The 66439-nt window shown below is 42.3% G+C and overlaps 2 protein-coding genes, 4 long non-coding RNA genes and 1 other non-coding gene across 10 annotated transcripts; 5 read left to right on the top strand and 2 right to left on the bottom strand.

The window, feature by feature from the left end:
• Window positions 1–1532: 1532 nt before the first annotated feature.
• LOC120104886 (uncharacterized) lies at window positions 1533–2754 on the top strand. Its single transcript, XR_005507238.2, has 2 exons — window positions 1533–1780; window positions 2568–2754. It is a non-coding gene; the product is annotated as an uncharacterized LOC120104886 (long non-coding RNA).
• Window positions 2755–15741: 12987 nt separating this feature from the next.
• LOC120104885 (uncharacterized) lies at window positions 15742–16920 on the top strand. The gene is made up of 2 exons (XR_005507237.2): window positions 15742–15998; window positions 16734–16920. It is a non-coding gene; the product is annotated as an uncharacterized LOC120104885 (long non-coding RNA).
• An 8409-nt stretch (window positions 16921–25329) lies between these two features.
• LOC103717956 (7-deoxyloganetin glucosyltransferase) lies at window positions 25330–27235 on the bottom strand. Its single transcript, XM_008806540.6, has 2 exons — window positions 26490–27235; window positions 25330–26391 (listed from the first exon to the last, which is right to left on the bottom strand). Exons 1-2 carry the CDS (start codon window positions 26998–27000, stop codon window positions 25469–25471), a joined length of 1434 nt encoding a protein of 477 aa, XP_008804762.1. The 5' UTR covers window positions 27001–27235; the 3' UTR covers window positions 25330–25468.
• A 2845-nt stretch (window positions 27236–30080) lies between these two features.
• Window positions 30081–34441, bottom strand: LOC103700493 (E3 ubiquitin-protein ligase RHA2A-like). 4 transcript variants are annotated; one of them, XM_039119300.3, is made up of 5 exons: window positions 33721–34441; window positions 33556–33647; window positions 33411–33469; window positions 32207–32257; window positions 30081–30526 (listed from the first exon to the last, which is right to left on the bottom strand). In XM_039119300.3, the coding sequence occupies exons 1-5, from the start codon at window positions 34063–34065 to the stop codon at window positions 30450–30452; spliced, it is 624 nt and encodes a 207-aa protein (XP_038975228.2). In that variant the 5' UTR covers window positions 34066–34441; the 3' UTR covers window positions 30081–30449. The 4 variants fall into 4 exon arrangements, with proteins under 4 accessions (XP_038975228.2, XP_038975229.2, XP_089786861.1 ...); XM_039119301.3 differs by having other exon boundaries at window positions 30081–31548; window positions 33721–34440; XM_089930735.1 differs by having other exon boundaries at window positions 30081–31548; window positions 33411–33647.
• Window positions 34442–43668: 9227 nt separating this feature from the next.
• LOC148703469 (uncharacterized) lies at window positions 43669–60667 on the top strand. Its single transcript, XR_015987758.2, has 4 exons — window positions 43669–43715; window positions 43812–43913; window positions 60011–60361; window positions 60468–60667. It is a non-coding gene; the product is annotated as an uncharacterized LOC148703469 (long non-coding RNA).
• LOC120104888 (uncharacterized) lies at window positions 45748–54396 on the top strand. The gene is made up of 2 exons (XR_005507239.2): window positions 45748–47890; window positions 52676–54396. It is a non-coding gene; the product is annotated as an uncharacterized LOC120104888 (long non-coding RNA).
• On the top strand, window positions 58997–59102 carry LOC120104895 (small nucleolar RNA R71). The gene has a single exon (XR_005507254.2). It is a non-coding gene; the product is annotated as a small nucleolar RNA R71 (small nucleolar RNA).
• Window positions 60668–66439: the final 5772 nt, after the last annotated feature.

The raw sequence follows: 66439 nt of genomic DNA, 5'->3' as shown, positions 1-66439 counted from the left end.
TTAATATGTTTGATAAGTATATACCTCTAGTTTCATTTCTCGCTGCTTATGAGAAGAAAAAGACGAGAAATGTGCGACCCAAGACTGTATTAAAAAAACTTATCAAGTTGTACCAGAAAAAAATGGTTATATTGTTATTGCTGCTGCTCTCGTCATTTCTCATGCTAAAGCTAGATTATGCAGTTAGACATCAATCACAATTATCAATGCTCCCCCTTATGCACATTGCAATTTAATGATCATTTCTATCTAAAACAAAAATTAAAACAAAAATACTGAAAAAAATATACCACAAGTTGCATCTTTTATTTTCTTATTTTGGACATTAGTGAGAAAACTAACATTGTCATATGGTATAGATCGGCCATTAACTTACCTCACCAAGACCTATTGGGAGGAAGTAAAAAAAAAAAATCATGTGTACTTCTATAATTACACATAGGTAAATTTAGTTTTTGTAACCCCCCCCCAAAAAAAAGGGGGACGGGCCGGCCCGAAAAGACCGGGCCCATCCCCTTATCACGATCGTGCCCTAGGCACGATTGGGGTGGACGAAAGGAGGGGGGCAAGGGGTGACGGCGGCGGCGGCGGCGGCGTTGGAGAGGCCGATCGCCGGAGGAAAACGAGCGCCGGAGCCGAGAACCGGTCGGCCGTGGAGGAAGCCGGAAAGCCTCTCTTCCCTTCCCCACAAACCGGGAGAAAAGCTTTGGACCCGTGCGGGGAAAATCCGAGTTTCCTCTCCGATTTCGTCGCCGGAAAGGCCGCCGGAGCACCCCCACCGGACCGAGGTAAGCATGGTCCCTTCCTTATGCTTCTTGTTCTGGATTTTGGATGGCGTTGGAGGGGTTTTTGGCCGGTGAATCGTCGGAGAAGAGTCCGAAACAGGGTACCCCTGTTTCGGCCTCTCTCTTCCCGATTCCGCCGCCGCCGGCCGCCGGAATGGCCGAGATGCATGGCGGGAAGGGGGTTGATCGGATCTGTGTGAGGGTTGGAGATGATTTCTAGGGTTTTAGTGGGGATGGGGATGGTGGACCGAGGGCGTCCCGCACGGTTCCACCTCCTTCTTCTCTCCCTCTCGCGTCGGCTGGCCACCGGCGGCGACGGCGGCGGCGGTCGGGGGCCACTGGGGTTGCCGTCGGGTGGGGGCCGAGCCACTGCCAGTGGATCTTCGGAAGAAATGGAGGAAGGGGGAGGGGACAGTGTCGGTGGAAGAAGAAGAAGAAGAAGAAGAAGAAGGAGAAGAGAAGAAAAAGAAGAAGAAGAGGAGGAGACCTCTTCTTCTCTCTTTCTCTTGGCTAGCCACCATCGCCGTTGACTGCAGCAGGGGCGGCCGGCGATGGTTCGGCCAATGGTGGCCGAGGGTGGGGAAGGTGAGGGCACGGCCACCCTGGCTGATGCCCTTGGACCAAAGAGGTGGAGGAAGAACCCTTCTCTCTCATCCACCCCTTCTTTTGGTCTCTTCACCGGAACCGATTATCGTCGCGGCGTGGCTGCGGCCATGGCTGGCGACGACATAGGCCGATGGTACAAGGGTGGGAGTCGGGCCACCCCGACTGCCTTAGATTTGGAGGGATTGAGATGTTTGGGGATCTGGTGATGGACCCCATAGTAGATGTGAATTATGGTTTAGAATATTTAAATATTAAATAATTTAGTTGTGAAATATAATTGATGTTGTAGGGGAAGAGTCAGCGGTGCCAGAAGATTTTGATCAGGGGACTCAGCACCCCAGCGAGTAGGTTGTGACTCGGATCCGTGATTGAGTCAGTCTACAATTTCTGTAAGAATCCCTACATCTGAGCACCTTTATTTATGCATATATTGGATTTATCGTTGGATATATTTTATCAGTATGTTGCTATTTGTTTTTGAGCTTGTATGACACTATGAGGTGTGCATTTTGCTTATTATGAAAGTATTGAAATAATTAAATTGGGAAGGAAGAACATATTTTTGAGAAATTATGAAAATATGTGACGTGATTGAAATGTAATTAAACATGTAAAACTAGACATGTAAAATGGGTTGGACTAACCTTGTCATGAGATAGCCTCTACGAGCTTATGCGTAGGATAGCTGCCACGAGCTTATGCGTGGGATAGCCTCTACGAGCTTATGCGTGGGATAGCCTCCACGGGCTTATGCGTGGGATAGCCTCTACGAGCTTATGCGTAGGATAGCCTCCACGGGCTTACGCGTGGGATAGCCTCTACGAGCTTATGCGTAGGATAGCCTCCACGGGCTTACACGTGGGATAGCTGCCACGAGCTTATGCGTGGGATTTGTGCAGTCTTGGACTGGGTCATGATCTTGGTTAGTCCAACGCCAGAAGTAAAAAGTCTGAAGACTTGGGAATCATGGTATTACGTGAATGAATCACGAAATGTGAAAAAGGGATTTATGTATACAAAATGGTTTGTGTATATATTTGTTATTTGTTGAGCCTTTTGAAATGATGAAATGACATATATTTGATGCATTGATTATTTTATGATTTTTACTGTGTGTGGCTGTTGGGATTCTTACTGGGCTGGAAAAGCTCATACTACACTTACTTTCTTTTTCAGAGGCACTGGATTTGTAGAGACCATTGGGTGGAACGAGAAATCAGATCAGCATGGAGTCTGATTGCTGGATAGATAGAAGTTAATCTATCTTTTATTTATGGACATTTGAAATTATGTAATAAATCAGTACATTTTAGTTGGTTTGTTTTAAATACATTAATTATGGATTTATTGGAATTTTTGTTTATCTTAGGCCTTGCATGATCTTTAGGGCACTGCTCTAGGGCTCATGCGGCCGGTCGCGTGCCGGACCCGGGTGCTGGGTTCGAGGCGTGACAGAGTGGTATCAGAGCTTAAGGTTAAGGTATCCTAGGGTTTATGTTCAGGTGAGTATCAGTGGAGAATTATGATAGAAAAACTATCAGAGATTTGGTTTATAATCACTTGAGATTGTAACAAGAATGATATTATAATCTAAGGTTTAAGACCACTAGGGACTGTGGCCTTAGTGGCATTAAAGTTTGAGGTTTAAGATTATTGGAAAATGTGACCAGTTGGAATCTAAGCATATGTTTAAGATCACTAGGGATCGTGACAGAAATATATCATAGCTTAAGGTTATGATCACTAGGGACATGACAATTAGATTCAGTGCTTAAGGTGTAAGATCACTGGGCATTGTGATAAAACGTATGCATCAGGTTTGGTTTTCGATGAGTGTGGAAGGAAAGTATAAATTGTCTTTGATCATGATAAGAGAGGTTTGACCTAAGATAAGTGTAGGTCAACAATGGCATATCGAGTATACCATGTTCAGATATTATTTAAATGATTTGAAAGTTCAAATTTGATGTGGGTTTTGACGTGATCATACTTTTGGTTTTGCTGCTAATTATTAGAGTGGGATTTATACGTTGATTTAGTATTGGAGTAAGCTAAGGAGATTTCATAATATTGAAAGGACCGTTCTTCGAAGTTGAAAATGTATGTGGATTATATCTGGTGTTGGCATGTTGGATATTGCAAATAGGTCCATTTCCTATGGATGTATTTGATTATTTTGAGGCCATGGAATATGCATATTGATGGGAGAATTCTAATTATTTGAATTCTCATGTTTGGATTGGGCTACTGGATTTTACTTATAATTGTAGAAGACTATTTGATGTGTTAATTTAAAACTCAAGCCTAGGTTTAAGATTTAAGCAGGGATCTTTTGTCATCGTTGATGAAGCCACTAATAAATGTCATATTGAGTAGAGACTTCGGTCATGAGATGCTTACATGAATTATCATATATAGCATTGTTGATGGATGTTAAGAATCTTGGTGAAGAAAGATCTGGAGGTTGATAGAGTTAATTCCTACTCATAGTGATATTGGCTCAACAATTCTAACTTATTGAATTTGAAGTAAATTCTGTTGGAAGGAAAATTAATGTAGATTTTCTGATTAAATTGCTAAGGGAATACAAGAATTACCCCTTTAAATTAAACCTAGATATTTTTTGGATTCTAAAAAGGTTGTGGAGATCATGTAGTGACCTTAAACTTGACTAAAGGATTGGGGGTTAGTTATGGTAAGTATACTCTATATAAATCGAGAACAAAAAGATCTAGAGGTTTTGCTCTAGTTCTACTTGAAAATTTAAAATTTGGATTTTCTTAGTCTCGATGCAAAGTGATACTTTGGACAGAAATCATTTTGTGACTTTAGAGAATTTGATGAGTTAGATCAGAGTGCGCAGCAGAAGTGTAGTGGTTTGAGTTATTTTGAAACCGATTAGAAAAAAAAATAAAAATAATGATAATACCTTGATCTGAAGGGTATTATTATGGAAGACTTGAGTTAGTTTTCTAGTAGAGGGGAATGTCATTGATTCTTTGCCTACTGGAAGTAGTTATGGCTCTCCTATTTTTGATAATTCTAAGAAGAATTTTGGGGCATCTCAAATTTAGCGTTAACGGATTGATAGCTCTGTGATTAAGCTTGGGCCTGGAATGATTTAACATAGTGCTTCAACTCCTAGCTCTAACATTGTTAATATATGTTCGTCCGATTTCTGTCTAACTAAAAATATGCTGGACAGATCGTTGTTAGAACCGACGAACAAAGTTTAATTTAAATTTTTACTCTTACCTGTTCTACTCGAAGAATAGCGGTTGTAAGAGGTCGATCCACAGGGAGGCGATTGGAGTTGCATAAAAATTAGAACATTCACTCGGATTCAAAATCGACTTTTGAATGATGGAAGAAAAAAAACATTATGTCGGGGATATTGACTGATTTCCTGGTCTACCAGAGAATTAATTTTTATTGAAATCAACTAGAGGACATATACTTAGATTTAAAAAGCATTTATATATTTAATAAAAAAAAGAAAGCTCTGGCATAAAATGGATGAAAACAGTGCTAGGAATATTGAAGACTAGAACATCAATTGCATGAAAGAAATTTTAATCTATTGCATAAAAAAAAGAAGAAAGATTACAGAATTTGAGGAACGGAAATTAAAAACAACAGAAATTAAAAACTTTAGTATAAATAAAACTCTCTATTAAAATAAAACTAAAAATCCCAAAACAACATGCTCTCAATTAAAATTCCAACTACAAACAACACATTACTCTTAATTAAAATAAAACAAAAAAAAACAAAAAGCTAAAAACTAAAAAAAAGGAAGAAAGAAACACCATGCTCTGTTTTCAATGAAGTTGAAAACAGAGCACAACACTCTCTCTTCTCTCCCCTGTTCCGCCTTGAACAAGCCGATGGCCTCTCCTTCTTTGTTTCTTGGCCTCCACCCCAACCGAGCACTCTGTTTCTTTGGCCCTCAACCGAGTACTCTGTTTCTTTGGCCCTCAACCGAGCACTCTTCTCCTCTCTGCCTGCCTTCTTCCCCTCTTCTTATAGCCCTTGGAGATGCCGTGAATATGGAAGGCGATCTGGGCATTTTCACCGCGTGAAGAACGCGGTTGCTGGGACGAGGAGGAGAATGCGGATCCGGACTTGCTTCTTTGGGCCATGCTGGAATCATTGCGGAAGGAAGAAGATCTTGATGCGTGATCGCTGGGAACGTCGATCACGGAAAAGGAGGATGATGCGGGATCGACGGGAGGACGCCATTCACGGACGCGGTGCTTGGGGTTGCTGAAAATCCCCTGCTAATTCGCTGCTGTGGCCGGAAGAAGAGGAGATGGGGATGCTGCTTGGATCGCGGAGATGAAAGAAGGAGCAAGAGGTGTGGGATGCTGGGAATGGAAGGTGATCCGTGGCTGGGGCACTGCGGGAGGAAGAAATGGAAGGGAGCTGGGAGGACGCGGTGCGGTTGAGGAGCTGGGATGCTGGAATCGCTCGGAATGGCATCTGGGAAGCACGGTGATTGCGGAGGATTTGGAGACGCCTTGCAGCTGGGCTGGCATGCTGAGATGTGTCGGCTGGCATGATGGAGACGCGGACGAACGCCGGGCTGAAACGCACGGATGGAAGGTTGCTTCTGGGCTGATCGCGAGAAGAACGGGATCACGGGATGAGATGGATCCGTGGGTGCAGAGGCGGGTCACGGATGCGGTGGATCTTGAACGCGGAAGGAGGGAGGAGCCGGGAGCTTTGTGATGCGTGCGGACGGCTGGGAGGATATGGGAGACATCAAGTTCCATCCGATTAGTCATATAGTATGATATGAAATTTTGCTTGTAGACGGACGGGTCATCTATTCTAGCTGGAGGTCAAGTGCAATTCTTTCAAGTCATGGGTCACCCAGCACCTTATGGCAAATTTAGATTTGCCCAAAATTATTTTCCAAAGGCTCAAAAGAAATGGATCCGATTCGGACCCGAACCCGACTCGGACCCGATTTGAAGTCAAATTTGTAGTCAATGTGCATTTTATCTATAATTTATACTAATCTATGTTAAATCCAAATATAATATTAATCTAGTGAATTTATTATTATCGGTTAACAATAACACTAATTTTAGTAACATGTAGGTCGCACTTTTGTGCTCTCATCACACCCCCCAACTAGCTTATTGCTAGTCTCTAGCAATTCAGTGCGAAAATGATAAAATGAGAGAGCAAAAGTGTTATTTATTATATAAATATCCTAAGATAAATACTCACTTTCGTAGAGCATTGCGATTGCACTTAGCATGTGCAACAAGCCGTTAAACCCCTAGGTTACCCTAGCGGACGAGTGTTGTCTCGTGAGGGTTTGCAGTGAAGTTACCCACAAACTTCATCAGTCAGGAATTTCCAAATTTTAACTCGAAATTTGAATAAGTATTACTGAATGAAACTAGAATTGCAAGGACAATAGAGACTTGTTGTTATCATATTTAAACAGACTCTAACTCAAGTTTCATTACACCCCATCTATCTGCTAACAAGTCAAGAATGTAGTGAGGTGCAAGATAGTATCATATAAATGAGTGGCTTTCACTTACTTCCAACATGATCACTCCAATTTTCAAGACTTTCTAGAGTTAAATGGTAATGAACACCCCGGATTTATTTATTCTTTTTTTTTTTCAGACTGAATGCTAAGAAGAATGACTTGTGCAATATCTAGCCTTATTAAGCTTTCTAGCTAACCCATGTAGCGAGTGTTAGGCCAATGACTCCCGATCTAGATGGCTCAGGGCACTAGGTGTAGAGACACCCTAACAGGTTTAATAACTCAAGTTAACTAGGCTTCAAGGCCAAATTAGTCACTCAGAGTTTAATCTCAATGTCCTCACCTTTTTACGCGAACACTCGCTGCTTGCCAGGCAGGAGGCCCGGTTACTCAGTGAGGAGACTTAAATTAAACTCATTATTTTATTTTATCTCTTCTTTTTTTTTTCTTTTTTTTTTGGTTAGGTTAGGGTGTTCATCACACATATAACTCTAAATTATCCCGAAGATTAAAAGTATTCATATTAGTCGTAAGTTTACATACCCCACTATTCATGTGCTTATGTGTAGGTGCTAACTCATCTTGTATCATGTTAGCAGAAGATAGGTGGGACGACAACTCAAGCTAAAACTGCTATCATATTTCTTAACTCAAAGCTATTGTCAAAGCAATTCCTACTTTACACAGCCAAGAAGATTAGATTTTGAGTTAAAAATTTGAAATCCCCCTTTTTTTTATTATTTTTTAATTTTAATATTTTTTTAATTGCATCAAAAATATTCTCTCCCCCACACCTAAATCTAACATTGTCCTCAATGTGAAAGAAAATTTAAAACAGTAATAGGATAGAGGAGAAGTTACCTGATATGGGTAGGTAAAGTGACAATAGGGGCAAAAATCACAAACCTGCAATTTTTTTTTTTTTTTGAAAATATTTACATGTTGGGTTGCCTCCCAAGAGCGCTAAGTTTTATGTCTTCAGTCAGACAAAATGTAAATCCCCATTTTTTCAACCATTATCTAAGAATGGTTTTGGAAGAGTCCAAGGAAGAACAGTTGGCTGGTGACGATCTATGCTTATAAGAGGAACAGAACTAGGGGGTGTATGCTTGACCACTTCCTCAGAATGGGCAAGGTAAGCTTCTAAAGGGTCCTTATTATAAGTTTGTAAGAAAGTCTCCTGAACCAGACTTTCAATCATGTCAACTTCATTGATTTCTTTGTCGTCTGGTGGTTGTTTACTTATATTAAAGACATTAAGTTCGACTTTCATATTGCCAAAAGATAACTTCAGCATCCCATTCCGACAATTGATCACAGCATTTGCTGTGGCTAAGAAGGGTCTACCTAAAATTATAGGTGTGTGATTGTCTGGATGTATTACAGGTTCGGTCTCAAGGATAACGAAGTCCACAGGATAGTAAAACTCATTTACTTTCACTATTACATCCTCTACAATCTCCTTGGGGTACTTCACTGTCCTATCTGCTAAGGAAAGGGTAATATTTGTAGGTTTTAATTCCCCCAAACCTAACTTTTGGTACACATAGTAGGGAAGTAGATTTACACTGGCTCCTAAATCTAATAGAGCTCTTTGGATGATCGTCTCTCCTATTTTTATTTCAATAGTTGGGCAACCAGGGTCTTTGAATTTCGGGGCAATCTGTTGTTGAATGAGGGATGAGGCTTGTGCAGCCATAACAGCTTGCCTAGGAATACTTGTTTTTCTTTTGACCGTGGTGAGGTCTTTCAAGAATTTTGTATAGGAGGGAATTTGTCTTATGACATCGAGAAAAGGTATATTTATCCGAACAGTTTTAAAGACTTCCATGATTTCATCAAAGTTAGATTGTTTCTTGGAGTCCTGAAGTCTACTGGGGAAGGGAACCTTGGGTTTGTATGTTTCTATAGGTTCTTCCCTTTTTTCTGGTTTGTCCTGTTCTTGACCTCTCTTCTGAATTGGGTTCTTATCGGATTTATTTTTATTTTCTTTTTCATGTTCAGGAAGTTGGACTTTATTGTCCACTTGCTTGCCAGACCTTAGAGTGGTAATTGCCTGGACTTCATAGGTCGGATTTCCATTGATTTGATACTGACCTCTTTGATCTTGGATTTGTTGTCTACTAGGGTTAGGCACTGGTTGACTAGGTAGTTCACCTTTCTTCCTATCCCCTAGAGAGTTAGCTATTTGGCTCAGACTAACCTCAAGTTTTGCAATTGCTTGCGCATGGAATTGGTTAGTCTGGGCTTGGGCTGTATTGGTCTGTTGTTGTTGCTTGATAAAATCTTGTTGTTGTTTCATCATATTAGCCATCATGGTTTCTAATGGTGAAGATTGCTGTGGGATAGGAGCATTATAGGAAGGTACAGATGGAACCAAAGATTGGTTCATTTGTGGTGGCCCTATCCTGGAAAAGTTGTTCTGAAAACCTGGTGGACCACCTTGATGCTGAATAGGTTCGTTCTGCTTATATGAAAAATTTGGGTGGAACCTATTATCAGGGTGGTAAACTGGGCTGAACGAATTGGGAGTGGGCTTCTTAAAGGCACTATATGAATTTAGAGCATTTGCTTGCTCGGCCTTTATGGTGGACAGATTAGGGCAGCACTCCACTAGATGCTCTGGACTGTTACACAAGACACACAAACTATATGACTCGTGATCCACTTTCATGACGGGATTTGACTCTTTATATAACCCGGAACTAGTGGACACAGTGAAAGCATCAAACTTTTTGCCTAAATTGTTTACTCCAGTCACCAGATTGGATATAATATTTTTGAGATCTGGGTCTACTTTCATTTCATAATTACCTGGTTTCCTAGACCCGAACTCATCTCTATTTACTTCCTCACCATAGCTACTCCAATTTTGGGCATTTTCAGCTAAGTCAACAAGAAATTCATAGGCTTGATCTGGGGTTTGGTTCATGAACCTACCTTTGTGCATGGACTTGATCATGTTTCTATGCGCCGGAGGTAGTCCTTTGTAAAAGAAATGTACTAGATCAGCCTTGTCAAGCCCATGGTGCGGGCACTTGACCAAAAGATCATGGAATCTTTCCCAAAGTTGGGAAAATTCCTCCTCAGATTTCCTCTAAAAGTTCTTATGGCATCCTTAATTTTTTCTGTTTTAATCATGGGGTAAAATTTTGCCATGAACTTCTTAGATAGTTGTTCCCATGATGTGATGGAATTTGAAGCAAGGGAATACAGCCATGCAGCAGCACGATCCTCTAAAGTCATGGGAAACAACCTTAATTTAATACCCTCTTCATCTAAGTTTTGATTTCTAAACGTTTGACAGATTGTCAAAAATTTGTTTAGATGAATGTAGGGTTGTTCACTCTCGAACACATGAAACTTGGGTAACATATTTATTGTTGCAGCCCGAATTTCAAATTGGGCTGCATTATTTATTGGCAGTACTATACATGTAGGTGGACTAGCGGATGCAGGAGCGAATAATTCATTCAGGGTTCTAATATGTTCACCCATTGTAGAGATCGACGGTTGGTTTACAGTTCGCAGGTTATGATGAAAAGTTCTGTCAATCTCAGGATCAAATGGGGTTAACTTATCCCTTAATGACCTTCTACCATGCATACATTTTCCACAACTTAATTAGACTCAATTTTTTAAACGAAATCCTAAAAGATAAGAAGAAGGGCTAGACCAAGATGACCACAATCAACACCACACAACAATTTGACCCTATTAGTCTTAGAGCTAAGTGAGGTTTAGTAGCTTCTTAAATCTAGTTGCACAGAGACTTTCAGGTTAAAAAGTTCCTGAAATTCTCTCTAGATTAGACAGCCCCTAATCTTCCTTTCAGATTAAGCTTGAGCTTACCAGTTAAGTGATCCAGTAACCAGTGACCAGGAAAGTTCCGGGGTGTGCGGTGGTGCCAGAAGGGATACACCGATACCACAATACCCGTAACAGTTCTCACTGTTGTAAAACTTTCCTAGACATCACCAATTACTAAATCCTCACTGGAGTGGCTTTCAGCCGCTTCTTTCCAAGAGCCTAATTGAGCTCGAAAACCCTAAGGCCAACGTCTAATTTGATTTTAATTTAATTTGGCTTAGGATAAGTATGCAAGGTGGTGATTTTTGGGCTAAGGACAGGTAATGACTTCCCGACCTTATCTTTTTAATGGGTTTTGCCCTTAATTACTTTATGCAAATGCTTAATACTAAATGCAGCAAATAATCAATATTTTTTTTTTAAAGTTTATGCAATGTCATTAGGTTGTATTGATTAAATGAGCAATCAATAATTTTTTTTTTATTTTTATTTTTTTATATAATTTTTTATTTTTATTTATTTATTTTTATTATTTTTTTATATAGCAATAACTTGAATGTAAACTAAACACAATTCTTATGCGTCAGTCAATCTCCGAATGCCCGTTGAATAAGCTCTGGAGATTACTCCGTGAGGAGTCCCAATAGAGGTATGATAACCTCGGGGGATTGCACCCTGTCAATTACTAGCAAAAATAATAAAATTATATATATATATATATATATTTTTTTTTATTTTTTTTAAAAAAATTTTCTTTTTAAACTTCAAATTTCGAATCTCAGAATTCAAATTTTGAATTTAAAAAATTTTGAATTTTTGAAAAATTTTTTTTGAATTTTTTTTTTGAATTTTAAATTTCGAATTTCAAATTTCAGAATTTAATAACTACGAAATTATTAACTAGAGATTATAAAAATAAGAAAAATTAATAAAAAAAATAAAAATAAAAACTTACTACCGGAGTACGTTCACTCCGGGCATCCAAAATTTGATTTGATCTTCGTGATCGTTCTTGCTTCTCGATTTGCCTCCCCGGCAACGGCGCCAAAATTTTGTTCGTCCGATTCCTATCTAACTAAAAATATGCTAGACAGATCGTTGTTAGAACCGACGAACAAAGTTTAATTTAAATTTTTACTCTTACCTGTTCTACTCGAAGAATAGCGGTTGTAAGAGGTCGATCCACAGGGAGGCGATTGGAGTTACATAAAAATTAGAACATTCACTCGGATTCAAAATCGACTTTTGAATGATGGAAGAAAAAAAACATTATGTCGGGGATATTGACTGATTTCCTGGTCTACCAGAGAATTAATTTTTATTGAAATCAACTAGAGGACATATACTTAGATTTAAAAAGCATTTATATATTTAATAAAAAAAAGAAAGCTCTGGCATAAAATGGATGAAAACAGTGCTAGGAATATTGAAGACTGGAACATCAATTGCATGAAAGAAATTTTAATGTATTGCATAAAAAAAAGAAGAAAGATTACAGAATTTGAGGAACGGAAATTAAAAACAACAGAAATTAAAAACTTTAGTATAAATAAAACTCTCTATTAAAATAAAACTAAAAACCCCAAAACAACATGCTCTTAATTAAAATTCCAACTACAAACAACACATTACTCTTAATTAAAATAAAACAAAAAAAACAAAAAGCTAAAAACTAAAAAAAAGGAAGAAAGAAACACCATGCTCTGTTTTCAATGAAGTTGAAAACAGAGCACAACACTCTCTCTTCTCTCCCCTGTTCCGCCTTGAACAAGCCGATGGCCTCTCCTTCTTTGTTTCTTGGCCTCCACCCCAACCGAGCACTCTGTTTCTTTGGCCCTCAACTGAGCACTCTTCTCCTCTCTGCCTGCCTTCTTCCCCTCTTCTTATAGCCCTTGGAGATGCCGTGAATATGGAAGGCGATCTGGGCATTTTCACCGTGTGAAGAACGTGGTTGCTGGGACGAGGAGGAGAATGCGGATCCGGACTTGCTTCTTCGGGCCATGCTGGAATCATTGCGGAAGGAAGAAGATCTTGATGCGTGATCGCTGGGAACGTCGATCACGGAAAAGGAGGATGATGCGGGATCGACGGGAGGACGCCATTCACGGACGCGGTGCTTGGGGTTGCTGAAAATCCCCTGCTAATTCGCTGCTGTGGCCGGAAGAAGAGGAGATGGGGATGCTGCTTGGATTGCGGAGATGAAAGAAGGAGCAAGAGGTGTGGGATGCTGGGAATGGAAGGTGATCCGTGGCTGGGGCACTGCGGGAGGAAGAAATGGAAGGGAGCTGGGAGGACGCGGTGCGGTTGAGGAGCTGGGATGCTGGAATCGCTCGAAATGGCATCTGGGAAGCACGGTGATTGCGGAGGATTTGGAGACGCCTTGCAGCTGGGCTGGCATGCTGAGATGTGTCGGCTGGCATGATGGAGACGCGGACGAACGCCGGGCTGAAACGCACGGATAGAAGGTTGCTTCTGGGCTGATCGCGAGAAGAACGGGATCACGGGATGAGATGGATCCGTGGGTGCAGAGGCGGGTCACGGATGCGGTGGATCTTGAACGCGGAAGGAGGGAGGAGCCGGGAGCTTTGTGATGCGTGCGGACAGCTGGGAGGATATGGGAGACATCAAGTTCCATCCGATTAGTCATATAGTATGATATGAAATTTTGCTTGTAGACGGACGGGTCATCTATTCTCGCTGGAGGTCAAGTGCAATTCTTTCAAGTCATGGGTCACCCAGCACCTTATGGCAAATTTAGATTTGCCCAAAATTATTTTCCAAAGGCTCAAAAGAAATGGATCCGATTCGGACCCGAACCCGACTCGGACCCGATTTGAAGTCAAATTTGTAGTCAATGTGCATTTTATCTATAATTTATACTAATCTATGTTAAATCCAAATATAATATTAATCTAGTGAATTTATTATTATCGGTTAACAATAACACTAATTTTAGTAACATGTAGGTCGCACTTTTGTGCTCTCATCAATATACCTATTTGAACAGGTTTGCGGTTTTCCTAGGATAAAGGTTGATCATTTAATCACAGACAAAGTTAAGAAAAGAAAAATGATTATAGAATATTAAGAGCATTTGATACTAAAGATTTCTCCTATTTCTGTCAAGCCAATTATGATCTCTGTGTAGAATCAAGAGAAATTAATTTCTTGGGATATAATTATGGCATTTTAATCTAAGGTTGGAAGTTTGGAATTCTTTTGAAGGAGATCAAAAGAACTTACTATGTGTGGTAAATAAAAAGGATCAAGTTTTGAGATGCTGTGATTTTTGTATGTCAAAATCTTGTGAGTAGATACTTCGAGAGGGAGACTACTTGAGATCTCAGGGATGATGTGGGAGAAAGAAAAGTATTGGGTCCAAAGATAGTACAGCAAACTGTGGATAAGATACAGGTGATCAGAGAACGGCTCCTTATAGCTCAGAGTAGATAAAAGAGTTATGCTGACAATAGGAGAAGAGAACTGGAGTTTCATGTTGGTGATCATATTTTTTTGAAAGTATCTCCTACTAAAGGTATGATGAGGTTCGGGGTTCGTGGCAAATTGAGCCCTAGGTATGTTGGTCCGTTCGAGATCCTGGATAGAATTGGAGAAGTGGCATATCGTTTGGCTCTACCACCAGCTTTATCAGGTGTACATAATGTATTCCATGTTTCAATGCTGAGAAAATATATTCCAGATCCGAACCATGTGGTAGATTTTGAGCCTATAAGTCTGCATGAGGATCTGACTTATGACGAGTACCTGGTTAGGATTGTGGACAGAAAGGATCAAGTGCTGCGACGACGGACCATTTCTTATGTAAAGGTACAATGGAGCAATCACTCCGAAAGAGAGGCCACTTGGGAGCTCGAGGAAGAAATAAAAGTCAAACACCCTCAACTCTTTGGTATTCCAGGTACGTTAATTTCGAGGACGAAATTTTTTTTTAAGGGGGAGAGAATGTAACCCCCCCCCCCAAAAAAAAAGGGGGGACGGGCCGGCCCGAAAAGACCGGGCCCATCCCCTTATCACGATCGTGCCCTAGGCACGATCGGGGTGGACGAAAGGAGGTGGGCAAGGGGCGACGGCGGCGGCGGCATTGGAGAGGCCGATCGCCGGAGGAAAACGAGCGCCGGAGCCGAGAACCGGTCGGCCGTGGAGGAAGCCGGAAAGCCTCTCCTCCCTTCCCCACAAATCGGGAGAAAAGCTTTGGACCCGTGCGGGGAAATCCGAATTTCCTCTCCGATTTCGTCGCCGGAAAGGCCGCCGGAGCACCCCCACCGGACTGAGGTAAGCATGGTCCCTTCCTTATGCTTCTTGTTCTGGATTTTGGGTGGCGTTGGAGGGATTTTTGGCCGGTGAATCATCGGAGAAGAGTCCGAAACAGGGTACCCCTGTTTCGGCCTCTCTCTTCCCGATTCCGCCGCCGCCGACCGCCGGAATGGCCGAGATGCATGGCGGGAAGGGGGTTGATCGGATCTGTGTGAGGGTTGGAGATGATTTCTAGGGTTTTAGTGGGGATGGGGATGGTGGACCGAGGGCGTCCCGCACGGTTCCACCTCCTTCTTCTCTCCCTCTCGCGTCGGCTGGCCACCGGCGGCGACGGCGGCGGCGGTCGGGGGCCACTGGGGTTGCCGTCGGGTGGGGGCCGAGCCACTGCCAGTGGATCTTCGGAAGAAATGGAGGAAGGGGGAGGGGACAGTGTCGGTGGAAGAAGAAGAAGAAGAAGAAGAAGGAGAAGAAGAGAAGAAAAAGAAGAAGAAGAGGAGGAGACCTCTTCTTCTCTCTTTCTCTTGGCTAGCCACCATCGCCGTTGACTGCAGCAGGGGCGGCCGGCGATGGTTTGGCCAATGGTGGCCGAGGGTGGGGAAGGTGAGGGCACGGCCACCCTGGCTGATGCCCTTGGACCAAAGAGGTGGAGGAAGAACCCTTCTCTCTCATCCACCCCTTCTTTTGGTCTCTTCACCGGGACCGATTATCGTCGCGGCGTGGCTGCGGCCATGGCTGGCGACGACATAGGCCGATGGTACAAGGGTGGGAGTCGGGCCACCCCGACTGCCCTAGATTTGGAGGGATTGAGATGTTTGGGGATCTGGTGATGGACCCCATAGTAGATGTGAATTATGGTTTAGAATATTTAAATATTAAATAATTTAGTTGTGAAATATAATTGATGTTGTAGGGGAAGAGTCAGCGGTGCCAGAAGATTTTGATCAGGGGACTCAGCACCCCAGCGAGTAGGTTGTGACTCGGATCCGTGATTGAGTCAGTCTACAATTTCTGTAAGAATCCCTACATCTGAGCACCTTTATTTATGCATATATTGGATTTATCGTTGGATATATTTTATCAGTATGTTGCTATTTGTTTTTGAGCTTGTATGACACTATGAGGTGTGCATTTTGCTTATTATGAAAGTATTGAAATAATTAAATTGGGAAGGAAGAACATATTTTTGAGAAATTATGAAAATATGTGACGTGATTGAAATGTGATTAAACATGTAAAACTAGACATGTAAAATGGGTTGGACTAACCTTGTCATGAGATAGCCTCTACGAGCTTATGCGTAGGATAGCTGCCACGAGCTTATGCGTGGGATAGCCTCTACGAGCTTATGCGTAGGATAGCCTCCACGGGCTTATGCGTGGGATAGCCTCTACGAGCTTATGCGTAGGATAGCCTCCACGGGCTTACGCGTGGGATAGCTACCACGAGCTTATGCGTGGGATTTGTGCAGTCTTGGACTGGGTCATGATCTTGGTTAGTCCAACGCCAGAAGTAAAAAGTCTGAAGACTTGGGAATCATGGTATTACGTGAATGAATCACGAAATGTGAAAAAGGGATTTATGTATACAAAATGGTTTGTGTATATATTTGTTATTTGTTGAGCCTTTTGAAATGATGAAATGACATATATTTGATGCATTGATTATTTTATGATTTTTACTGTGTGTGGCTGTTGGGATTCTTACTGGGCTGGAAAAGCTCATACTACACTTACTTTCTTTTTCAGAGGCACTGGATTTGTAGAGACCATTGGGTGGAACGAGAAATCAGATCAGCATGGAGTCTGATTGCTGGATAGATAGAAGTTAATCTATCTTTTATTTATGGACATTTGAAATTATGTAATAAATCAGTACATTTTAGTTGGTTTGTTTTAAATACATTAATTATGGATTTATTGGAATTTTTGTTTATCTTAGGCCTTGCATGATCTTTAGGGCACTGCTCTAGGGCTCATGCGGCCGGTCGCGTGCCGGACCCGGGTGCTGGGTTCGGGGCGTGACAGTTTTACCTACTTTTCTTCAGTATTGCAATGCTTATTTGATTATTTTTTATGGTGGAAGAGGCTCATAAGGGTTAACGCTCCTCTAGCACTTCCAATCCTAGTAAAACCAGAACTTGGACCTAAGAGAGAAGGGAGCTTTTTTTTTTTCTTTAATTTTTTATTTACGGCCTCTTTAATTATACCTCTGAATTTAGTTGGGCTCAGTAGAAGTAGAAGCCCACTTTGGGGGTTTAGTTGGCCCGAAGTGCAGTAGAAAGGAAAACAAAGAGTTGGACGTCATTTCAGCCCAGGGAGCCGAGGCCACATCAACAGGGTGAGTGCCCACTCGGTTGTAAGTGAAACCAAATAGGCCCATAAAAGAAGATAGGCCGTGTCTGTCAGTTGCTCGGTGAGAAAATGAACCGGTAGGACTTGAACTTGCACTCATATTAATCTGCTTGATTTCTTTTTTTTTTTTGCAAAATAAAAAAAAAAAAAAAAGGAGAAGAAGGGAAGAGGGGGGGGGGGGCGAGGAAAGGACAAGCCCACCCACGCATAGCAGCCCCCACCTCGCCAGGAGAATATTCGATGCGGACAGAAATGACCGTATGTTGGGCACCCCGGCCGGTTTTACTCATACCCTTTCCATCCGTGGGCTTAGCTCGGTTACCCCTCTAGGCTCCGGCACGAACTCTCCGTATGAGTACGTCATACCCGGCACCACCGAGGCTACAAGCAGACCAATATGCCCTTCCAGATCCCGTGCCCCAGTAGGGAGCATCCGGTCTCCACAATTTAATTGACGCCTGTGTTTCGAACTCGAAATCACTTGGTTGGAAGTAAGGTCATGGTACCACTGAGCTATCACCTCAATGGCTGATATCCTTTTTTGGCAACAGAGAATGAAAGATCACTAGATCATCCGCTCTAAAACGATGAGCGAGATCCGGAGGAAAACTTTCAGTCCAAACTGACTCTAATTGCTTCATGCTAGAGAAAATTGGCCAAAAGATCTGCCACTTAGTTGGCTTGGCGCGGAACCTGACGACATAAGAAGTTAGGCATTATGGAGCAAATAGACTTTATGTTTCGAAGTGCCGGATGGTGGGAAGTGCGTAAGGCCCTATTTGGGGGAGCTTTTGGAGGGCCAAAAAGTACTTTCTGGCCCTCCAAAAGTGCTTTTAGATAAAAAACTGTGTTTGGTAAATTTTTGGAAAAGCTATTTCAGCTTTTGCGGGAAGCTGAAAACAGCTTTTGGGTTTGGAGCTTCCTCCCAAAAGTTGTTTTCAGCTTTTTCGGAAAGCTGTATTTTTGACAAAAATGCCCATATTAAAATACAATAATTACACAGTTTGTCCCTTTATAAACCTAAAAATATGCTGGAGCCAAGAACCTTAGCCGTCAGACTCCCTTCCGTAAGAAAAAGTATTTTATACCTTTATTATTTTATTATACTATAAATATTTTATTATATTACATTACATTATAATACATTAATATGTTATTTTACATAATTTAATATTATGTTATATTATGAGAAATTAATTTATACTAATAATTATAATATTTTATACCTTTATTATTGTATTATACTATAAATATAATATATATTACTGTTGCTGGAAATTGAACCCGGGGGCGATCGTCGGTCGAAGAGAGGGAGCGGCAGGTGCTCACAGGGGAGTGGCGGTCTGTCGGCGGGCGGCGTCCTCCGTCCGGGTGCCTGCAGAAAAGCCGGTGGCCGGGTCTTCCGGCGCCGGCCCTCCGACGCTCAAGTCAGAAGGGGGGCAAATTATATGGGAAGAAGAAGAATAGTGTTTGTAGAGTGCCCAGTCTCCAACCCCCCTCTGAGAAGCAAAGGCTCCCTTTTATAGGGGGGTCGGTTTGCCTGTGATGTGATGGGGCGAGGCCTTAGTACGGCTCGGCATGGTGTTCGGATCGGCGCACGATCGGGTGAATCATTGCATTGATGTCGGAGGTGAGGTCGCCGTACGACCCAAGGTGGCAGGCGATCGGGCGAATCATTGCATTGATGTCGGAGGTATGGCCGAGATCAGAGACTTATCATCGTTGATTGGACTCTGCTGGGCTGACTTGCCGTGGAGAGTTGCGGGTCCGTAGATGACAGAAGCCATGCGCATTAATTGTGGAGTAAGCCGGAGATCCGCACTAATTGTGGAGTAAGCCGGAGATCCGCATTAATTGTGGAGTAAGCCGGAGATCCGCATTAATTGTGGAGTGAACTGGGGGTTTGCAGGGGTCATGCGCAATAAATGCCAGGGCAGTGGCAGGATATGGCCCTCGGCCGGACCTCGGAAGGGTACGGCCGTAGTGGGTAATCGACAAGAACAGACCTCGGGTATCGGAGGTTCTGAGGTCGGATGTTCCGAGGTCGGAGGTCGGACGCCGACTTCGGCTGCACCAGATCGGCGGTTGTGCGGCTTCTTAGGGGTAATTATGTCACTGGGGGAAAAACCATATTTCCCCAACACTCCCTCTACTTGCTTCTTCCAAAGGGTATCCCTCGCATCCAGGGTTTCTACGGGTAGTGAGGGGCCTGTTGGCTGAATCGGCGCCTCGGTCGGTTGCCTTACTCTGTGGGCCGCCATGTAGCACTGCTTGGCAACCAACTGATCTCCGCGGACCTCGCCTACTCCCCGGCCGGTGGGGAACCGCATGAGCAGATGGCGGGTTGAAACCACGGCTCGAAGGGCGTTTAGCCCTGGCCGCCCAAGGATGGCGTTGTAGGCTGAGGGCAGACGGACCACAAGGAAGTCCGTTCTTACAGTGCTCTCCCGGGGAGCGAGGCCAACTGTGACAAGGAAGCTGGCCTCACCTTCAACTGGGACCGAGTCTCCGGTGAACCCAACCAGTGGGGCATTGATTTTCCGGAGACGTCCTTCTGGCAACCCCATTTTTTGGTAGGCATGGTAGTACAAAACGTTAGCTGAACTTTCATTGTCAACTAGGACACGTTTTACATCAAACTTATTTACAATCATGGAGATGACCACAGCGTCATCGTGGGGGGTCTCAACCCCTTCCAAGTCCTCGTCCGAGAACGAGATGACTTCTTCAGCACGCAGGCGCTTCGGGGGGGCTCCCTGGGCTGCTGCTCCTGCCGAGACTCCTCCGATCATATTGATGGTACCGGCGATGGGCCTGTTGTCGTCCGGGTTTTCGGGCAGCGTGGCGTTTTCCGCCGGCCTCCTTTCCTCGCGTCGGTTTCTCACGAATCGGTTGAGTACTCCTCGGCGGATGAGCGCCTCTATCTCGTCCCGGAGCTGGAAGCAATCCTCCGTGTCGTGCCCACGGTCTCGGTGGAAGCGGCAGTACTTCCTGGGATTGCGGGGAACTCCCGTATCCCGCATAGGAGGCGGGGGTCGGAAGAAATCCCGACCCTCGATTTCCATCAAGATCTCGGCCCGGGGGGCATTGACAGGTGTGTAGTTCTCGTACCTCCCTGGGTACGTCCGAGGCCGTGGTGGAGATCTTGGTCGAGGTGGGGTCCTCCGCTGAGCTCGCCCCTGCTGCCGAGGGGGGCTCCTCAGCCGAGGGAGGTTCTTCTCTCGACGGGGGGATCGGCTTCTCTGTCGGCCGCGCTCCTCGCGTCGTTTCTTCTGTTTCCTTGAGGCGGGCTCAATCGCACCCCGCCTGGAGGCAACTGCCTCCTCGGCCTTGGCGTACTTCCGGGCTCGGGCCAGCATTTCGGTGAAGTCGGCCGGGAAGCTCTTCTCAATGGAGAAGAGGAATCGGTAGGAGCGAACCCCAGTCTTCAGAGCCGACATGGCTATTGACTGGTCTAGCTCGCGAACTTCCCACGTGGCGGCGGTAAAGCGGTCCAGATACTCCTTGAGAGATTCCCCCTCCTTCTGCTTGATGTCCAGGAGGGAGTCTGACGTCCGTCGGTGGCGTCGGCTGGCGGCAAAATTGGTAGCGAACTACCTGCCGAGTTGCTCGAAGGAGGACACCGTGTTCGGCTTTAGTCCAGAAAACCAAAGCCGAGCGGTCCCTCGAAGAGTCGCTGGGAAGGCCTTGCAAAGTATGGCCTCCGAAGACCCTTGTAGAGCCATAAGGGCTCGGTAACTCTCCAAATGGTCGAGGGGGTCGGTAATTCCGCTGTAGGGCTCCACCTGAGGCATTTTGAACCTCGCGGGGACCGGCTCATCCTCGATCTGGCGGGAAAAGGGGGACTTGGTAGTGAACTCAAAGTCTCCCTCCTGCCTTGCCTTCTTACTGTGGAGCGCTGCAATTTGGCGCTCCAAATGCTCAACTTTCCTGTCGAGCTCCCCCGCCCGTGGGATTGTCACCGTGGTCTGCGCCGGCTCACGGTGGTCCGGGGCTGACTCAGCCGAGGGTTGGGGTCTTCTGTTGAAATCTTCCCCCGGTAGCTCTCTCCGGGGAGAAGTCCGCTCTTCATTGTTGGCTCTGGAGGAGCCATGCAAGTTCTGGCCTGGGAGAACTGGGCCGTTGGGAGGGAATTCCGGCAAGACCTGGGCCTGCGGGGGGAGCGTTGGTAAGGCCTCCTCGCGTCGCAGGCCCTGAACGGCGGCGGCCAGGGCCTGGACTTGTTGTACCAGGGCATTGAACTGTTCCGGCTGGACCTGAGGAACCGGGTCAGCCGGAGTAGGCGAATTCTGGACGGAGCGTCCAGGACTTTGCGGGGGACGCCGGGAGATGTTGGAGGCTCCCTTGCTTCTCAACTTCATGATCGCTATTCGGGCCCTTCCTCTAGCGCCAACTGTTGCTGGAAATTGAACCCGGGGGCGATCGTCGGTCGAAGAGAGGGAGCGGCAGGTGCTCACAGGGGAGCGGCGGTCTGTCGGCGGGCGGCGTCCTCCGTCCGGGTGCCTGCAGAAAAGCCGGTGGCCGGGTCTTCTGGCGCCGGCCCTCCGACGCTCAAGTCAGAAGGGGGGCAAATTATATGGGAAGAAGAAGAATAGTGTTTGTAGAGTGCCCAGTCTCCAACCCCCCTCTGAGAAGCAAAGGCTCCCTTTTATAGGAGGGTCGGTTTACCTGTGATGTGATGGGGCGAGGCCTTAGTACGGCTCGGCATGGTGTTCGGATCGGCGCACGATCGGGTGAATCATTGCATTGATGTCGGAGGTGAGGTCGCCGTACGACCCAAGGTGGCACGCGATCGGGCGAATCATTGCATTGATGTCGGAGGTATGGCCGAGATCAGAGACTTATCATCGTTGATTGGACTCTGCTGGGCTGACTTGCCGTGGAGAGTTGCGGGTCCGTAGATGACAGAAGCCATGCGCATTAATTGTGGAGTAAGCCGGAGATCCGCATTAATTGTGGAGTGAACTGGGGGTTTGCAGGGGTCATGCGCAATAAATGCCAGGGCAATGGCAGGATATGGCCCTCGGCCGGATCTCGGAAGGGTACGGCCGTAGTGGGTAATCGACAAAAACAGACCTCGGGTATCGGAGGTTCTGAGGTCGGATGTTCCGAGGTCGGAGGTCGGACGCCGACTTCGGCTGCACCAGATCGGCGGTTGTGCGGCTTCTTAGGGGTAATTATGTCACTGGGGGAAAAACCATATTCCCCCAACAATTACATTCCAGAATAATACATTAATATGTTATGTTAAATAATTTAATATTATGTTATATTACCAAATATTAATTTACTCTAACAATTATATTACTATTATGCTATATTATAATAATATTATTTTATATTACAATAATATTATATTATATCATATATTTATGTATTAATATATTTTATGTTTTATTATGTTCTGTTGTATAATACTATGCAATGTCCTTTATGGTAATTTTGTCATGCAAAAGTACTTTCTCAGTTTGTTTACCAAATACAAAACAAAGTACCACAGCACTTTACGAATGTAGTTATCAAACAGCAAACAGCTTTTTATAACAGCTCTACTTCAGACAGCTCTACTTCAGATAGCTCTACTTCCAATAGTTTTACTGCCAACAGCTCTTCCAAACCGGGCCTAAGTCTATTTGCAGGCTGGAGGCCTGGGATGATTGCTGTTGAACGTACCACTAGCTATGGGCCTGTTTGGTATTGCATTTGTTATATGTTTTTGTTTTCAAAATCCCAAGAAGAAAACTATTGAACTAAAACCGAACATCTGGGATGTAACCCTTTTGTTTTCTAAATTCTTTCGTAAAAATCTTGAGGTGAAACTAAAAACAAGAAATAGCCGAAGTTTTCTTCAAGCTATTTCCAACATTAATCTCCCTATGATATTTCAGGAACAAAAATAAAAAACAGTAAGAATACCAAATGGACCCTATTTTTACGAAGCCAATTCATCTTCTTAGCTCATGCAGAGTAAGATATTCTTTGAGCAATGTTACGGTGATATGTAGTATGGCTCTAACAGTTACGAGCATTACCCTACTTTTCACTGCATGTTAGGATTAAGATCTGATAAATTGTATATTATATACGTATTCATATCGTATCAAAATTATTATACGACATCTTTTGAGATCAAATACCACTTTTTTTTCCCCTCCTTTTAGTGAGTTTTCTTTTTCTTTTTCTTTTTAAGTGTTGTCCGATTCTGGACCCACCAGCAGCCAGAAAAATTTATCTGATAACATCTAAATCAAACCATGAGATGAGCAAAGGTGATAGGGTTGAGTTAGCCAGTCAAGTCTGTTCAATCATCCTGTCACCTCGATCTCTTTCAGTCATCCTGCGGTTGCTGTCTGGAGCGATTTGCGGATAAGATGGTGAAGTAAGATGGTAGATGTGGGGCATAGTGAGGATGAGGAGCGGTGGCCATGGCTTTGGTGCTCGAGTGCGATCTCCGATCCCGTTGGATTGCAGAATAATTAATTCAGCGCTTTCGATTCTTGACGGCGTCTCCGGCTCAAGACCGTCAAACCTCAAGTAATGCTTGATTACGGAATCTATGGGCGGCCGCTTTGTCATGGTCTATGAATGTGACTCGAGGCAATGGACAGACAAAAGATCCCAGTTAATAAAATATCTACTTGGGTTGAAGGGTTTTTGAGATGGCCTTGGAGAGCCGTCTCTTGTAGCATCTTTCTTGCTGCCTACGCACGGCAAATGTCACCACCAAAGCTGGCATCTTTTTTCGTCAGTCTTTCCCGAATGATGGAGAAGGGCAATGGATCCAATACCTGGACCAATGCATACATATACATACCTACACACACACACACACACACGGGGAATCGCAATCTTGCTGAAGATAGCGTTGGAGGCCCATCTCTTGTAGTTTCTTAATTTCTTGCTGCCTATGCACGGCAAGGATCTTTGGGTTTTATGTTGTCGACAAAAGCTGGCATCTTGTTTTGTTAAAACTTTCCTGATTGATGGGGATCGAAGGGCAATGGATCCGTTACCTGGGAACCATGATGTTGACCTAGCCTGCGTAATATACTGTATCTCTATTATTGCTAGGAGAAATCCAAAATGAGTTGCATCATCCCTTGCATCCCCCACTCCACTTGCCTTCTTGTTATCTCCTAGTTGAATCCAATAATTATTTTGTCTATAAACATTGAATATTCATAGTAACATGGTTGATTATAGTGATCGACAAGCAGAATAGGTCAAAAAATGGCAGCGGCGTTCACAATTTTTAAACTTTTGTATTCATCACAGCTACTCTCTCAACGCACAAGCAATTTTTCTGTCAAATTACTTATTATTTAAGTTTTACAAAGATATATATATATATATATATATATATATATATATATATATATATATATATATATATATATATATATATATATATATATATATATATATATAATTTCATGTACAATATGGCATCAACAGGGTTTAAACATTCTTTTCTAAGAGCTGAGAATAGTTAGTAATAAATCAGCTGAAGTTGCAATGACTACTGACTGACAAAGATATAATCTTAAAACTAGAACCCCGCAACCAGAACTTTTTTCTTGACCCAAGAAAATAAACCATTTCACTCGAGAAAATCAAATCCGGAGAAAATTCCGAAATAAAAGATTTTTGTGGATTAGACTTAGGCTATGCTAGGCCTTTTCCATTTGACTTGCATAAGTATACTTTGCGATTTAGCACATATTTTATTTTTTGTTTCTCACTGATGTGTTTATGGTAGAGTGCTCTAATAAATCTTATTTACCAAAAAAAAAAAAGGTATACTCCCAGCAGAACATGCGTGAGATTTTTTATTGGCCAGATTCCAATCTTCAAAAAGATGTCATTACCACTGCAAATTAACTTTTATGTGACAAATTATATATCAATTGGCACCCATATGATAATTTACCGATCTCATTTATTTTGAACAAGCTACGTTTGTCAGTTAAGCTAGTGTTATCCGCGTATATCATTGCAAGGAACAAGATAATTTTATTGCTCGAAAGAAACAGCAGGATCAAAACACATATTACAACCATAGCGAAAAAACTGTTCCATAAGTCCTAGTTCCATGCATCTGATTGCATAGCCATATGAACGCATTTTCTTCAAAGCAGCGCCTCCTTGACCAACCTGTCGAAATTCTGAAAAGAGGAACCACCTGGCTGCGTTGCTCTGATTGCACTCTCCTTCCACTCCACCGCCCTCCTCCTCATCTCCTTTCCCTTCTCCCCTTCCATCAGTTCCCTCACCAACCTCTCCACCTCCTCTCTCTTTACGTTGCTGTCAATCTCCATTCCGATGCCCCACTCCGTGCAGGCATACCTACAATTAGTCTGCTGCTCCGCAAAGAATGGCCAACTTATCGTCGGCACTCCACCGCATATGCTCTCCAACGTCGAATTCCATCCGCTATGAGTCAAGAACACTCCGATGGAGGGGTGCGATAGCACCGCCTCCTGCGGGCACCAGCTCGCCAGCAGACCCCTCTCCTTGGTCTCGCTCAAGAACTCTTGTGGAAGAACAGCTGAGTCTCCTTTCACAAGGTCAGGCCTGATCACCCAAAAGAAATCATGCTTGCTGTTAGCCAGCCCCCACGCGAACTCGATCAGCTGCTCGTTCGTCATCACCGTAATGCTTCCGTAGTTCACGTACACGACCGACCCGGGCTCTCTCCCTTGGAGCCACTCCAAGCAAGTTGGGTCCTCCTTCCACAGGTTCGAGCTTATCGACGTTAATGGGCTCGTGGTGATTTGGCGAGAGAGCAAGGATAAAGGGCCTATGGTATAGATAGGAGGGAGCATCGATGCCATCGCATCCAATACAGGACGTTCGAGTTCGTCGAAGGTGTTTAATATGATCGCCGACGCCATGGATGATCTCTGGGCCGCATGATTACAGAAATGGAACATGATGTCCTTGGAGTCTAGCGTACGAAGAAAGATTGGCAAGTCCCTTAGCCGGACATTCTTCATCCCCGATATCCAATCGATGGGCCTCTCGAGATATCCGTTAGTGAGATCACAGGCATCTGCGCACCAATTAAGAGAGGAGAACTGTAAATATTGATGACTCGATATTGTGGTTGTATCTATTGATTTAACCTAGCTAGGAAAGTTATCTAGTAACCTTTGAGAGGAAAGATGCCTCTTTCAATGAGATGCTGGTAGTGGAGGTAGCCCATGTAGCCGCATGCACTAGGGGTCCAGAATAAGACCTCGGGGATTCGGAGCTCCTTGGCAACATCGAGTGTGAAGCTCATGGCCCCGTCGGAAACTATGCATGACACCGCAGGTGTGGGAGAGGAAGGGTCATTGAGCTCTGTGATGAGGTCACGGAAGGGGGGAATGCAATTTTTTGGGATGGAATCGCAAAGGGAGGGGATGTCTTGGGTGGCATCCGTGTCGGTCGGAGGGAGGCCGTCCGGGATGGACTGGAAGCGGAAGTCCGGGAGGCTGTCGAGGGAGGAGATGGCTCCGGACCTGAGGAGGCGGTTTTGGTTGAAGTGGTTGTTGACGAAGGTGATGTAGAAGCCACGGGAACGGAGGAGCTTGGCTAGCTTTAGCATAGGGGTTACGTGGCCTTGGGCTGGGTAGGGGATGAGCACTGCATGAGGCCTCTCCGGAACTATGGAACCCATATTTCCTTCCGCTCCCTCTCTCTCCCTGCGTGCTTGCGTAAAAGCCCTTTTTCCCCCCTTGTTTCGGTTGAAGGATGTCAAGGGCTAGGATGTCAAGGGCTTGGCTGTTTTTTTGGTGGATGTGAAGGGCTTGGTTACCGAGCTTTATATAGCCATGGGAAGGAGTGTCAGCGTCACCTCTTTTTCAGGGATACCAGCGAGTGAGGATGTCAATTGATCAGCACCTCTCCATAATAAAATATCAGAAGGATCTCGTGGTAAAAGTATGAGACGCGTTGCAGTGCGTGTATCGTTTGGCACATTTATCGGAAAAATGATAGGTCGGCTAACTGGATTGCCAAGAGATCGGCATTCGGCCGAATTTCTATACTTTGATTTGCAGTTCATTCCCATCCCGTTTCGAATATTTTACTTTCTAATTTTTGGATATATTTATATTAGGTAATACGATCCATCTGTTATATATATATAAAATAATTTTATCGTGCGCCGAATCGGGACCGTGGGATTGAGATAAGGATGCGCTCGATAACCATGCGGACACACAGAGGTTTTGTTAGTTTGTACTTGAAGCCTCCTTTTGCCGTATTGAAAAATCATTTTCACGTTGTTTATCTTTTTCTTGGGCAAGATGAAAAGAGAGAGGGAGAGGAGCGTACTATTGGCCTGCACCTCCGGCTAGCTCCTGCCCCTAAGCTCTCCTTAATTCTTTCCATAAATTGTATATCTTATTTTTTTTAATCACCAATAAAAGTAAAGGGGATTAGTTAAGCTTCACTACTACAATTCTTCCATCTTTTTTAAATTTTCTTTTAGAAAATTAAGTTAAGCAAATTGAGAAAAATCTTCCAACTTCCTGATTGAATTACATATATGAAATATGCCGTCCATTTCTTGATGGTGGCCATCGCAGGCTGCACAACTATCAAACATAGCGGGCCCACTAGTATATATCGTATCATACACGATACCTATCTTTGATGATCGTGACCGATGGCTACACAGCCCTATGGTATAGCTCGCACACCGCAGAGGATCCTAGTTGAAGATACAACTTTTGGGCACCTTTTAGTGGAAGTATTTTAGGCCTAGCAAATGTTAGTCAGAGAGTAATTTACTCAATAATAGAGAAGTACCAAACACCGCTCTATTTATGGCCATCCATATATGTCAACAGAATATTGGAAACATGTTTCTCATTAGAGTTTCTTTCCAATCACCATCAGGTAGGAACAACTGGTTGTTTCTTGTGTAGATCAATATCCTCAGCATCCATTGGACAAGCCATTCCAGAGTCTAGCTTGAAAACCAAAGATCTTTCCACACACATATGGAGCTTCCATCACCAATCGTCCATCCGAATGACCCAATCAATCTTTTGCTACTTCTATACACTGCCTTCCAACAAGTCGAACTTCTTAGATGAAGATTTTAGACGGTCCGATCAATATAAATATTATATTTCTACATTACAAGGCTGCTCCAAACACTGTGGGGCATGAAAATTGGAGATGCCAACACCATCTTAAGTTTGTTAGCTAGTGATCTTACTATCAGTTTATAAATAGTATTACATAATCTATACGTTAGATTGCTTCGGCTCAGTAGGGTTCGGAAACCTGGACCACATGAGTTGCCTCCCAAGCATTAGGCATGTGAGTAAATAGAGAAGAAATGACATACAAGTTTATACACATCCTGCTTTACAATAGACTATGAACTTTTGTCCAATCCCAGTGACTCCAATGCTATCTAAATCTTTATGAGGATTCGTACGGTCGTGTGTTTAATCTTACATCGGTTATTCGCCGAGGAGATCTTGGGTACTTATATAAAACTAAGAAATCCAAAAAAATAACTTTCGGCTAGTTTTTTTGGGTGAGGTCCTTGGTAGTTACAATCTCATCCATACTGACTTCCCTACATGGATACACTACAAGAATAATGGTCATTAGCGACGCTTTCTTTGGCCTTTAACGACGCTTTTAAGCGTCGCTAAAAACCATCCCGACGCTTTCGTAAGCGTCGGCAAAGCGTCGCCTATGCTACAGTGGAGAAATTTTTTTCCGACGCATTGAAAAGCGTCGAGGCTTTCCCGACGCTTTTAGCGTCGGCAATTGCAAACTTAGCGACGCTTTAAAGCGTTGCTAGCTGTAATGTAACGATGCTTTAAAGCGTCGGTAGCTAACGACGCTTTAAAGCGTCGCTAATTGATTTCTGGTCGACATTTTAGCGACGCTTTAAAGCGTCGCTAATTGGTCGACATTTTAGCGACGCTTTAAAGCGTCGCTAATTGATTTCTGGTCGAAATTTTAACGACGCTTTAAAGCGTCATTAGAATATTAATTTTTTTAAAAAAATAAAAGCTTTTAATATTAATTCTTGCCTAGAAATCAAACTACCACGAGTCCCTGAAGAATCCCACACCACCTCCACGTCCACCAGTGGCTACGCTATGGCCAGCTGCTCATGCTCCACCGCAACCCAGCCTCAGCCCCCATCCCCACCTCAATCAAGGCGTCCATCACCATCCCGATCCCCATCAGCCACTCCAACAGAAATACCGATCAGGAGGATTCGAGCTCCACCACCATCGCCCTCACCGTCGCTGTCACAGAAATCATCTCAGAAGCAGCCAGCAGAACAAACATAGCTGCAGCAACCATCACCATCTTCTAGAAGATCTTCAGAGCCATCTCCAACTCCAACAAGGTCAAGATCTCCCTCACCACCCCAAGAAACCTCCGAGCCACAACAAGAAGCAACAACTCAGGAGCCCAAATTGGTCCAAAAGCTGAATCTTGGGAAGTTGCAGCAGCTGGGGAAGCGAGGGCACAACAAGAATCATAACCTTAGCAGGTGAGAACAAAGGGGCTACCATGTTAATAGGACATGAGACCGCAAACATGCAAGGCATCCTCCACACTCGCAGAGGCCGCAGGCTTAACAACAACAAGGCCGAGGCAAGCAGCGGTAATAAAGAGATCCAGAAACAGTTGTTGAATCATACAGGTAATAAAAATCCAGCAATCACTGCAAGCATCAATAGCAATGTGCAGAGCATCAACAACTCATTGCTACATGAGAGTTCTCTCATACATTACTTTATAGTGCATTAGTACAAATGTCCTGTGTCAGATGATAATTGCAAAATTAGATGCTAATTATAAAGCTAAAAAGATGGTTTAGGTAGACCTAAGGATCAATTACTTTTTGAGAACTATAGTAGGACCGTCAGCACCACATCAGGACCACCAGAAGAACCAACAGAACCATGAACTTCTCTTGTTTGTAGTATATAAATATCTTTGGTCAGATGATGACTATAAACATTAGGAGTACAACATGTCCACAGCTATGGCCAGATCAAGAAGGGAGGATAAAATAACCAGCACTAAGAGAAAGCAAGATGGCTGAAGAAAATTCTATTTTCTGTAAATGGATTGAAGTCAAAATCCAGGTCTCTCTTTCAATACTAACTCTGTCCCAGTTTCATCGGCAAGTATCCTTCCTCTAAGTCTTAAACCTGAAACACAACAACACATTCAAACTTTCTTAACTCAACCCAAGCAATGTTAAGTATGCAATACGTTCGTCTGAAAGGATTTTCTTTTTAAACACTAATTTCTGTCCATGGGACTGAGCCAGATCAATGAAGTTTTTTTCGACAAAAACTTGATGCAAACAACAGTAATGCATGACATGCTCTCCCATGCACCACATGCCAAAGCCATAACAAATTCTCTGAAAGAAAAGAGAATTTAGAAGAAGTATTAATAACTGTAGAATCCCCAAATGTTAAAAATGCAAGAGTAACTAATGTATAAATCATAAAATATTAAAAACAGTGGATGAATCACAAACCCATACTTAAGAACTGCATTAAATTCCTCATATGGGAATTTATTCTTACAACATAGAAAAGGGAAAGTTATCCCTCCAGTTACTTTTTTTATTCTTAACCACTCTCTAAACACAACAAAAAGAATGAGAGGATAAATTCAACCTTGTAATAGAAATCCAAATCATCATCCTATGCAGCATTAAATATACTTTATTTCTTGTATTTATCCCTCTAACCCAATGCCAAAAAAATTCTGTCCTATTAAATAAGTCGCATCATTTCAACAATATCTGGATGAGTTCTTCTTATCCCCTTAAAATTTATTCTGCAGCCAAATACTGATGCTCAGTAGCCTCAGAGGTGGGAAAGTCAGGCTTACGGTGCCTTGTGCTTTCCTGTAAGTGTACTGTCAGAGGCTGCATAAGAATTAACCAGTCCAAGCATGGAACAATTTCCAAATTACCAAAAACAAGCATCTCAATTATTTGTACCAGGTCAAGTGTAAATACCGGACATTTATATTGGATAGAATGCAGTAAGGGATTTACACATGAACTAAACAGAATGGTACCAAAGTTGGACCCATTTCACAACCATCTGAATCATACTTGCAGCCATCTTAGCCTCTTGCTGTGCTGATGAGATCTTGGGAATATTTGTGGATGATGAGGAATGAAACTTGGGCATAAATCCCACTCTTCAAGCTAACATTAAATTCAGTAAGTATGGGTAAAAATAAAGATATACTTAAGAACTGCATTAAATTCATATGGATCAAAACATTTTCTCTAGCAGAAGTTTCCAAGTTTATCTATTTGAGTTGTTCTAGAACATCACAATATCTAGGCATTCAATTGTTTTTTGTTGACATAGCCATCTCTACAGAAGAAGTAACTATCAAATAACAGCAGAAATTTTAATTAGAATACGAACATGTGAGAGTGTGATCAGCCTTCAAAGTAAAAGACATACAATTTTTTACAGAAGCTAATGCCCCATTGCCTGATCATATGCATTTGTTAATATGTAATTCAATTTAGATTATTTGGAACAGAGGACTAAAAGATTATAAGACAGTTCAAAAGGAAATAAGGAATTAAAGAAAAATCATGTAGGTCTCATCCAAATTTGTTTATCCTTGATTACAAAAAGTAACTGAAGAATCCCGGTGGGGAAAGGAAATATAATTAGAAAGGTGAAGGAAAGAAGAACAAGATTTCCAGGTCTGCATCAATATTTCTGCGTATTATGGCATGCCTTCAAGAGTACGTTAACAGCATAATCATCCCATATCTCTCACTGCAAACTAAAACTATCTGAGAAAGAAGAAGCCATTATTATTAATGGAGAAAGAAACGATACCTGTGGCGAAGATAATAGGATAATGTTCTTGAAATTCTCTAATGTCTTCTGCTGAAAAAGGATAAACAAAATGTATCAGCATATTTTAATTTGGGAGCAATAATGTGATCGGTAATAGATCCATAGTACTAATCCCTATTTAAGGTAATCGTTGGAATATAATTAAGCCTTCAAAATTCATGGCTTCCTTATGGTATCCATACCATAAATCCTAAATTCTGTAACGATAACATGGTCAAGACATTTTTTTGGTAGGCTGGAAGCTCATCTTGCCTCATGCCTTGAGGCAAAGTTCTTTGAAAATGCCTTGAGGCTCATGGGGGAGGCTACATATAATGTGACACCTAGATCCAATGGAAGTCTCAATGATGGCCGACTTATCCTTCAAAATGATGGAAAAGTACTTTGAAAGTGCCATCAGTGCCAGCTAAACCAGGTATTTTATCTTAGAATATGCCCTTCACCACAAAGTGCAAAAGGTGAAAGCAAAAGATTTCCATCAATAAAAAAAGTATAGCCTATGACAATGATATATTTTTGATATTTTGTTCTTGTAATTGTGCTGCTTTCTTTTGAGTAGGAAATCATTTTACTAAATGAAAATGGTGAACACAGAGAAAAATATCCATCGTTGGAGCTATGAGAGTGTGAAATGCAGCCTATGAGAATAGTCATTGCCACACCGATGTTTAGAAGTGTAGAACTCTAAGAATATCTGATTGGTGGTAATAAGCAATCAAAAGTTCGGCACAAGCATTAGCAGCAAACCTTGTAAAATTATCATTTAAACATGGAACCACTGACATAACATAAATTGTGTCTGTCTACTCACTGAATGTGTAACGACATTCTCTGAGCATCAATAGTTTAGGAGCTGGCAGACCAGCTGATTAAATCAGGTCTGATTGGAACCACCAGGACATTGTTTGGCAAGGTTGGTTCTTCTAGTAATCCATATGAACAGATCAAACCAGCAAGTTCCAAGCAGATAGGCCAGGTTGCATATCAGTGGCATGTTTGATTTATTAAAAGACTGTGCTGAAAGCATCAGCCAAGGTTCAAGCGAATGACATTAATTTGGCATAGAATCACTCAATCACCAAACAATAAATCTAATTGCAACCACTAGGGCATTTAAATGTAGTAAAACTTTAATATTAAAGCACCATCAGCTAACAAAAACTATAGCAGCATTGTTTAATACCATCACATCTGGCTTCATTGTCATGCTTCTGATGATCCCTTCTGCCTCTTCCAACAACCCTGCTCGAATCAACAAATCAACCATGCAACCATAATGCTTCATCTCAGGCTGAACCCCATAAACTTTTGACATATTCACAAAGTACCTGCACCCTTCATCCACCAACCCAATGGGCTTTGCACTCTTCTCCAGTTGCATCACTTTAAAGAGGTGCAGTGCCTTCATGAACCTGTTACTCTGCATAGCCCGAAATCATGCAGCTCCAAGAAACCACACCTCTTTCTGCCATTAGATCAAATAACTCCCTCACCAAATCCAGCCGCCGAAGCCGGTCGCCGTCGGCGAGCTCGCAGAGGCACACCACGCAGCCCGGCTCATCTCGTTCCCCCTCCGCGGCCGCCGACGGCAAGGCCTCGTAGGCGAAGGGGCGTCCGGAGGAGGCCACGACGACGAGTCCGGCGAGGCCGGACCCGGCAGCGGAGAAGAGGGGATCGTCGGCCGCGGCGGAGGAGGGGTGGAGGCGTTGGAGGCCGAGGGAGTGGAGGAGGCAGAGGAGGAGGGAGCGGAGGTAGGAGACCCACCCGGCGGCCGCCACGACGAGAAGGATCGGGATGGAGTCGCTGGAGGCGTCGTGGAGTCGGTTCGGGAGCCCCATTTCTTTCCCCCTTCTCCATTCCTTCTTTTAATTTAATTCCTTTCTTAATTTAATAATTATTACAGAGTGAAGAATCGGGAGAAAGAAAGAGGGAGAAGAGGCAGTGGGCGTCTGGGGCGGCGGCGGGGGAGAGGGAGAGGGCTTTGAAGGGGGCATTGAGGAGGAGGAGGAAGGGGATTTGGGCTTATCTGCGGCGGAGGAGGCGGGAGATATCCACAGAGAGGAGGCCAACGGAGAGGGGGAGGAGGGGAAGGAGATGCGGCGGAGGAACGCGATTTGGGGTCGCTCGAAGGAGGGGAATGGCTGAGATCGGCGGAGGGAGGGGGGAGTCGGTCGGCGTGAGCTATAAGGGATATAAGGCTGCGGAGGGAGAGGGTCGATCGGGGTTTGTGGTGGGAGATATGAAGTCCGACGACGCTTATAAGCGTCGTCGCATTTCTCCCTTATGCCGACGCTCTTTAGCGTCGGTGAATCCATCCAAAGCGTCCGCGAAAAATTTTTTACCGACGCTCCCTCAAAGCATCGGCATTTACTGTTGCAAGAAAAGAAATTGCCGACGCTTTTATCTAGCGTCGGCAATTTAGAGTCGGCAAACATCTCTTTTGTTGTAGTGATAGTACTGTCCATGAGCCAAGAGCTTGGTGGTGTTAGATCCCTAGAGGAAGTCCACCTTTGTTTCAAAAAATGCAGAAAGGCAACAACAATAGAATCCTCCTCCTCCACTCCTTTTCGAGTTCATAACCTACAACATTCTGTTTCTCCTCCTTCTGAAAACAGTCAATTGGTGATAGAACCTAATATTCCCATCCCATTCTGCAGCCATTGAGGTCTTGATTTTTGAAGCTACAAAGTTTCTTGCATTCTCAGCAATTTGTGACACTTGCTAGGGTGGCGCCTAAGTATCTACAATTCAACCCCCCTAATTCCCTGCTCTGCCTCCCTTTGCTGAGTTTGCTCTCAGAATATTGCCGCTTGTCTACTCCTAGTTGCAAAAGTAGCTCTGGTGGCACTCTGAATTCTCTCTTTTGTAACTTCTTTTGTTCCTTTCTCACAAGTTGTCTTATTCTACTTGGCAACCATACTTCTTATTAATCCTTTTTGTATTCTTTATTGTTTGCCTCAATCAATAAAAGATGGGTGGTCCATAACCACCCTTTTAATCACAACAAAAAAATGAAAATCTCCAGTGGCACTCAACTTCTGAGAAACGTTATATGTGGGAGACCCAGTAGTATGAATTTGCCAAGCATCGTGGACAACATGTCTGGACTATCAAACTAACAACCATAAGTTCTCAAAGCGAAAAGTATGGTGGAAACCACTCCTCAGAGCCTACATGAAGGCATCCAATCGTTCGAAATCGAAGTGCAGGAGGTGCTTTTATGACAAGAAAGATTCGAGTTATTCTAAGTAAGAAAATTATTCGATGGACCAGATCTAGTGGGCCAATCCAAATCCGAGGCATGTATGTAGCCGATTATAGGATGAATTCTTACCCTTTGATCTTGAATAGTTTAGATACAAGGAGGGTAATGTGGCAAACGGCTATTAGATTGGTCCACTGGCAACAAGGGGATGTCAACAAAAACTTACCTCTGGTGAGCTCTACGGCAAAATCCTCGAGATCCTCCATGGTAATAAACTGAAATTCATTCTCTAATTGAGGGATTCCAAAGACAAATCCTGGAGGAGAGGGAAGAGCCCCTTTTATAGATGAAATTCAAGGCTTAATCATGGTAGGATTGGCTCCTCAGTCTCTGAATATGAGTCCTCTTTTTCCTCTTCCATCTGCAGGCCGTGTGAGCCGTTACTCATGCTAGGCTTGCGGCCCAAATTATGTGTGGGCTGGTTAGTGGACCGGGCCCTCACATTCTCGCCCCTTTAAATAATTTCGTTCTTGAAATTAACTGTTGCCCAGAAGACAACCCAAGGAGGGGGGGGGGGGGGGGGGGGGGGGGGGAAGTGAATTGGGTTCTAATTAAAACTGGATTCTTCAAATTTTATCTAATGTAATTAATGAAAGCTTTCTTGATTTTAAGCAAATGGAATTGAGTAATCTATAAGAAAGCAGTAAAGAAGTAAAGCAAGATAGATCACAATACAAACACAAGATTTTTATAGTGGTTCGGAGCCAACCCTTGCTCCTACGTCCACTCTCCAAGCTTCTCTTGGGAGTTCACTATAATCTTAAGATTACAACACAGTTATTTTACAAACTCACAACCTAACTTGTTGTTTTTGCAGGATCACAACGAACCTGATCGATTTTTCCTGGCTCACTGACTAAAACCTCTCCGTTTGTTTTCTTGGGCTCACAAAAAATTCCGTTAGTTTTACGGGCTCACCAACAAACCTTTACCCCTTAATTCAATCTCCTGATTGAATCAAGTAACAAATAACAGAGAAATAAAGTTTAAAGATTATAAGCTTCTAAATAAGCAGATATAGCAATATAAAGAAAATATAAAGGAAGAAGCCTTCAAACAAATTTTACCGATGGAAGACTTTGCTTCTCCTTTGCTGGATCCTCTCTTGAATGCACTGATAGTTGAGGACTACTTCAATGAGCCTTTAATGTGAGGAGTGCTTTGAAATCGCTTGGGATGCAATAACTCCTCCTTTCGTTTTGAATGGCTCTAACTCTCCTTCAGTGGTTGATAGACTTGAATGCTCTTAATGAATTTTTTCTCTTGTTGTTGTTTAAACTTAGAACCACCTTTTATAACTTAACTTCTCGAAAACTAGCCGTTAGAGAGGAGAAAAGAGTCATTCTGACAAAACTGCGCGTCCTAACAAAGTATCCGTTGGGATCGGAGTCGACTTACCCATCTTGGAGTTAGCTCGGCTGAAACAGGAGACGTCTCGTGAAAATCTGGAGTCGAATCGAAATCGGGTTCTTACAAATTGGCTCTCTATCGATCCTGTAAGAGTCGGCTCGAAGGAATCGGGAGTTGGCTCGCCTACGACATTTTCAAATGTGAATTACCAGCTATTCTATAGGAGATGGCTCAACCAATTCCGGAGTTAGCTCGCATTCTGGTCTATGCAAAATTGCTCTCGGCCTTTTCTTGTAAGAGTCGACTTATGAATAGTTGGAGTCGACTCGGCCACTGTGCCAAAGAAATTACTTTTCAACTTCAATTTGCGGGAGACGAGTCAAAACTTATGGGAGTCGACTCGCGCACCGTAGCTTGAAAATTTGTTCTTTGATTTTTCTGTAAGAGTCAGCTCGTGAACAGTGGGAGTCGACTCGAGCACTGTGCCTTGAAAACTTGCTCTTTGACTTTTCTGTAAGAGTCGGTCCTTGAAGAGTTGGAGTCGACTCGAGCACTGTGCCTTAAAAATCACCTCTTTGTCTTTTCTGTAAGAGTCGACTCATGAACAGTTGGAGTCGACTCGCGCTCTGTACTTGAAAAAACTGCTTCCTATTTTTACTGACTCGCCTCATTTGGGAGCTGGCTTGAGGAAGTGCCAGAAGGTAACCATGTGCCAGAGTCGATTCGTGAATTCTGGAAGTCCACTCGAGAGCAAAGCAAATACTTTAATGGTTCCAAACATGAGTAAAGTTAAACTTGAATTTCCTAAACCATATTCTAAGGCATTCTTATAAGTTTAAAAGTATTTTACCTGAAACACTTACTTGAATTCATTAGTACAATATGAAATATACTCAAGTATTTTGGGCTCATCAAAATCAGATAGGGGATCAACAATCACTCAGCATTAACATACCTAAATTTTCAAAAGGCTGCGGATGCTTGACCTTCATCTCTTCTTTGAGCTTCCAAGTGGCCTCTCTTTTTGAATGATTGTTCCATTGTACTTTTATAAAATGAATGGTTCGATACCATAAGATGCAACGGCTCATATGCTACTATATGACTTGGGTCTGGAATATATTTCTTCAACATTAACACATGAAATACGTTGTGCACACTCGATATGCCACCTCTCCAATCTTGTCGAAAATCTCAAAAGGACCAGCATACCTAGGGCTCAATTTGCTACGAACTCCAAATCTCATCACACCTTTAGTGGGAGGCACTTTGAGAAAATTATGATCCCTAATTTGAAATTTCAGCTCTCTCCTTCTATTATCGACATAACTTTTTTGTCATCTCAGAGCTATACGGAGTTGTTCTCTGATCACTTGAATCTTAGCCATAGTCTATTGCACTGTCTTTGGGCCTAATAATTTTTACTCACCTACGTCATTCCAATAAATAGGAGATCGGCACTTCCGACCATACGTCTCAAATGGAGCCATTTGTATGCTTGCTTGATAACTATAATTGTAAGCAAACTCCACTAGTGACAAGTGACTATCCCATCCACTTTGACATAGGCTCTCAGCATATCTTTTGAAATTTTGATGGTCCTTTTTGACTGTCTGTTTTAGGATGGAAGGCTGTGCTAAAGCTCAATTTGGTTCCAAGGACTTTATAAAAACTTCTCCAAAATTGTGAAACAAATCTACTGTCTCTATTTAATATAATGATAACTGGAACTGCATGAAGCTTCACAAACTACTATATATATAAACCTGCCAATCTCTCTAAGGACAAACCGACTTTGAACGGTAAGAAATGTGCTAACTTAGTTAGCCGATCAACAATTACCCACACTGCATCATTATCTTGTGGACTTTTTGGCAAGCTAGTCACAAAATCCATAGTGATATCGCTCTAACATAGGCAACGCTTTGGCGATACTTTCGATGATCTTTACCGATACTTATAAGCGTCGGTAATTTTCTTTTCGACGCTTTTAAAATCGTTGCTAAAATGTTGCCTATGTTAGAGTGAAGAACTAAATTGCCTATGCTTTTCAAAAGTGTCGGCAAAAATAGAAGTTAAAGCATCGGCAATACTTTTTCTAACGACGCTTCAAAACATCGATAGAATTATTTTTTTTAAAAAATAAAAAGCCAGATTAATTTTTTTGAGGCAAAAAAAATCTGTAGAGAGAGATTAACAAACTTAATTTAAAGAAAAAGAGTCCAATTTCTGTTCTCCATTACTAGTTCCTTCTGATTCTGCTTCTTCTAATAGCATAAGATAGATAAAAAAAATAAAATTAAAAAAGAAATAACACAGAAACAATAACAAATACTCAATTTATTGTTGTTTTTTTTTAACAATTAAAAATTAAAAATTACACTAGAAATGAAAGCATCCCTTGGCCGCAGTAGCTTCTTTGCAATCTTCGATGCTGCAGTCTTCATCTTCATCTTGGTTTCCATCTTATTCCTTATAAGATTGTCACTACGATAAATAACCTAAAAATTATGCAAATTAATCACATAAATCCAAGCAAAATGAATGTATCTCATAGATCCATTACATTCTAAAAAAGATTCATTCAAGAGACATACCTTCCATGGGGAAATCATGAAAGGTGCTAAGGGTGATGCCCTTGACGAACTCCTTAAGCTCCTTGGTGATGCCGTCGAGATCCCAGGCCGGGTCCAGCACTGCGGATCTACTTGGCACGAGGGGGAAGATATGAAGGCTAGGGAGGTCAACGGTGAGGGTCTTGATCTGGTTGGCGGTGCGAAGGGCCTCAGAGTGGATGCTGTCGGCCTTCTTGGTGGCCTCGGTAGCGAGCTCCTTGGACTCACTATAGAAAAATAGTTATTCCCGACACCCAACTGCCGACGCTAGGAAGAAGCGTCGGCAATTTGACTGGCATGCCAAATTTTGCTAACGCTCCTAAATAACGTCGAAAGATATCGATAGTTTGGTGGGAAGTCTGACTTAGACGACACTAAAAAGCATTGTCGGAAACCAAAATAGAAATGACGCTTAAGAAAGCATCGTCGGAGGCTGATTCCTCCAATGACGCTTTAGAAAGCGTCGTCGGAGGACGATTTCTCCAACGACACATTAGAAAGCATCGTCAGAGGCTAAGGCTTTACTCTTTTTCTTTTCCTCCCAAACAACACTTTAAAAAGCATCGTTGGAGACCCATTCTCTCTTCCACCAAAACAAACCCCCTTCCCAACAACGCTTTAAAAGCGTTGTCAGAGACCCTAGCCCCCTCCCTCTCCTTACAAATCCCTAACCCCCTCCCCATCTCTCCTTCAAATCCCTAACCTCCTCCCCATCTCTCCTTACAAATCTCTTCGAGCCCTTGGTCCTCGACACTCTGAGCATGTTCCAGGCGGTCTCCCTGACCAGCTCTCAGGAATGCGACTCTCTCCCCTACTCTCAAGAACGCGCGATGCCATCACCTTCTCCTGCTCGCCTCTCTCTCCCTTCCTCCCCTGCTCTGCCCTTAGCAGCGGCGAAGGATGAAGAGGCGGCGAACTCGCCTACACTACAACAAAATCGTGCTTTAACGACTCTTTTTTGCCGACGCTTTCTCTAAGCATCGGCGATTTTCCGACTCGCGCCCAAATCTCCCGACGCTTTCAAAAAGCGTCGGCCATAGACGACGCTAATTAGCGTCGTCGTAGACTATGTCCTAAGACGACACTTATACGCGTCGTCAGAAGTAAAATTGACAAGGCTTATATGCAAAACCTAGTGGCCATTCCCCTCCTCCTCATTCTGCATCCCGATCAAGGCTTGCCCTAGCTCCTCCCCTCCTCTCTCCTCTCTGACGACGAGCGGCCGACCCTTGTCTTCTCCGGCGCCGAGCGACGTCCGACGGCAAGCTCCTCTCCTCCTCCCTCCTCTCCGACGACGAGCGGCCGATCCTTGTCCACTCCGGCACCGAGCGACGTCCAACGGCGAGCTCCTCTCCTCCTCCCTCCTCTCCGACGACGAGCGGCCGACCCTTGTCCTCTCCGGTGCCGAGCGACATTCGACGGCAAGCTCCTCTCCTCCTTTCTCCTCTCCGGCATTTAATAGCAGATGAGTTTTTTCGCCAACCCTCTCCGGCATTTCAAATTTTAGAATTAACCAAATATTAGTAGCTCGTGGATTGGTCCATAGAAGTTCTTATTTATATGCATGATGTATTGTCTGTTACTTCTGATCTTATTTGCGGTGATTTGTGGTGCTTATTTCCCTAGAGACAAAATCCCTATTCTACTAGAGATAATATTGGGATAAACAAGTAGGACAGCCCTAAAATGATAACCGGGAATAAAATCCTAATATAACAGGAGCAATGATTTCCAATACACTTATGCCTCCCACAGGCTGGGTTATTTGAATATCAAGCTCAACACTATCATTGTTCAGACCAGCAGATTCTTTCCATGATCACGAGCATGATGGTGGTGGTTACATGATGACAGCAACAAAGAAGAATAGGAGTCTGACAAATTTTCCAGAAGAGTCCAACTGTGTTCATTCTTTTCATCAATTTGGTAAAAGCTCATGATTTTTTATACCTCTTCCTCGTTATTCATTTTTGTAATATTATTTACTCTTTTAATATTTTTTTTATTTTTTTGTATTTGTTTTTACCTTTCATTTATTTTTTGTGGGAAAAGAATAGGAAGCCAGACAGGAAATCACTCAGAAACTAGTTTGAAGTGTGTTCATGTGCATATGCTTGTTTGTTTCTTGCCAGTTGCCTCATTTTGAGGAAATGGAATTGAATCTGTTTCCAATGAATATGAAGGTTGTACTGTCTCTATCATCACTTTGAAGAAAAAAAAAAGCACAGCAACCTGCATGGAGAAAAGCATGAAACCTTGTTCAACCATCTGCTGAAAAGTTGGCAGGCTGATTTTTTCAATCCAAACATTTGATACAGTGAACAGCATTAATTCTGCAACTAAGGACCAACAGCTATTTCATTGTAATACATGAGTATAGTAATTTTAGTGATTAGTATTTGGTGGGATCCTGCTAAGCAAATCTCATCATGCTTGCAGAGTTAGATGGTTCATGGTTGTCAGAAGTAACTGCTGTCATAATCTGAGAGCATGCTAATTTATTCAGACCTCCAATAGGGTATTACATTTGGTTGTTCTCAGAAGAAGAAATCAGTAAGAAGGAATGTTGATAAAAATTTTACTCTGTAGGAAAAAGGGAATGAGTGATAACTGATGAGAAGCTGTGCAGTCAAATTTAACAATGTTATTCGAAATTCTCCAAGTATGATAATGCACTGGTTGAAACAATTACAACATTTATAGATATTTGCGGAACACCAATGACCTATAGATTACTCTGGCTTTTTTCCCCTCTAAATAAACATATGCATTACTCTGTTGCTGTCACTATCAAGAGAGTTTATTTTGATGATTGAGAACAAGAAGGTGGGAAAAAGTCCATTACAGAACTCCAGTCTCAGGACCACTGAGAATGTTCAGAGATTGCCGAACCTTCAAGCCTCAAGTAATCATAGAATAGCCCAAGGAACTGATTGAGACGTGGCCTGTCTGAAATATAACATGCTATCTCCTTTGGCCAACAAGGGAGCAATGGTGCTATCCACACCCAAATCATATGCTTCTCTCTTTGTGCCATTTGCCGTATGCCATATTGGCAATAGAAAGGTTCTTTGTGATTATAGGATTGCTATGATCTCTTTGCAAGATAATTGTTGACAAGGTCAATTTCAATTGCTCAGCTGATCACATTAAATTAATTAGCAATTCATTTAGATTTTATTTATTATTTAACTAGTATTGCTTCTTTTTGTGCATACGAGGTAACAACATGCCGCGAAGAAAACGATTCAAAGATGTTGAGTTTCAATACACGTCCGTGGGATCTTCTTCCGATCAGTCCCTGCAGTCCCAGCAGCCTGACGAGCCCTAGCAGCACGAGTTCCATTTTCAGCACGAGTCTCACTCTCAGCACGAGTCTCAGTCTGAGCACGTGCCACCTGCTGATTGTCCAGACATGGATGACGTGAACATCCAGGGTAATTTGATTTACATTTTATATATTAATTTTTTTTACAATCTAATTATATTAAATCATTTGCCTTTAATGTTTTAATTAGTAAATGGATATTTTATTTTATTTTTATAGATGGACTAGGGAGAGTGAGGAGGACACGAGGACCCACTCGAGCACGGGACGTGTGGAGCCTACATGAGGATGAGAAGATTGTGGTACATTGCAATGAACTGGGGCAGCCTATCAAGAGGGCTGCAAGCATTTTATCGACTTTTCTGGGATCGGTTGCGCAGAAGGGTCAGTTGTGTCCGCTCAACTATACGAAATGGAATGAAATGCTTCCTTCGTATAAGGTTGAGCTTCTTAAAGTTATTGAGGTAAAGAATTGAATTTGCTTACTATTATAATTTTATTTTTTGATTTAACATTGTTATAACATTCTTTAATTACTTTGGTGTAGAAAAAGTTTTTGCTCCCTAAAGAGAGCCATGATTGGGTGCTGAAGTTCGTCAACCGCAAGTGGAAAGAATATAGGGCCAAGTTAAAGGCGGACTGGAAGCACGATGGTATGACAGAAGAGGAGGTTGCCCGTATTTGTCCTCCTGATGTAATCCCCCATTAGTGGAGGGAGCTTGTCCACTATTGGTTTTCCGAGAAAGCTCAGGTTGTGTATATTTTTTCAATACCTTAGATTGTATTTACTAACAATTTAAATTACAAATTTATATTGTTTATTCTTTTTTTGGGAAGACATATTCCAACATTGGTAGAGCTGCACGAGCCTCTCAAACTGTTCCTCATACTTCAGGCTCGATGAGTTATGCTCGACGTAGAGCTGAATTCGTAAGTTGTTTTGAAACTCTTTGAAACTATTTTAAATTGTTCTATCATATAGCATGTAGCATGATAACTAGCTTGCCAATATACTTTCTGTTGTAGATGGATGATAATGGGAGGGAGCCTGGTAAGGTGGAGTTTTATAAGATGACTCACACCCACCGAGATGGCAGTTTTGTTCGGGAGGAGTTAAGAGATATAGTTGTATGTATTCATCTTTGAATCTTTCAACGATATTTTTATTAGTTCTATTATTGGCATACATTAATATGATTTTTTCTTTTGAGAGATATATGATCGGTTCTTTCAATTTCAAAAATAAACCACACAATAGCATGTATCCTGTAGGATAGTGATTACGGGTGTCGGTCCACAGGGATTGAAGAATAAGTTATTTTTCTTTTAAAAATAAATCAAGAAGAAGGATTTGCTAACTTGATTTAACTAAATTAATCTATGAGTACGAATTGAAATTTATCAAAGTAGATAGATCTAGGGTTTGGAATCCACTGCGTAGCATTGCATTAGGGACTGTGTTCTTAATTTTTATCTTTTGGAGAGGCATGCAAATTGGCTACAAGCCTTTTAAAATAAAAGCATAAAGAGTGTTAGGAAGATCCATCTTCGGTGTAGCATGAAGTGTCTACCTAAGTATGCTAATCTAGGATGCAGCACACTTCATCTTCCTAGGCATGAATCATCTTAGACTACTTTAGCAAACATGATTAGTAACTAGCATGCTCAAAGTTTAAATATCATAAAGAAATATTTTATTGAAAATAAGAATTTAAACAAGCTCCAAAATAATAATAAAAATAAGAACTACAATGCCCTGATACATTGCTAGGGCTTCATCCAGCCCTAGACTAGACGTTTAGCCACGCATGGCTTCCAAACGGCCTCCCATCTTCAAATGAAATTGATCACCTCCCATTTTTTCCAAAATATCCAAAACTATTCTCTTTCCCCCTCCTTTCTCTCTTTTTTTTATTTCTTTTTCTCTTCTTCCCTCTCGGTTTTCTTCTTCTTTTCACTGAAACAGGGGGTCTCCCCTGTTTTCTCAACCGAGCTCCCCTTTTCTCCTCTCTTCCGTCTTCCTCTTATAGATCGCTGAAAACCCAGTGGTCGATTCCCAGAGAGGAGGAGGGCGTGGTCTACGGTCTTTGATCTCGCGGAGGCTGGATTATGGGCGCTGTTGCATGCGGCTGATGGCTGGAAATAGGCGTGATCCGTGAAGCTCGGACGCGGAAGAGTTTGGCTCACAGGCTGCTGCGGCTTCCTTGACGGATGGCTGGAGGATCCAACGGATGCATTCCGGGCGAATTACGGGGAGATTGGATCACGGAAGAGGAGGATACGCTGGGAGATTTGATGATCGCTAGCTGCACACGGCTGATGGCGGAACACCCGAGGACGCTGGGACGAGCCGATCACGCTTGGAGCTAGGAATCCGGAGGAGGAGGAGTCGCTACGCCATCTCTGGGATTCGAAAACTGGTGGCTGTGATAAGTGCTAAATAATACATAAATTAACCTCTTTCTCATAGCACTTATCATTATTTTAATGCACATATTTTGTAAAGTTAACCATAAAAGATGTGTAACCCTCATCATTGCATTTTAATAAATTAATTCGAGTTTGATTTAATTATTTATTAATTGAGCCTAATGTATGTAGGTCGAATCAAGCTCAATAAGATAAAGCCTACACCTACACTGCATCATTTCATAATTTCACATCCTCAGTCGACTCCAAGAACTTTCTTCCAAAATCCAGCGATTCCCATTAATTCCCATCTTCACCTAATTCTCTTCCCACACTTTTCAATCATTTATTTCTCAGATCTCAAAGTAAATCATCTATTCATCTATAATTGCACAGATCTCAGAGGAATCTAGTCACTGGCCTCGTTCCAGCCGAATAGGATTAATTCCCAGCTTCAAAACAGAGCCAAGACCCCCTCCTCCGCATGCTCCCAACATCCCACACTCCTTTATTTCTCCCGCTAGATCCCCTCCACGGGATAAAGCCCAGGAATCCAACTCCCCCCCGGCATCTTCCTAACCTCCCAAATCTCCTGCTTCCAGCTCACCTTATCTTCATCCTCTTGCGATTCATCATCCCTTGTTTCCAACCAACCGTATACATCATCCCCGTGTCCAGCTGCTCAACTCCAAGCATCTCCCTGCATCCACGTCCGCCCGTTCGCATGAGATCCTCCCAACGTCCACGGTCTTCCATTGCTTCGGAACAGCCGGGATCTTCCGAACCAATCCAACCGGTTGCATCCTTATCCCTTCTTCAAATCCCAGCAACCGTATGCTTTCATCCCAGCAAAATTCCAATATCCCTCTGGATTACGTGGATCCAATCTTCATCTCAGTTCACGGCTCTTCACTCCTTCCCAGCCGAATCAACCAACCTTCTCCAGATTCCACGTCCACGAACAGATCCCATGCCTCCCAGGCGACCGTTCCCAAGCCTCCCCTGCTTCTCTCCCACAAACAATGCTCCACATCACAGCCGTAACCTCCTTCCAAACCAAATCCAGAACCTGTCCTAGCCTCCCTCCGGATCGCGTTCGTGATCTACGTTCATCCCACGACCGCATCAAATCCCCTGTTACGTGTATCTCCCGTTCACGATAGCCTTCATCCACCCACGCCTCCCCTATTTCATGAGCTTCATCTCCCAGCCTTGCATCCTTATCTCTACTTCGGAACAGAGTTCCAGCATCCCGTTCGTGAGCCATATCCTCCCTAATCATCCACGATTCAAGGGATCAGCTTCCAGTTCCGTTCCCAGCACCTCATCCACGGATGTAATCCATCTCTTCTTTATCCAAATCCCCTGCATTCTAGAGTCATCTTCTCCGAAAATAAAGCAACCTGTGAGCCACTTCCTCCCAACCGAACTAGCATTCCAGCCGTTCGGATTGACTTCATCTTCCCACGCGTCCGGCTTCACGCATCTTCTCCTTTGATCAGCATCCCAGCAGCTGGATCTAAGATCCGAACCACAGCAGTCCAACGAATCAGTCCAAACTTCATCCCAACGGCAAAGGGTTCATCCTTATCCATGATTCGAAATAAGGAAGAGGAAAGAGAGAGTGGAGCCTATAAAAGGCCAGGCGTGAAACAGAGGAAGCAACTTGGCGGGGGATCCACTCCTCTTCGGCTCTTCACAGGTTGAGTGCCCACGAAGAAATAAAAGAAGAGCTGGTCGCGATGGAAGTCTTCTCCACTGCTACGGCTGTTCAATTCTCCATGGAAGGCTGATCTCCTCTCTAGGGCTGGATGCAGCCCTAACAAAGGGCCAAGGGTTTTATATTTTTGATTTCTATTCTTGGAGTTGTATAAACCTTATTTTGCTTCTAATGAATATTTTATTTCATCTCATTTTTAATTTCTGTGATTTTAAATGTGAAGTTTATACAACTGCTCTTCATGATCACTAAGTAAATATAAGATAGTCCATGCTTAAGGAAGATGCGATGTGCTGCCACCTTAGATTAGGGTAGACATTTCATGCTAACTAAAGATGGATTATGCCTAAATTACTTTTGTAAATTTTTATTTAAATGCTTTTTAGGCTTGTAGCCAATTTGCATGTTAATCCAAGAATAAATTAAAATACAAATAACCCTTGTTCCGATGTTAGTGGTGAATTCCATGCGCTAGGTTCTCCTAAACTGATATCATTTTAATTGCATTTTCTTTTATTAAATTGCTTAGTTTAATAGTCTTCACAAATTCATCCTTTTAAATATTTTTATTTTTAAGAAAAACAACTATAACCCAATCCCTGTGGATCGATGCCCGTAATCACTATCCTACTAGATACGTGCTATTGCGTGGTCTTTAAAATTGACTATCAATTTTTGGCGCCGTTGCCGGAGATTGCTAGCGTAGTTGTTTTCTTTTCATAAAATATTAAAAAAAAACTTTCAAATAATAATAATAATAATAATAATAATATATTATCTAAAATAAAATAAAAATATTTTTAATTTTTTTTTACTTTTCTTATCTCCTTTCTCTTTCTTACGAATTCTTGATTTTTATTTTGGTATTATTTGATCAGGAATCGAGGAGAAAATTTGGGACGATCAAAAGGGAACTACTAGAAAAGAAATGCTGTAGAGGTTTGCTTAAAAAAAAATTGCTGGGAAATTCCCTTTGGTAACCTCTAAACTTTTCTTATTTAAATTAGTTCCCTTTTTGTGGTGATTGTTTGATTTTAATTTTTTACAAAAGTGTGAATGCATGCTTGATACACATACACCAATTAATCTGCACATAGTAAGGGCAATCACCCCAGCAAGATAAGAACTGGATTTCATCACCAGATTCTTGCCCAAATTAGGTGAATCAATTCTCACATAGCTTTCACCTTAATTAAAATCAATTAGACGTTGGCCCCTAGGGACATTCGAGCTCAATAGGACGAAGATCACCGAAAGTTGCACCAATTTCGCTCTGTGGCCCAGTTGATGTCTAGGCAAAGCTTTGTCCCTTTAAGGGAGACAGTTCATCTGTTCGAGGCAAGTGGTTTTTAAGTGGGACCTTTGCAACGCATCGTGACCCCCCCACTTACCTGGGAGCTTACCTGGTCAGCTCAGTCATTAGACCGGATTGGAGGCTTAGGTGCCCTCTTCAAACCAGTTAGGAGCTGTCTAGTGATTTTAGAGTGAACATAAGGAATTGTGTTTTTCTTTTTAGTGCATGCTTGACTGTACTGATCCGAGGAGTCTTAGTGTATGCTAGGGTGTCGTTCCAAATCTCCCGAATTAGTACCTTTTGACTCTGAAATAGAGCGTTCTATTAGGGCCCTTCGAGCTGAAATCCGCACCTATAGAACCATAGGATCTGCTCCACTTATAGAGATGGCTGAAGAACAACCCAAACTCCTAAAGGAGTACTTCAGTCCTTCCATTTATACCTCTCCATCTTGTATTCGACTACCTGATACCACCGCTGCTGCACATTTTGAAATTAAGTCTAGTGTCATCCAAATGCTTCCCTCTTTTTATGGACTTAACAATGAAGACCCATATAAACATTTGGATGAGTTCCTTGAGATCTGCACTACTGTCAAAATTCAGAACTTCACTGATGATGCTCTGAAACTTAGGCTGTTTCCTTTTTCCCTTAAGGATAGAGCTAAACAATGGCTCCATTCATTAGAAGCCAATTCTATTCTCTCTTGGGCTCAAATGCAACATGAATTTCTAAAGAAATATTTTCCCATAGGAAGAACAAACCAATTTAGGCGTGCTATCACGAGCTTCTCCCAATCTGACGGGAAAGAATTTCATGAAACTTGGGAAAAATTTAGAGATTTACTCCGGAAATGCCCGCATCATCAAATACCCAAGTGGCAATTAGTGCAATGCTTTTATGACGGACTATCCGAACGAAATCGTCAAATGGTTGATGCTTCTTGTGGGGATACTTTCATGCTTAAAAGTGAACATGAGGCATGGCAATTGTTTGAGAACCTTAATGAAAATTCCCTCCACCATGCCTCCTCCGCTCGTCAAGCACCCCCGAGTTCTCAAAGAAAAGGAACCATATATGAAGTTAGCCAGTCCATAGGTCTATCCGAGAAAGTAGATGCACTATCCCGCAAATTGGACCAGCTAATGTCTAGAGAACAGCTTCCAAACTTTCACCAAGCACAAGTCTGTGCTCTTTGTTCTAGCCCGTCTCACCCTATACATGAATGCCCTTCGGCAGCTCAATTCCCTGAATTTGTGCAAGAACAAGTGAATGCTGCCCAAGCACAGTCCCGACCGGGTAATGATCCATATTCTAATACTTATAACCCGGGATGGCGCAACCATCCAAACTTCTCTTGGAAGCAGCAGACTCCCAATACTTTCCAACCTTATTCCCAAAACTTTCAACCATTCCATAATATTAATCCCTACCGTCCTTCGACTCGACTCAATTTCAACACACTCCTCCTCCACCCCATAGAAACACAGCCTTTGAGGAGAAAGTGTTGACCTCCCTTCAAGGTTTGGAAACCATTACACAATTGGTGCACTCTCACACGCAATCTATCGCCAAGCTAGAATCCCAAATGGGGCAACTAGCTAATGCACTGAACAAGCGAGAGGAAGGAAAGCTTCCAAGCCAACCAGTGAGTAATCCTAGGAGACAATACATGGCTCAAGAAAATCAACTAAATACAATTCATCATGAACAAGCCAATACTTTGACTACCCTAAGGAGTGGACGTGTAGTAAACAATAAGATTGGGGAGGATAACAATAAGGAAGGTAAAGAAGAGGATAGAAATGTGTCAAATGAAAATCTAAAACCTTCTTCTTCTTCTTCATCTAGTCCACCTTCTACCAAAACTCATATCCCAAAGGCCCCATTTCCTGAAGCTCTTAATTCACCCTCTCCCTTTGGCAAAAAGGGAACTTCACTGGAGGAGATGATGGAGGTTTTCAAACAAGTCAAAATCAACCTCCCGCTTCTTGATGCTATTAGACAAGTTCCCTCCTATGCCAAATTTCTCAAAGATCTTTGTACCCAAAAGCGAAAATCTAGGACACATGTGCCTAAAAAGGTCTTCCTAACTGAGCAAGTGAGTTCTATTCTCCAACACAACACCCCACCAAAATTCAAAGATCCTGGTGCTCCCACCATATCCTGTGTCTTAGGAAATAATTTCATTGATCGAGCACTCTTAGATCTAGGGGCAAGTGTCAACCTTTTACCTTACTCAGTTTATGAGAAACTTGGGTTAGGTGAGTTAAAACCAACCTCGGTATCCCTTCAATTGGCTGATCGATCTGTAAAAACACCACGTGGGATAATTGAAGATGTTCTTGTCAAGGTAGACAAATTCTATTTTCCAGTAGATTTTATCGTCCTTGATATGGAACATGAGCCTAATCCTAAGAAACAAATCCCCATGATCCTTGGGCGCCCCTTTTTAGCTACAGCCAATGCGAGTATAAATTGTAGAACTGGGGTGATGAATATATCCTTTGGGAATATGAAGGTCAAGTTAAATATATTTTGTGCCTCTGATCAACCTGCAAAGGAAGTTGAGTGCTTCCTAATAGACAAAATGGACGATCTTGTAGAAGAAACCCTTCCCTATATTTTGGCAGATAACCCTCTGAAAACATACTTGGCCCATTTTGACTTTGATATAGACAAGGCCATAGAAGCAGTCAACTTCCTGCCCAACAATCAGTCTTCCACAAATTTTCTTTCTTGGAGAACCCCGCATGAACCCGGTATGATTTGATAAGGATGCACTGCGTCTGGCTGAAGACGTTAAACTTAGCGCTTGTTGGGAGGCAACCCAATTCTCGTAGGTTATTTTTGCATATTTTCTTGTCGCATTTTTTTATTTTCTTAACAGGATCCCTCATATTACTGATGCAACTACGGTAAAATGCTTCTATCCTCCATATGCATCATATTTTCGTCCAAAATAAAAAAATATATTAAACAATAAAAATAATAATATAATATTCAAAAATAAAAAAATATATTAAACAATAAAAATAATAATATAATATTTAAAAAAAAACATTGAGGACAATGTCTGATCTAGGTTGGTGGGTAATAGGATTCGAATTTTTAAAGGAATTTTTCGCATTTTCACATTTTTAATTGAATTTCAAAAAAAAAGTGAATTTCAAAAAAAAAAAAAACTAATTTCTATGCCTTAGTGCTGAAATGATAATCACACAAAGTATATAAAATCTAAAAAGCCCAATGATTAGTCAGGAATAAGTCAATTTGAGTTCTTTTCATTAAAAATTTCTTTAGCGAGTTGTAAGATAATTTTTACTTTGAAATTTCACAACACGTATGGTCTGCACTTCTAAGGGTTAGGTTTAACATGATGTTGTTAAGTCTGGTAGCAACCTTGAGTCCTGATGAATCATACCTATCTAATTCGCTATTAAAAAAAAAAAAGCGAATTTAGTCAGGTACATCGAAAAGGGCTACCTATTGTCAAAGGTCAGCGGGCTTGCAATGATGAATCCGAGCATAGGTCCGTAGGGGAGTCTTGATGCCTAACACCTTATGCCATCTGGTGTGGGAGTGTTGACTGAATGCTCGTTACATGGAGGAATCATTACAAGAGTAAAAGTGCGTAATAAATATAAAATAATAATAATAATAATAAAAAAATAAAAAAAAGAAAAAGAGAAAATAATATTGACCTTGAAAAAGACGATAGTGTGAAAGCCGTCGTTGTAAAAATTCGAGTAAACTGGAATATTACAGATAAAGCCCATGAGGTATTAAAGTAAACATCCACAACTCTCGAAATCCTGCAAGGTAGGATGATTTTGAATCAGTGATTAGGTTTTATCTGACCAATTCTTGGAAACTACTAGTTTTAGCAGTATTTTGGAGAATCTAAAGCCTTAGCTTGTGTATGGTCCGGACATCACCGAGCACCCAAGTATAAATTAGCCTTACAACTCTCTAACGGAAACTTAATGACTTCAACTTAAGTTGCATCTTGACCTAGGATTTGGGCTGACTTAGTAATTAAAACTTTGTGTGCTTTTGAAATTCTTGGCATTAATGCATTTGAAATTAGATTTTATAAAACAATAAAATAAATTCTTTCGACAGCAGTTTGTGGGTATCTGAGCCGGAAACCCTCACGAGACAAAACTCGTCCACTAGGGCCACCTAGGGGTTTAAAGCCTTATTGCATACGGTAAATGCAATCGCGATTCCTGCGAAAGTGAGTTAGTTTTTATTTTTCTCGAGGACTAGCAAAATGTAGGTTTGGGGGTGTGATAAGTGCTAAATAATACATAAATTAACCTCTTTCTCATAGCACTTATCATTATTTTAATGCACATATTTTGTAAAGTTAACCATAAAAGATGTGTAACCCTCATCATTGCATTTTAATAAATTAATTCGAGTTTGATTTAATTATTTATTAATTGAGCCTAATGTATACAGGTCGAATCAAGCTCAATAAGATAAAGCCTAAACCTACACTGCATCATTTCATAATTTCACATCCTCAGTCGACTCCAAGAACTTTCTTCCAAAATCCAACGATTCCCATTAATTCCCATCTTCACCTAATTCTCTTCCCACACTTTTCGATCATTTATTTCTCAGATCTCAAAGTAAATCATCTATTCATCTATAATTGCACAGATCTCAGAGGAATCTAGTCACTGGCCTCGTTCCAGCCGAATAGGATTAATTCCCAGCTTCAAAACAGAGCCAAGACCCCCTCCTCTGCATGATCCCAACATCCCACACTCCTTTATTTCTCCCGCTAGATCCCCTCCACGGGATAAAGCCTAGGAATCCAACTCCCTCCCGGCATCTTCCTAACCTCCCAAATCCCCTGCTTCCAGCTCACCTTATCTTCATCCTCTTGCGATTCATCATCCCTTGTTTCCAACCAACCGTATACATCATCCCCGTGTCCAGCTGCTCAACTCCAAGCATCTCCCTGCATCCACGTCCGCCCGTTCGCATGAGATCCTCCCAACGTCCACGGTCTTCCATTGCTTCGGAACAGCCGGGATCTTCCGAACCAATCCAACCGGTTGCATCCTTATCCCTTCTTCAAATCCCAGCAACCGTATGCTTTCATCCCAGCAAAATTCCAATATCCCTCTGGATTACGTGGATCCAATCTTCATCTCAGTTCACGGCTCTTCACTCCTTCCTAGCCGAATCAACCAACCTTCTCCAGATTCCACGTCCACGAACAGATCCCATGCCTCCCAGGCGACCGTTCCCAAGCCTCCCCTGCTTCTCTCCCACAACCAATGCTCCACATCACAGCCGTACCCTCCTTCCAAACCAAATCCAGAACCTGTCCTAGCCTCCCTCCGGATCGCGTTCGTGATCTACGTTCATCCCACGACCGCATCAAATCCCCTGTTACGTGTATCTCCCGTTCACGATAGCCTTCATCCACCCACGCCTCCCCTGTTTCACGAGCTTCATCTCCCAGCCTTGCATCCTTATCTCTACTTCGAAACAGAGTTCCAGCATCCCGTTCATGAGCCATATCCTCCCTAATCATCCACGATTCAAGGGATCAGCTTCCAGTTCCGCTCCCAGCACCTCATCCACGGATGTAATCCATCTCTTCTTTATCCAAATCCCCTGCATTCTAGAGTCATCTTCTCCGAAAATAAAGCAACCTGTGAGCCACTTCCTCCCAACCGAACTAGCATTCCAGCCGTTCGGATTGACTTCATCTTTCCACGCGTCCGGCTTCACGCATCTTCTCCTTTGATCAGCATCCCAGCAGCCGGATCTAAGATCCGAACCACAGCAGTCCAACGAATCAGTCCAAACTTCATCCCAACGGCAAAGGGTTCATCCTTATCCATGATTCGAAATAAGGAAGAGGAAAGAGAGAGTGGAGCCTATAAAAGGCCAGGCGTGAAACAGAGGAAGCAACTTGGCGGGGGATCCACTCCTCTTCGGCTCTTCACAGGTTGAGTGCCCACGAAGAAATAAAAGAAGAGCTGGTCGCGATGGAAGTCTTCTCCACTGCTACGGCTGTTCAATTCTCCATGGAAGGCTGATCTCCTCTCTAGGGCTGGATGCAGCCCTAACAAAGGGCCAAGGGTTTTATATTTTTGATTTCTATTCTTGGAGTTGTATAAACCTTATTTTGCTTCTAATGAATATTTTATTTCATCTCATTTTTAATTTCTGTGATTTTAAATGTAAAGTTTATACAACTGCTCTTCATGATCACTAAGTAAATATAAGATAGTCCATGCTTAAGGAAGATGCGATGTGCTGCCACCTTAGATTAGGGTAGACATTTCATGCTAACTAAAGATGGATTATGCCTAAATTACTTTTGTGAATTTTTATTTAAATGCTTTTTAGGCTTGTAGCCAATTTGCATGTTAATCCAAGAATAAATTAAAATACAAATAACCCTTGTTCCGATGTTAGTGGTGAATTCCATGCCCTAGGTTCTCCTAAACTGATATCATTTTAATTGCATTTTCTTTTATTAAATTGCTTAGTTTAATAGTCTTCACAAATTCATCCTTTTAAATATTTTTATTTTTAAGAAAAACAACTATACCCCAATCCCTGTGGATCGATACCCGTAATCACTATCCTACTAGATACGTGCTATTGCGTGGTCTTTAAAATTGACTATCAGGCTGGATCGACGATGATTGCGGAGGAGATTCGGTGTGGATGCGGGAGAGCTGAAGAAGAAGGTGGCTTGATCGGTGGCTTCGGATGCTCCGTGGATGGCTGATCACGGACGGCTAGGAAGAGAGACTGGCCGCGGGATCGACGGGAAGACGCAGTGGAAGGTGGACGGCCGAGATGCTCTGCGGGAGGAAGAAGATGAACATTAAATGAGTTTTTTTTTCTTTTCCTAACACTGTTCATATGAACAGTGTTTTCACGGAACACTGTTCATATGAACAGTGATTCCAGTAATTTTTCCCCAAATTACTGTGGATATTTTATTATTATTTTTTTAATTTTAAAATTATGAATTTTACACGAAGGTAGGTACGAAATTGGTTGGGAATTGGCTTTGGATTTGAGATGGGTCATGATCGTTGATTTGCTTGAACTTGTTCTCGAGCCCAATGTTATTTAAATTTAATTCTTGCTAAACTGCTTCAGACCGATCTCGACCAAATAAAATAAGCAAGACTAAAAACAAGATCGTGTCTTAATAAAACGGGTTAATCAAACATTTTCCCCATACAAAAATAATTAATTATAACTTTCAATCTAATCAGGACCAAAATCCATTTAATTATAACCTTAGCTAGATTACAACTCTATCAGGTTACCAAACCGGATCAACATAATCTCCTCCTTATATGTTTTTCTGTAGTTTTCATGAAAGATCGCAACCAAGGGAGAGACAAGTTCATAGTCTGGTTTAAGAAAAGAATTATTTACTTCTTACCATATTTTAAATTTATTTCAATGATTATTCAATTTCATGGTAAAATATGTATTTATCAGTTTAAGAACATTGATAAGTGCTATGGAAAGATAACAAAATTATAAATTATTAAGCACTTATCACACCCCCAAACCTATGTTTTGCTAGTCCTCGAGCAAAATAAAATTAGAAAAGAAGAAACTCTAACTCACTTTCGCAGGCATCGCGATTGCATTTACCATATGCAACAAGGCTTTAAACCCCTAGGTTACCCTAGTGGACGAGTTATAGTCTCGTGAGGGTTTCCAGTGAAGATACCCACAAACTTCAATATTAAAATAAATCATTTATTGTAATGATTTTTTTTTTTTATTTTTTTTTTATTTTTTTTATCGATTGATCTATGAAGTAAAAAATCAAATTCCAAATGCATACTAGCTAAGAATTTCAAAAACTCTTTTTTTTATTATTAAAATCTAATTTAAGATACATAAATGATAAGAATTTCAAAGCACACACGGTTTTATTTACTAAGTCAGCCCAAATTCTAGGTTAGTATGCAATTTAAGTTAAAGTCATTAAGTTTCCGTTAGGGAGTTGTAAGACTCATTTATACTGGAGTGCTCGGTGAAATCTGGACCGTACACAAGCTAAGGGTTCGGATCTCCAAAATATTGCTAATACTAGTAGTTTCTAAGGATTGGTCGAAAGGACCTGCTCACTGATTCAAAATCATCTTATCTGCAGAATTTCGAGAGTTGTGGATGTTTACTTTAGTACCTCATGGGCTTTATCTATAATATTCCAGTTTACTCGAATTTTTATAACGACGGCTTTCACACTATTGTCTTTTTCAAGGTCAGTACAGAATTTTTTTTTTAAAAAAATATATAAATTGTGCACTTTTACTCTTATGGTGATTTCTCCATGTAACGAGCAGTCAGTCGACAACTCTCACACCAGTTGGCATAAGGTGTCGGGCATCAAGACTCCCCTACGGACTTATGCTCAGAGTCCTCATCACAAGTCCACTTGACCTTTGACAATAGGTAGCCCTTTTCGATGTTCCTGACTAAATCCTTTTTATTGATGATTTTTTTTTTTGAATTAGATAAGTATGATTCATCAGGGTCCAAGGTTGCTACTATACTATCAACATATTGTCGAGCGTAGACCTTAGAAGGGTCGGCCAGTGTGTAGTAAAATTCCAAAGTATTAATTAGCTTACAACTCCTTAAGAGAGACTTAATAAAAAGAACTTGAATTTATATTACTTCCGACTAGTCATTGGGCTTTTTAGATTTTATATACCTTGTGTATTTATCATTCTTGCATAAATGTATAGAAATTAGGTTTTTAAAAACAAAAACCTTTTTTTTATTTAAATTTATTATTATTATTATTATTATTATTATTTATTTTCTAAATGAAAATGAACATATTTTTTCGATTTTTTTTCTTTTTTTTTTGTTTGGATGAAAATCAAGATGAATACCCCCAAACCTAAATCTAACATTGTCCTCAATGTTAAAGAAATCTAAGAGAATTGGGTTGCCTCCCAATAAGCGCTAAGTTTATTGTCTTCAACCAGACACAGTGAGGTAGTTTTTGCATCTCCTTCTATGAGTTCATCTATTTTGTCTATCATAAAACACTCAACTTTTCCCGCGGGTTGGTCGTCCGCATTGAACACATTTAATTTTACCTTCATGTTCCCAAATGATATGTTCATTACCCCTGTTCTACAATTGATGCATGCATTGGCTGTTGCTAAAAAGGGCCGCCCAAGGATCACGGAGATTTGTTTCTTAGGATTAGGTTCATGTTCCATATCAAGGACAATGAAATCTACTGAAAAATAGAATTTGTCTACCTTGACAAGAACATCTTCAATTATCCCACGTGGTGTTTTTACAGATCGATCAGCCAATTGAAGGGATACCGAGATTGGTTTTAATTCTCCTAACCCAAGTTTCTCATAAAATGAGTAAGGTAAAAGGTTGACACTTGCCCCTAGATCTAAGAGTGCTCGATCAATAAAATTATTTCCTAAGACACAGGAGATGGTGGGAGCACCAGGATCTTTGAATTTCGGAGGGGTGTTGTGTTGGAGAATAGAACTCACTTGCTCAGTTAGGAAGACCTTTCTAGGCACATGTGTCCTAGATTTTCGCTTTTGGGTGCACAGGTCTTTAAGAAATTTGGCATAGGAGGGAACTTGTCTAATAACATCAAGAAGTGGAAGGTTGATCTTTACTTGTCTGAAAACCTCCATCATCTCCTCTAGTGAAGTTCCCTTTTTGCCAAAGGAAGAGGGTGAATTAAGAGCTTCAGGAAATGGGGCCTTTGGGATATGAGTTTCGGCAGAAGGTGGACTAGCTGAAGAAGAAGAAGAAGGTTTTAGATTTTCATTTGACACATTTTTATCCTCTTCTTCACCTTCCTTATTGTTGTCCTCCCCAATCTTATTGTCTACTACACGTCCACTCCTTAGGGTAGTCAAAGCATTGGCTTGTTCATGATGAATTGCATTTAATTGATTTTCTTGAGCCATGTATTGTCCCCTAGGATTACTTAGTGGTTGGCTTGGAAGCTTTCCTTCCTCTCGCTTGTTCAGTGCATTAGCTAGTTGCCCCATTTGGGATTCTAGCTTGACGATGGATTGCGTGTGAGAGTGCACCAATTGTGTAATGGTTTCCAAATCTTGAAGGGCGTTCAACACTTTCTCCTCAAAGGCTGTGTTTCTTTGGGGTGGAGGAGGAGTGTGTTGAAATTGAGTCGAGGGACGGTAGGGATGAATATTTTGTTGGGTTTGAAAATTCTGAGGATTTTGAAAATTTTGGGAATAGGGTTGGGCTGTGTTCGAAGCTTGCTGCTTCCAAGAAAAGTTTGGATGATTTCGCCATCCTGGGTTATATGTATTGGAAAATGGGTCATTACCCGGTCTAGGCTATGTTTGAGCAACATTGATGTGTTCTTGCACGAGTTCGGGGAATTGGGGCGCTGAAGGGCACTCATGAATAGGATGTGAGGGGCTAGAACAGATAGCACACACTTGTGCTTGGGAAGAGCTAATGACATGTCCTCCTATCATCAGTTGGTCAATCTTATGGGACAATGCATCTACCTTGCTAGACAGGTCCATAGAATGACTTATTTCACAAATTATCCCTTTTCTTTGAGAACTCGGGGGTACTTGACGGGAACAGGAAGCATGGTGGAGGGAGTTTTCATTTAGATTTTCAAATAATTTCCATGCTTCATGCTCATTTTGAAGCATGAATGTCCCCCCGCATGCAGCATCGATCATCTGATGGTTTCGTTCAGTCAATCCATCATAGAAACATTGCACTAGCTGCCACTTAGGTATTTGATGATGAGGGCATTTACGGATTAGGTCTCGAAATCTCTCTCAAGTTTCATGAAATTTTTCTCCCTCAGTTTGGGAGAAGCTTGTAATGGCACGTCTAAACTGGTTCGTTCTTCCTATGGGAAAGTATTTTTTAAGAAATTCTTGTTGCATTTGATCCCAAGAACGAATCGAGTTAGCTTCTAAAGAATTCAGCCATTGTTTGGCTCTATCTTTAAGGGAGAAAGGGAATAATCTAAGTTTCAGAGCATCATCAGTGAAGGTGGACGGCCGCGGGATCGACGGGAAGACGCAGTGGAAGGTGGACGGCCGAGATGCTCTGCGGGAGGAAGAAGATGAACAGTAAATGAGTTTTTTTTTCTTTTCCTAACACTGTTCATATGAACAGTGATTCCAGTAATTTTTACCCAAATTACTGTGGATATTTTATTATTATTTTTTTAATTTTAAAATTATGAATTTTACACGAAGGTAGGTACAAAATTGGTTGGGAATTGGCTTTGGATTTGAGATGGGTCATGATCGTTGATTTGCTTGAACTTGTTCTCGAGCCCAATGTTATTTAAATTTAATTCTTGCTAAACTGCTTCAGACCGATCCCGACCAAATAAAATAAGCAAGACTAAAAACAAGATCGTGTCTTAATAAAACGGGTTAATCAAACATTTTCCCCATACAAAAATAATTAATTATAACTTTCAATCTAATCAGGACCAAAATCCATTTAATTATAACCTTAGCTTGATTACAACTCTATCAGGTTACCAAACCGGGTTAACATAATCTCCTCCTTATATGTTTTTCTGTAGTTTTCATGAAAGATCGCAACTAAGGGAGAGACAAGTTCATAGCCTGGTTTAAGAAATGAATTATTTACTTCTTACCATATTTTAAATTTATTTCAATGATTATTCAATTTCATGGTAAAATATGTATTTATCAGTTTAAGAACATTGATAAGTGCTATGGAAAGATAACTAAATTATAAATTATTAAGCACTTATCAATATAGGACAGGGCAACAACTCTTATTTCAGAGCGCGTCGGGGAGTCATCATCATCCGACGCGACCAGTCATGTCGAAGCTCAGGTGCTAGCTGAATTATTGGGCCCAGAGCGTTATGGTAGAGTGAGGGGTTATGGCGTTGGGGTTACCCCCACTTAGTTGTCTGCAGTGGGCATGTATACAAGAAATGCTGGAGAAGGCAGTAGCAATACAGAAGTTAGTAGACTTCGGGCAACAATTGAAGATATGAAGGATCGCCATCAGGCAGAGTTGGCGGAGCTGAAGCAGAACCAACAAACTTTGCAGTCTCAGCTTGAGCATATTTCATCTATGTTACAGCGATATCTCCCTCCTCAGGTAAATAACTATATGTATTTGATGACTTTACATAATTATCACTTATTTTGTATGAGTTAATAATTTTTATATTTCTAACTTCTAAAGTTTCTCTTTTTTTTTGTAGATTCCTGATACTTCAACAGTTCATAGAGATGGTGATGGTGCTGAATCCGGTCCCTGATACTTTTTAGACTGTTATTTAAGGAGTTTTATATGTATCTTTCTTATATTTTTCAAAGTACAATGTAATTCTAAAACTTATTAATCATGTATGACAATATGAATGTTTTGAATGACCTGAATATTTGTGTTGATATAAATGTAATGCAAGTTTATATTGATGTAAATGTTGATTTATGATATGCATTTGTTTTCTAATATTTTTTTTAAAAAAAATTCCTCTTCCGACGCTTTAAAGCGTCGTTAAAACGCAGTGCCTGGTACGCTTTCGCCGACGCTTATATGCTTTAAAGCATCGTTAAAATGCAGTGCCTGGTACGCTTTTGCCGACGCTTATAAGCGTCGGCCAAAACACCCTGCCAGTCCCCCTTTAGTTTATGCCGACGTATTTTTACGTCGGAAATGGCGCCTACACCGACGCTTTCCTTAGCGTCGAGCAATCCCAGGTTTTACCGACGCTTTTGTTTGGCATCGGCAAAAACCTTTCCCACTCCGATATGATCGACGCGTTTACGATGCTTTCCTTTGCGTTGGTTGGGTTTCTGCCGACGCTTATTAGCGTCGGCAAAGGCCCTCAAAAACGTCGGTAAAACTTATAATTCCTGTAGTGCTATGACCGATGTCCTCTTCTTCTTTTGATTCGATGTGGGAGTTGTCCGTCAAGAAGATGATATCGGAGAACCCTGTCATCATCTACTCCAAGACTTGGTGCTCGTGATTTCTGATTTCTCTCTCTGATGATGTCGATTGATTCAGTTACGTTTTGGTTGATGGAGAATGGAGGTTTTCAAAGAAGGTCAAGCCGCTCTTCAAGAGGATTGGAGTGGAGTCCCTCATCATAAAACTTGATCATCTTGGTGAGTTCTTGTTCTTGTTTATTGAATCTTTTCTCGTAGACCTTCATATTGGTTTCTTGATAGTTTTCTCATTGATTTTCACTTAATTTGAATAGGATTAGTGGTTGGAATTTTCTTGAACTATATAGGGGTTGTTGTTGTATTTCATGGTTAGGATGGAATATGTGATATGATTTGTTTGTAAGACTTAGAAATTGGAATCTTGGCTTTTGATGTTTTGGACCTGTTGCATCGTGAAACAGTTTTTGTGTTGATTGTAAAATTCAGGTGTTTGATTGGTACTCAGGAGGAGGCCTCCTTCTTGATCTTGAGGATGCCCTTCTTTCGTCCGTCCACGAGGCAGTCAAAAGAAAGAGAGAAAGGAGCGGCTATAACGCAGGAGTCGTGGCGGTGGGGACGACTTTTGAGCTTCGCCGCCAGCAACCCCGATATCCTGATTTGTTGATCTTGCTAGAAGGAAAGGCACCACAATGCTGGGAGGATGACCTTTAAAAAAAACTTTTTAAATATATTTTTTAAAAAATAATTATAACAACACTTTAAATCATTGTTATAATTATTTTTTATAAAAACTAGCGGTTAAAAGCCGATGCTTTAGAGCGTCGCTAATTGTGCTTTTAGCGTTGCTAAAACCGACCCTTTAGCAACGCTTTTCAAATGCGTCGGAAATTTTTTTCCCCTCTCCCACCTATCCAACGCTTTTACGACGCTTTAAAACGCGTCAGTGGAAAAATTACCGATGCTTCGGTATAGGCTTTAAAATGCACCAAAAAAGATAATTTTTTTTGTAGTGATTTCTTGGCGGTCTTGGAGACAAACTCTTGGGAGAACTTGGTGACCCCAATTGTCAGCTCCTACGACCGCTTCGCCGCCTCCCCCGCGAAAACCCTAGCCTTCTGCTATAGAAAGGGTTAGGGATTTTTCTCTGAAAGAGAGAGAGAGAGATCGGGGAGGAAGGTGTTGGGATCGGAGAGGAGGGGGGGATGGGATCAGCGAGGAAGGGGGGCTGGGATTGGGGAGGAAGGGGGTGGGGTGAGGGAGGGCTGGGATGATAGTGGAAGGGATTAGGGATTTTCTCCACATGTGCGAGAGAGAGATAGAGAGAGAGAGAAGGGGTTGGGATCGGGGAGAGGGGGTATCATTAAGTATTTGGCTGGTTCTTCCATGACACTCTATAAAGCATCGGTCTTCATTTGCTAGGCCTCCGACGACGCTTTGTAAAGCGTCATCTTGGGGGGAGGGGATCATTAGGCCTCCGACTTTGCTTTTTAAAGCGTCGTCTTGGAGAAAGATTAGGCCGAAGATGATTAGGCCTCCGACAACGCTTTCTAAAAAGTCACAGTAGCGCACTAATGCTTCCGAACGCTTAGGATTCCGACGACGCTCATAAGCATTGTCTAATCTGAGAGAGAGATAGCTTTCGATGATGCTTTTAAGCATCGTAAGATTCCGATGACGCTCATAAGCATCGTCTAATCTGGATTTCTTCCGACGCTACTAAAAATCGTCGGCAAATTTTGGTTCAGTGGCCAAATTGCCGATGCTTCTTTCTTGCATCGATAGCTAAAAGTCGGAAATACTCATTTTTGCTGTAGTGTATGCTCCCACTTTCGTTGAGGAATGAGAAGAGAATGCAATGGTCCAGCAGGTCTCTGATGCTCTGCTCTTACTTGCCGATATACTAAATACTGAGCTTCAAATTGAGCAATATCCTTTTTCATACCACTCCACCAGAAATATTTTTTTAGATTCTGGTACATCTTAGTGCCTCCTGGATGCACCGTATAAGCTGAGTTATGAGTCTCCTCTAAAATTTTACTCTTTAATTTTGGAACTTTAGGAGCACACAATTTGCTCCCAAACCTTAAGGAACCATCCTTATATATCCAAAATTCAGATTGGACACTAGACTCTATTATTTCTCTTATCTTTTGCAATTCTGGATCCTCTTTCTAGAATGACTTAATTCTCTCAATCAGGGTGGGCTACACTGTAAAATTAGCAAGTCGAACTTAAGGATCATGCAGTCATCCATCAATCTCGTATCTCTCTAAATCAAACAAAATGCTTCTTTGTGTAGTGATTAGGGCTGCTAATTAATTCAAAAATTTCCTACTCAAAGCATTAGCCACAATATTTGCTTTTCTCGAAGAACGAGGGAGCAGGCTACGCCTTAGCGCAGGGCTTTGACCAAAGCGCCGCCTCGTTCTCCTGCGGACGACACTGCATACGGATGCGTGTCTCCGAAGCCAAAGAACTCTTCTAAGAGCTGACCGCAGAGTAGACTCGACAGTGAGAAAGGTACTCCTCACTCAACACTTATGCTATCGCGTTCATTTGCTTACGCTATAATATTCGACAGTCCCGACTAAGCTCGGAAGCTCCCCCGACCAGGGTTGAGATCCGTCTAATGTCTGTCCGAACCTTGGTTCATAACCCCGTCGGGGACAGACTTTAGAACCTCTACGAGTTTATACCCGTAAAGCCGAGTCTAAAGACCCGGCCAAAGCCTCTTGGAAGGTTAACCCCGCCAAGGCCAAAGAATCGAGCTCGATGCTCCGAAAATTCGGATCCAAGAACTCGGCAGAATTCGGTTCCGAGCTCAAGGGCTCAGCAAGTCCGAGCTCCGACCAGAGCGCGAAATCGATTAAAGCTCGAAACGAGTTCCTATCAGATCTAAGTTCGGAGCATTTCCTAATGGGCCTATGCTTATCGAGCCCGAAAACTTGTTGAAAGGAACTAGATCTAACCGGTTGAGAAGGAAAAGGCAAAACAGGCGTAAATTTAGAATGAACTTAGAAAAGAGATCTTCATTAATAAAAGCCCGAAGGCTAAGTACAAGACTCGGGCTCGGCCATACACTTTTAAGGGCCGACCTTACTTACAAAACAAAAAAAAAAAAAAAAAAAGGTAAATCCCGAGGAGGCGGGCGCTGCTCGTTAGTTATCCGCATTCATCACCTTGGCCCGGGCCACGTCAGCAGCTTGAAGGGCAGCATCAGAAGCTCCTTCGACCGCCGAAATTTCACCCTCCTCGGCCGTCGGGGGTTCGGCCCTATCCGAGTCTTCGGACGCGTTGAGCCCCTCGACCCCTGCTCCAGGTCGGAGTAGATTAAGGTCGAACTCGGAACAGAGCCGCCTCAGTTGATTTCGGAAGTCATTGAAGCCGCGAACGAGCCCATCCATGGCTTCCTCCTCCATCAGTTCCTGAAACTCTTCCGATTCTCGAAAGAGTTGGACCGCCCTCTTCGCCTCCTCTTCGACCTTGAGGTGAACCTCCTTCACCTCCTGCTCGCGGATAGCGAGCACCGAAGTGGCCTCGGCCAGACGCGCCTCTGAAGCACGCAACTCTGACCTGGCCAGGGCATGTGCGCCCTTCTCTTCCTCGAGCTCGGCGTTCAGAGCCCGAATCTCGTCCTCGGCCGCCTCCACCTTCGCTTGGAGCGCCTTTTGCTCGGCTTCGGACGCGAGGCGCCCCGCCTCAGCTTCCTCCTATCCCCGCTGATACCTTCGGGCTCGATCCCGATAGTCTGCGATTATATGCATCAGCGTCTCGATCTCGTGGAGGTGCTGTAAAAGAAGGAGATAAAAAACAAAATCCGAGCCAATTCGAAACGAACTTGCACAAATGCGAAGGCAAATTTACCCGAATGGCAGAGCAGACGGTCGTATCCATGAAGGCGCCATAACTCATGGACCGGATCTTGGCCTGGTCGGCCGGGAGCAGCGCGACCCGAAGAACTTCGCGCGCCGTTTGGGGATTATCCAGGGCCGAATCGCCCTCGAAGACTGCCCAGCCAGGAGCATAAGGCACTCTCTCCTGGTGGCCCTTGTTCGTCCTTTCCTGTCTAACTAAAAATATGCTAGACAGATCGTTGTTAGAACCGACGAACAAAAGTTAAATTTAAATTCTACTCTTACCTTTCCTACTCGAAGAATAGTGGTTGTAAGAGGTCGATCCACAGGGAGGCGATTGGAGTTCAATAAAAATTAGAACGTTCACTCGGATTTGAAATCAATTTTTGAATTATAAAAGAAAAACATTATTTTGAGGATGTTGATGGATTCTCTAGTCTACCGGAGAATATTTTTTTATAAAAAGATAAGTACTTAGAAATCAAAGAGTATTTATGAATTCATGAAATGTTTAACTATTCAAAGAAGAATTTTTGCATTAAAATGGATGAAGACAAGTGCTAAGAAGATCAAAAGCCTAGAATATAAATTGCATCAAAGAAAATTTAATGTATTGCATCAAAGAAGAATTAAAAGATTGCATTAAAAAAAATAGAAATTAACTTGAACCTAGAACAAGGATTGCATGATAATAAATGTACTGATTACATAAAAAGGATAATTACAAAAGAAATAAAATGAAGTTTGGAAGCCTAGTGCCTCCTCCTTCTACAAAATAAAACATAAAAAAAAACAAAGGAAGGAATAAAAGAAATTAGAAAACTCCTCGTTCTCCCCTCCTCTATTTTTTTTTATTCTTTCTTTCAAACCAAAACAGAGCATTTCTCTTTTTTTTTTCTTCTTCTTCTTCTTACCAAAAGAGCTCCCCTGTTTCCTTGGACCCGCCGGACACCACCACTCCGAGCTCTCTTCCTCCTGCCGAGAACTCCCCTATTTATAGATCGCCCGAGCCTGGAGGAAGAGAAACGGGCGAGGGATCATGGCCGCTGGGATTTCGGAAGAGGAGGAGGGCGCGGTCTGCGACCGTGGGCGGGATCTCGGCTGCATCACGGCGGAAGCATAGGCGGAGGAGGCTAGATCACGGGACGGTTGCTGGAGGAGGAGGCGATCATCCGAGATCACACATGGAATGGAAGGCGATCCGGGATCGATGGGAGGATGCCGTGGAAGATGGACGGATGCAGGATCACTTGGAGGAGGCGGTTACGGCTTGGATCCGTGGATGGCGCCGTGGGACCGCTGGGAGGTTGACTGGCCGCGGGATCTCTTGGAGAAGCTGGGAGGCGGACGAACGGCTGGACTGCATTCGAACGGGCGCCTGGGAGGAGGCATGGATCACGGACGCGGCGTCGGAGGCTGGAGAT

This window comes from Phoenix dactylifera, chromosome 5 (genome assembly GCF_051530095.1).
Source record: "Phoenix dactylifera cultivar Ajwa chromosome 5, Ajwa_hap1_PhDact_Kaust_v1.1, whole genome shotgun sequence".
In the NCBI taxonomy this organism is placed as follows: domain Eukaryota; kingdom Viridiplantae; phylum Streptophyta; class Magnoliopsida; order Arecales; family Arecaceae; genus Phoenix; species Phoenix dactylifera.
Note: the sequence above shows the minus strand (reverse complement) of the source record. Positions and strands in the feature narration are given on the sequence as shown.

Coding starts and splice junctions, on each gene's coding strand:
- LOC103700493 (XM_089930735.1), bottom strand. CDS start 34,065: ATGGGGCTCCCGAACCGACTCCACGACGCCTCCAGCGACTCCATCCCG. Junction 33,648..33,720: donor GGCTTCGGCGGCTGGATTTG/GTGAGGGAGTTA, acceptor CGGGCTATGCAG/AGTAACAGGTTCATGAAGGC. Junction 32,258..33,410: donor CAATGAAGCCAGATGTGATG/GTATTAAACAAT, acceptor ATCCTTTTTCAG/CAGAAGACATTAGAGAATTT.
- LOC103717956 (XM_008806540.6), bottom strand. CDS start 27,000: ATGGGTTCCATAGTTCCGGAGAGGCCTCATGCAGTGCTCATCCCCTAC. Junction 26,392..26,489: donor AGGCATCTTTCCTCTCAAAG/GTTACTAGATAA, acceptor ATTGGTGCGCAG/ATGCCTGTGATCTCACTAAC.